This window comes from Marmota monax, unplaced genomic scaffold (assembly GCF_021218885.2).
Source record: "Marmota monax isolate L192 unplaced genomic scaffold, Marmota_monax_Labrador192_F-V1.1 WCK01_AAM20220418_F8-fsc00140, whole genome shotgun sequence".
Taxonomy (NCBI): Eukaryota; Metazoa; Chordata; class Mammalia; order Rodentia; family Sciuridae; genus Marmota; species Marmota monax.
Genome location: NW_026694256.1, coordinates 3,539,992 through 3,612,080, shown reverse-complemented (window position 1 = coordinate 3,612,080; position 72,089 = coordinate 3,539,992). Strand labels below are relative to the sequence as shown.

Below are 72,089 nucleotides of genomic sequence, written 5' to 3'. Positions count from 1 at the left end.
AAATCCGTCTGGTTTTGATCTTCCTTTGGTATTCCTTCCTTTGGATGCATGTCCAACCCTCTCCCATTTCACATGGTTTTGTTGGGATGCCGATCATAGGATCCCCCTTCACTCCCCATCCCTCGTCTCACCCCCAAGTGGTTAAGATATGATATAAACTTGGTCAATCATACTGTCTCTGAAGAAATTTACATCCTAAACAAAGAGAAAAGGAAAACGAAGGTGATTGAATTTAAGCATTCCATTTGCAGCACTCTACAGAGGTGATCTCTGAAATCTTCATATGAGGTTCTGATTCAGGTTCTTGTGTGTCCCGACGTTGATTCATCTGTTCCTAAGATTTTGTTATGTCCCCAGTATTCTATATCCTAAGAAATTCCATCTTTGCTTAATAGAACTATTTCAGTGGTTTCAGAGAATTCTTAATGATGCATGAGTTCTACCTTTTGTAATCCAGAAACCAGAAGAAGATCCTTGTTTATTTTTTTTCTCCATTCTCATTCCAAACTTTTTCCACCTTTCAAAGAAGGTGGAAATGATTTGATCTCTCAAATAGAACTGCATAGGTATACTGCATTGAATGTTGAAAAGAGGGAAATATACAGAGATGGAGGTAAGGACCTATAAAGAGACAACGTAGTCATCTATCTAAGGCTCCTGGCAACAGCCATAGTAACTGTATGGCCCCACATTCTTTCACCAGCTCCCAGTTTTGCTACATACACATTTTTTTCTCAGCAAAAGCTATTATACAAAAGCTGTATATACTGCACACTCTTATCTTTATTTCTGGCCACCATACACATTGCCTTTCTACCTATCAAATTCACTTCTGCTTTGGGTCCTCCCTCTCAATAACATTCCTCCTAACTCTGCAGGCCATATCAGTATCAGTATCTCATTTCTTTGTATCATCTTGTTAACACTTTATCAGATGTTAGAGGCAAGATAAGATTTAAAAGTCACCCTCAAGTACAAAGTTAAAAAGAAAGACAAACATGGAAAGCACGAGAAATAAAACTTTGGGATTTCTGAGACTTCATTGGACTGTTGTCTTGGCTACAGGCTCTGGGCTTTCAGTTTAGTTTGAGTGCCTTTTAATGCTTTCATGGTACCATTCATTTCTTAGATGGATGGAGAATATTATTACAACCTTATATTCCTCTTCCTGGTAAAAGAACAAAGAAAATGTGTCAAATCTCAGCAGCTAGAAGGTCACTTGCAGGGTAGATGCTGAAGAATGTCCTATCCTTATGTGGACCCTGACTATTCCCCAGCCTATATCGGGCCCTCAAGGGTGTATCAAAAAGTGCTTACTCTGTCCTCAAAGGAAGATGGGTTTTCTATTCTTTCCTTTATGGAAGATCCATGAGAGTGCATAGAATCCCAGTGCACCCTTTGCTGACTTGAAAGAAGAAGATCAATCTGGTTTGTAAGAAAAGATTCTGTGGATTTTAATTTCAATTCGATCCTGTGCAATGTTTCCCTTCATTTTCGACTACTTTCCTTATCTCTAGCTAAAGGAGAGTAATTCTAAAATTCCTTTGGCATAACTGCAAACTTTGAGCGGAGCCTGAGAAGTCATCCTTGATCCCAGAACCATCCTCCTGAGGACTGTGAGGACACATTGAGAATGCAATAAATTGTAAACTCAGATGCTGGAAAAGCTGCTCCAAGGGGGGGTTGGCTGAAGTTTGTTCTTTGTTATTGTGCAACAGTAAGTTTAGGGGACTAGGTGTTCAATTCTGCAATTCAGTGAATTAGCTCCGTCTGGATTCTGTGGATGCTGATTCCACTTCATTTTCTGTCCTTGCTTCTCTTGATGGATACCAGTTGAAGATTTGAACTTTGATCTTGTTTGCCTGTCTACTTTGTGATGCATAATGGCTTACATATGTTAAGTAGACTATTTATGATAAAAACACCTGGTTCTTCTAAAGAATTCTAGGAGGAATGACTCATTTTCTCCCTTGATTAGAGTGCATTGCATTACTTTTTAATTGTTGTTTCTGTCTAGCAGAAGTTCTATTTTGACAAATCCTGTATCAGGAAATGCTTCATAGGCTTCAATCTTGCATCTGCTTCTCTTGCTACCTGGGGAAATATGCATCAGGACAGATGTGATAGCCATCTCAAATAACCAATACTCACAACGTAAGGGAAAACTAATTACAGATGAAAATTCTCAAAAGAATAGAAATTCTCCAAGGAAAGGAAAATGAGAAGTAACATATTAATTCCTCAAGCAGATGCATTTAAAACCCTCTCAGAATAGTGAAAAACAGAGCAAACATCTGGGAGATTTCAGCTGTGAAGTAAAATTACAATTATTGGTTACAGAGACTTTTCTTGCCCCTTGCTTGTAAACAGTCAAATAAGTTCACGGAAAAGTATTTAAATAGGAGGAATCATCAAATCCCAAACTAAATATCCCTTCTTAGGATAAAAGAGTAACTTTTGGAAAGAAATTCAGGAAACTACTGGGAGTGAGGAACAACCCATGTTTTCAAAAGTTCAACTTTAGAATCTCATAAATCAGCCCCCAACTACTTCATTGACCTCATAGCCAGCCATCCTCCGGCATGGGCCCCTCCTGCTGTCTGAATACCCTGGGGCTTCTGACTGGCTGGACCTACAGCCTCCTGTGTTCCTTGTCCATATTAAACATGGCTTTCTCCCTCACGTTCTGCAGATGTCAGCTAAAATATCACTTCCTCATCTTTTTCCAGAAGAATTTTTTCATCATAACTCTTACTATATCCTGACTTGTATGAGTGTGCGCTCATTGCTGATCTTACCATTTCTGGAATACTAGCTCCTTGAGGGCAAGGGCTTTGTTGTGTTCAGTGTTAAATTCCAGGGACTTGAGACTGTGTGGTGGACATGAAGATGAACCACCAAGATCCTTCTATCTGGACAGAGAAGCTCTTGCCGCATTTCCTGCAGTCCTTGGCCCCAGGATTTCCTCAGCTGCAGAAAGCCCCCTGGCCAAGGTCACACCCTTTTGTGGGTGCTCCTTGGACAAGGACTGACTGAGGCATAGGTGTACAGTTGAAGCCATTTGGATTCAACATAGGAAAACTCTGATGAGCCATTTCAGCTCCAGAGTTTCCCAGAGTGGTGCAGGGAGGGTGGGGGGACAGAGGCTACTGGACCTCATTATAACCCAGTATCTCCCTTGATTGATCTTACATTTCCTCTCCCTTTCCACAGGTACTGATTCCAAGGACATATGAAACTACTTCCTGGCAAACCCAGAGGGTGAAAAACGGGAGAATTTTTTCCTCTTTATAATTTACTGCTCTATTTTATAAGACATTATCTTCCTCCAAATATAAATTCCTTTACTTGGCAGGTACTTGGGGAGAGTCTAGTATGTTCCTGAGACTGTTTAGGGTTCTGATGTGATGAAAATTAAAATATCAACTTTTTTGGTGGTGCTGGGGATTGAACCCAGAGCCTTGTGCAAGCAAGGCAAGCACTGTACCAACTGAGCTATATCCCCAGCCCCCAACTTTTTTCCTAAATCTTATATTCTAAAATAAATTAGCAAATAGGTAAACAAAAGAAAGATAATCCGTGGACAGGATGAGAGATGTGAGGAAAATAAACTACATAGTGGCCTGAGATGGGGATTGATTGGCTGCTCTAAACAGGATGGTCCCAAGGGGCTTTAAAGCAAGGACTTTTTAAGTTGAGATTAAATGGTGAGAGGATCCAGCCATGCCTAAGTCTTGGAAGGGGTAGTCCATGTATGTTTATCAAGTGTAGATTATTCACAGGCATTGGAGTACATAATAGGATTTTAAAGACTGGTTTTATGCAACTTTTGCCTCTAAGAAAAAAACATTTCTTACAGTAATAAATAATTGGAATGTTTACTGTAAGGGAATCTAGGTATTGTAATTATCCCCCTGACAGGACTGTTTACAAAATTTGATGCTTTTACTGAGCACTTACTATGTGCCAGATCTTCTTTTAAACAATTTTCATATACTAATAGACATCCTATAAGGGAAGGTATTATTATTATTATTATTATTATTATCATCATCATCATCATCATCATCATCATCATCATCATCTAATAGTTTCTAAAACCAAGGCACAGAGTAGGTAATCTTCCAGCATCACAGTTAGCAAGGATGAGAGGTAGAAATTAAACCCCAACAGTCTAATGTCATATCTCACACTCTTGACCTATTATATTGTATTGAAACTTCTCCTTACAATTCTTAGATTTCCCTTCCTACAAGGACTTCATAAGGTTTATGTGTGTGTGTGTGTGTGTGTGTGTATACATATGTGATAATCTCTTCATTTTGCAGCAATAAATATTTCTCTATGCCCATATTCAGTTAAACTATTTTGTAAAATGAAAAGCAATATAGTCTTCATTAAAGTAATTTATAACTTAAGCATTGTTTTTATTAGTCATCTTAGGAACTTGAAAGCACTATAATCAGTTATTTCTGAGGATACAATGGAGATTGTCCCAGATTTTCTTCCAAAACTAATACTTGGGAAAGGAGCAAAAATTAAACAGTACTTTCTGATATAAAACTGAAGCACAAAAGAACATAAAATTAATCACTTTAAAATTTAAAATGCACAACAAATAGTGAAAGAATGTACAAATGTTCACTCAATCCACAGAGAATTTAAAAGTTTTCATGGCCCTGGTTCATGGCTCTCCAATGTCAAAGTAACTGGTATAATTTTCCACTGAATGAGACACTGTAACCTTTGCAACTTAACAGTACTTTTTAGATTTTCAACCTCATTCATCACTGATAGCATCATAAGGCAATTTCATACTAAAGTTTACTCTCATAAGAGGATATTTGTGCTTTTTTCCTTATGTTTGCCTAAAATTTGTTGTTAATGAAGAGATAACCTCAAGCTTCAACTGTATCTAATTTTTAAAAAGTAGAAAGAAAAAAGGAAGTAATAAAACTAGAAAGTTGGGATATTTATAAAAGAATTTGTATACAATATTTATAAATTGTTGGATACTGAGAGCATTTCTATTTATCCTACAGCAACTTATACAGTGCATATAATTTTAGAAATGTGGAGAGTGATGCTTAGAGAGTTGTGAAGTACATTGTTTTGGGTCACATGGCTATTAAGTTACAGATGATTCAAGCCCAAGCTGCTCTGAATTCCAAATGAATACTCTTTACCATTTCTTTTTCCCCAGCTACTATTCATGCTTATTGGAGAGATCTTATCCAGTAGGGTCTTCCCAGTTGTCATAATCCATCTCTGTATCTCTGAAAAATTGTCTGTATAGCACTAAACAACTAAGAGATTTTAATGTCCAAGGACTTGAACCATTCTTTCTGTGTAGGTCTTTTAGAAATCAACTTTCACTGAGTTAGTTATGTTTCATGGAAGGATTTAACTAGTAATTTCTTACATTGCTTATGCATTTCTATGTTTTTGTTTTGGTGTAGCCCATCTCTTAATTGTGAATGTGTTTTTGACCTATTGTTCTACAAGAAAAAAAATATTCTACCAACCTTTCAGCTTTATTGAGATACAACTTAATTGGCATATAATTCACTCCTTTAAAGATTATATCTCACTAACTTTTAGTGTATTCACAGAACTGAGCATCCATCAGCCCATCAGCACAATAAATTTTAGAACAATTTCATTAACCCAAAAAATACCCTGTACTCCTTAGCTGACCTCTTCTAACTCCCTAACTTTCCCCAACCTTATGGTCAAACAGCCATGAGTTTGCTTTCTGTCCTCATAGATTTGGCCATTATAATTGGAATAATGTGTGTGTGTGTGTGTGTGGTGACTGGTTTCTTTAATTTAGCATAATGTTCTCAAAGTTCATCTAGGTGATAATGTATGCCAGTCTTTCTTTTTTTATGAATAACATGCCTCTGTATGTATATACCACATTTGATTTATCCTTTCATTAGTTGATGAATATTTGTTTGTTTGGGTTTTTTTGGCTTTTATAAATAATGCTGCTATGAATGTTTTGTATAAATTAAAGTGTCATTTTAATTAATTTCTCTTGTGGTTATATGCCTAGGAGTGAAGTTTAAAAACCATAAAGTAACTCTATATTTAGCTATTTGAAAAACTGCCAGATAATCTTCCAAAGTTGCTGCCTCATTTTCTATTTCCACCAGCAAGCAGCAGTGTAGGACAGGTCTGATTTCTCCACATCCTGGTCAACACTCATTATCTTTTTTATTTTGGCCATCTCAATGGGTGTGAAGTGGCATATCATGGTGGTTTTGATTTGCATTTATTTTCTTAACATAGCTTCTAAAAATAGTAAAAGTACTTATTAAAGAAGTTCAAAATATCTACAAAGAATATGCAGCAACTAAGGATTAGAAACTAAAGGAAAGAAAAAAAATCACAGTGGAAAATACACATATATTTCCAAACCTGCTTTTAAAAAATTAGAATGGGAAACTCTGTGAAGTTTAAAATTAATATTTAAAATACACTCATGACAAAATAAAAAAAAATATAATAAACTGTGTGATGATAATGCTGGTTCTCTGAATAAATGATATGATAACCATTCTTGAGTTTGCGTAAGACATTTTACCAGAGTGAACACAAGGAATACTGCCAGATTATGATAAGTATTTGCACATACACTTTAGGTAAATATATTTCTGAAGACCGATATTTTATACACCCATGTTTTTGACAAAACAGCTCTATTACTCAATTTCCCATTCATCTCTACTGGGTCTTCCTCCTGTTTGTGAGACAGTGTGTGTTAATGTACTTGTGGTCAATGTTAGATGCATTGATTGCAAAACTGAGAGGTGTATTAAGCAGATGACCCCTTTGTCAAGGAGCATTTAAAGTGAAAGACAAGAAAAAATCGTAAAGAAAAGGGGCTGGGATCTTGGGAAAGTGTTTATCAAGGATCATTTGACCCAACTATTGTCTTCTTTTCTTTCCTAAAATCCTAGAGGCTTATAACTGATGTGTCCATATATCCTGATTTTCTCCTGCAGTCCTGATTTATGCCTATTGTCTTGATGTCATTATTAAAACTTTTCCCATTTACTCTCAAAAAGTGTCTGGAAAGATATGAAATAATATTTCCATCCTATTTATAAAAGACCTTCTGTTGTGATGAGAAATATGTGAAACAGAGCCTTTGAAAAGGGGAAATGTCAGGACTCGGGAAAGTCTTCAAGCCCAACTCTTTTAGGTGGGAAAATTAAGGAATTAGGGAGATAAAAACTTAAGCTGATGTCCCATCCTGAAAGGCATCACATCCATATCCCCTGCATGGGTTTCCTTAGCACGCCTCTGCTTTCTCTTTATCCCAAATATACTTGGAAACACAGGTGTGTCCTCATGAAGAGTAACATGGGCATGGCATTTTGCAGCACAATTTTGATCAGGTCACTGGATTCTATGGATTGAAAATTGACTTACTTCCAAGCTCTACTTGGCAGGATTGAAGAAGCTGCTGATTAATATCTGCCTATCCTTGTGGAGATCTGTTCAGAGGCAGGTGGACCGTGGATTGGACTTTAAGCAACTGGAGTGGCTATGTAGCTATATCAGGGACTGTTCTTGTCCTGAGGGATAAGAACAGGTTAGAAAGATGATTAATTAGGAGAGCGTGCTGGTAGGTAGGATAGCCCCCCCCCCCCTCAAATCCATGTGAATTAAAATGAATCAAAGATTCACAGGCCTGGTTTATGATCATAGTTACGTGCAGGTTCTTACTGGTGATGTTAAATAACTTTTAAGATTTTCTTCAAAACATGAGAAAATATATGAAGCAAGTACAGAATATGGTTTTCAGAATTCTGATGTCTACTTAGCTAATTGGGTAGATCTGCTAATTAGGTAGGTCTCATTATATGGCCCACAAAAATAATTGATGCACATATTTGAACTTCACTTTGAATTATTTCATGAAGTGCATTTTCTAACTTGAGGAATAACCCTGGACAATAATAGAGAATTTGTTTAGTAAAGGAGTTATTTCATAAGGGAAAGGAAGTATATTTAGATTCCTGTCTTTCATTATCAGAGAATTTTCACACATATGAATTTAAACTAGACTTCTCAGTAGATTTGACCTTGAATTCACCTTTTAGGGACGATAGAATAAAATAGGGGAAATAAGATTTTTCTTTCTACCTTAATTTTAAACTGAAGCAATCGTGACCTACAGAAATGGACAGGTGGTATTATTATTCTCCATAGAATGACATAGGTACACTCTTCAATAAGAATTTCACTAAAGGATCAGGATTTTCTGTAACATTTTCTAAATTTTCATTCATAATTAAAAGAAAACAACTTTAGGTTTCAATAGTGGAAACACTTTTCTGTTCATATATCAGTTGAGTTTAAAAATGTACTTACATAGAAAACCATGTGTGTAAACAAAGCCGTGGTGCTTCTCTTTGTCTATAAAGCATTTTGCACTTCAAATTCCCTTCCTACCTATCTATGCTTAAAATGAAAACAGTAAATTATTAGGCTGAAGTTTGTAGACCTTCTCACAATGAATCAATGAATATTCCTCATTAGTTGTACAATTGTATCTATAAAGGTGTATAGGCTTCTGTCTCATTTCCTCTTTCTTCTTCTCTTCTATACTTACATATACACTCACACATGCTTTCCAAATCTTCTGATCAAAACAATGGAAAAAGAGGGAGTCATCAAATCAGATCCTGGAAACAGAAGATGCTGAGTGTGAATTATTTTGAAATCCTATTCAAACCCCAATATACATGCATAGAGAACAAGTATCTGTGTGTTCTGTTGAATGGCCCTGTGGGTTGGGGATTTGCTCCAGTTTTGCAGTCAACATTTCTAAGCTCTGTCATGATCCTGTGCCAAGAGGACATCTGTGTGACAACTTGCAGTGTGCCCTCAGCTTGAGTACCTGTCTTTAGTTTCAAAACCACTTTCAATGCCATGTACCTCCTGCAAGGCACTGTAACCCTTATGAAAGCACATTTCCCCAGTGCTTTTGTTATTATTACAATTGGCATCGTGGTTCTGGTGGATTTTGGTTTTCAGAAGACTCTAGTTTGACTCAGTGGAAGGTACTGGGGATATGGGAAGCAGAGAATGTGGCCTTCTGAAACCCTATATGCTTGCATGGTCTCAAATTATGGTTAAACCTGGGTTTTCAGTGTTTTAAATTTCTTCTAAATTTAAAAGATGGGAAATATGATAAAATTGAATATTATGCTTGGAAATATTTCTCTAACATGATTCATTTTGTTCTTGGTTAACCCCGAATTCCTCAATTTGGTGTATATTTTCTAATATGACAATATATGTTACATAAAGTTGCAAAGACCTAAAAACAACAACAGCAACAACAACAAAATAAAAATCCTGGGCCTATTAGAATAAATAGCTTAACAATTTATTATTTTAAATGAGAAGGTACAGTAGCCTTTTACCAATATTCCATTCCACAAATATTTGTTAATCTACTTACAGAAAAAAGGCCCAGTACTAAAATGCTATAATGATACAACTATGAACCTACTTGAATGTAATACTTAGATGTTATCTACTATTCAGACAAATAAGTCATGTCTTGGATACAAATAGAAACTAAACATGGCTTAATGTTTTTTTTTAAATTTTTGATAATTAAAATATAGGAACATATTGATGAGTAGACTACTTTGCTCAGCCTGATTGCATTAATTTGATGATTATATAATATGGTTATACTTGTTTAAGTTTTCATGCTGTAAGCTGGTATAGACATGATGCCTCATAAAGCAGAATAAATCCATTTTATAGCTGTTGCTTTTGTGGGGGACAAAGCTGGCTTCCATAGCAATCATAAATAGTTGCAATCCTCTGTTGCTAAATAGGAAAGAGCAAAATCGCATTAACTTATTATTTTCTCTTTCATTCTTTTTTCTTAAGCCTGATATGAGCATTTTCTTTCCCCCCAAACTTTCGATTAGCAGTTTTCCAACTTGCTGTGCTATATGAATTTCATACTTTTTTCATTAATCATCTCTGTCACTTTTTCCCCAATGGTTGGATAACTTTGAAGATTGATTTCAATCTCCTAAGTGTTAAATTCCTTCCATTCCCAGGGTTCAGTTCACAATGGTACTCACTGAAAAATACTATGTCAAAATTTGGGGCACATTGATCCATCTTTTCCGTTCTCAATTGCTTCATCTGTTAAAAAATCAAGAAAATCAAATCAGATGATATCTATATTCCCTATGGCTTTGAGTAAGCATGACACAGAACTGCCTGTCAACCTGTAAGAAATATCAACGTAGAATTTGCTATCACATCAATATTTACTTCTGAGATATAGCAGATAGTGTAAGTTAGTCAGTAGATGGCACTGTTTATTATGGTATTATTATGGTTAAAGAAGCATCACATAGAATGCCAGTTTCCTCACCTGATCAGGATGGGGGTAGGGGAAGAGGGCAGCTTATTTTTGCAGAGGAGAACACATGGATTTCTGGGGTTAAACTGACCTTGAGAAAAAATGCAGTTCATTTTCCTGACTCTTCAAAAGAAAAATTCTATTTTAGATGTTTTTCAGGGAACTATATTTTTAACACACTTCATTTGCCTCTTTCAAATTTGAAACACTTATGAAATCCTCTATCCAAATCACATCTTTTCTTCATGTTCTTGTATTTAGTCCTGAGTGAAATTCAGAAAAATTCTTTTCATTCTTTCCCTGAAAAATCCCTCTTGGTTTTTAGGGAGCATTATTATTTTACACAAGCATTTTTTCTTCCCTGGGACCTAAGAAAGACATTAGATAATGCCTTTCTGAATTCTAATGTGCCATTCATGTCACACTCTAATCTAGTAACTATAAATATGGTTAGTTATTAAGTAACAAAGATATGCAAATGCATACATACAGTACACAACAAATGCAACCATTTTCATTAGCCAAAAGCACATCGCCTCATTTGGGGGAAATGATAGGGCAAAATGAACAAAATGTAGTTAGTAACTATTATGTATAGGCCATTGCTTTCAACTACTATCTCTTCACCTTTCTCCTAATTTCTTTTTTCTATTCATGAACTTGAATTATCATCAAGAAAATATTTAGAATAGTTCAGAGAGTCAACCCTACTGAACCACAGAGATCACTTCTTTTCTTTAATATTTTCAAGGAAACATTAAGCTTCTTACAATTTTGTCTCTGTCTACTATATTTTAAGTCTCTTCAGCACATCAAATATATTTTCTGTGTCATGGATCCCAAGAGTCTTATACAGTGCTAGCTTAGTAAAGACACATGAGTACTTAGTGAATATTGGTTGGATAAATTAATTTCAGGTAAGTAAAATCAGTTGTTCAGGAGAATTATCAGGAGATTTCAAAACACAATTTGATTGCTTTCAGGTCAACATTTGATTCCCCTGAACTAAGTTTACTTACATTGTATTTTTCAGTCAGTAGTTTTCTTTGTGTTATGAACAAAAAGTGAAAAGGAGAATAAAGAGAAGCCACTAGAACAATTAATCATATATAAAGACATGTGCTTAGTTATCTTTTCTTACTTTCTGATGATGATTATTATCATTATTGGTAGTGCTGGGCATTGAACCCAGGGTCTTGTGCATGCTAGTCAAGCACTCTACCAGCTGAGCTATATCCCCAGCCACTTTCTGATTATTATAACCATATTCCTTACATGATATTATTCTATACAGATTTTCCCAGAAAAAAATATTATAAGGATTTCCATTGTATTCTATTACAATTATAATCTTACTTATTGCTTTAAATTATTTGAAAAATATGGTTTATTCTTTTGTTTCATTTTGTCTGAGAAGTTTATATTATTTGTACCTTTGGCTATTTGAAAGTGTTTCTTAAACTTTACTCATAATCATTAACTCTAGAATGGTATATGCATTGTAATTTTATTCTATGCACTTCCTATGAGTATCTTGCTAAAGGGCCCTCTGTAGGAAAACTAATATTTAATTTAAAAATGCTCTTACTACTTGAAGAAATCACTTGGTGTTCTGCTATACCACTTGTTACCTATGAATATAGTTAAAATAAGAAGACATATAGCCTTTTTGAAGACAATATAAAGATGACAATAAGTACCGGAAAAGATGTTGGAAACCACTAGCATTAGGGAGATGCAATCTGAGACCATCTTGAGGCATCATCACACTTAATAGATTAACCAAAGATAACCAAAGTGGTAATACCAGATACAGATGAGGATGCATGCCACAGTCTGGCTGGGCACAAATGCCGCAGTCTGGCTGGGCACACAATCACGAGCCACCACACAGCTTGTAGATTCAAACAGCAATTCTTTATTCCCGAACTCACACCAGCCGTCTACAATCACGTTCTGGGGAAATCCACGTTCTCTTCCCAAATCCACGTTCTCTGCCCAAATTCACCTCCACTGGGCTTCTATCTCCAAAATATATTGTCTGAATCCCGTGAGAACTCAAGGGGAACTCAGGCAGCAGGATACGCCCTATTCCCAGCAGGAATAATCTTAAACCTTAAACCTGGAACCTAAACTGGGAACGCCCTAAACAAGATTATCTTAAAACCGGGAACACCCTAATCTGCCTTGGTCCTTGAGCAAGGTCATGTACATTCAATGTCACTGCAACATGGGGTACGCTGGCAAGGAAATTGTCATACTTACTTGGCTAATGGCTCCCAGCATCTCCCCCCTTCTGATTAATTAAACAACAAGCAATGTGGCTTAAGGACCGTGCCTGGTAGGTTGTCCAATTCAACATATGGTTCTTACCCGTCATCGGAAAACTGACCTTTAGGCGTTAGCCTCCTGTCTTAGGTTGATACCACTGCAATTGAATCATACCCGTCACTGACTACCGGTCCAGCATACAGCCATACTTGTGGATAGGTCTATGCACCAGTGGGGGGGTGAGGTTCTTTGCCTCACCTCTGTTGGCCCCCAAATTTGGCCTTGGTGCCAGTGGGGGAGTGAGGTTAATGTGGCTTATGGACCGTGCCTGGTAGGTTGTCCAATTCAACATGTGGTTCTTACCCGTCATCGGAAAACTGACCTTTAGGCGTTAGCCTCCTGTCTTAGGTTGATACCACTGCAATTGGATCACACCCGTCACTGACTACCGGTCCAGCATAAGCCATTGGCCCCCAAATTTTAGACCATCACTAGCAGAAGGGAGGAGGATACAGAAATGCCACGACACCAAGCCAATTGACGGCTCCTTGGGAAAAATTGCATCACTGGTGACACCATCAGCAAAGATATGCCACCATTACCACAATTCGCTGCACCAAACGATAGTTACATAGTCCAGGCAAGTTCTGCAAGCAGTTCAAAGCAGAGGAATCTATCAATATGTCCATTTCCTCCCCAAAATCTGTCTCCTCCCAAAGTAAGTTGACTCTTTGATTGAGCATTACTTGTTGAGTTCTTCACTGGCACTGGGATGGAGATAGGAATTCTGGCAATGATGCTAAAGAGACATTATCCTGAAAAGAATTATTAAATATAATGAAAAGGAAAGGTGAAAGTAAACAAACAGATCTGTTAACCTACTTTAAAAACAATGCTTAACAGCCTTTTACCTAATTTAAATTAGTAAACAAACAGATCTGTTAACCACCTTTAAAAACAATCCTTAACAGCTGTTTACATAATTTAAATTAAACCATTTAAATCACGTGAATAAAAAAATAATAATAATTCGGATCCATTTTTTCATGAGCGCTCCTCATATAAGAAATATGGACATACGCACATACAGACATACAACACAAAACACAAGAGTGTACACAAACGTACAACACATAAGAAAATAGTAAAGGCCTTGTAGCTTTACCTAGGTGAAATCTCCATTGCAATGTTTAAAAACTCCACAGTCAAAAAATAAAACTGATCAGAAAAACATTAACCTAGGTTTGTATGAGCTCAAAAAATAAAAATAGAACCTTATGATGTGGAAAAATGCAATAATAAAATAGCTATTGAAAAAAGCATCCTGGTTAATCACTGTCGCAGATGTAAGAATGGCCAAGCTGGAGTTCTGGATATCAGCTGTTATGGATTTGAGTCAAATCATCTTCTTTTCGATCTGTAGAAACTGTTTTAGTTAATCTCTCTGGAATCCAAATGGGCTGCTGTTCTCCCTGTGGAAAAACACAAACAGACCCCCGACTCCAGACAATCACTGGGTCAGGACCTTTCCATTGTCCTGTTAGAATATCTTTCCAAAGTACTTTAGGCTTATGTACATTTTTTGGATACATATGCCTTTCCGCAGCACTAAGTCCTGAAGAATCCAAATTTAAAAAGTTTAGAGTAAAAAGCGTTATTTTAAGTTTATCTTTGGGGGATATATACCCCCTTCCAATTCCCTCTTTTTGCTTTAATAAGTATGTTTTAATAGTTTGATGAGCTCTTTCAACTATGCCTTGTCCCTGTGGATTGTATGGGATTCCTGTTACATGAGTAATACCAAATGATGAGCAAAATTGTTTAAAAGAGGTAGAGGTATAGCCAGGACCATTATCGGTTTTTAACTGTTTAGGAACGCCCACAGTGGCAAAATTTTGTAAGCAATGAGCTATAACATCTTTAGTTTTTTCTCCGGCATGAAGGGAGCCCATCAAAAATCCAGAAGAAGTATCGACTGTAACATGTAAATATTTTAATTTTCCAAATTCTGGCAAGTGTGTGACGTCCATCTGCCAAATATGGTTAGGTATCAGTCCTCTAGGATTGACTCCAAGATTAACTTGTGGTAAAAATGTCACACAATTTTGACATTGTTTTATTATATGTCTGGCTTGTTCCTTAGTTATTTTAAAACGCTTTTGTAAAGTATTAGCATTAACATGAAACCTTTTATGAAAATTTGTAGCTTCTTCAAATGTAGAGAAAATATGTATGTCATGTGTAGTTTTATCTGCTAAATCATTGCCTAAACTAAGGGCTCCAGGCAATCCTGTATGTGCCCTAATATGTCCTATAAAGAATGGATCTTTTCTGTCCCAGATTAGACTTTGTATAGTGGAAAACAAAGAGAAAACAGTAGAAGAAGGGGAAATCCTACCAGCATCTTCAAGAGATACTATAGCATTAACTACATACTGACTATCAGAAAATAAATTAAATACAGAATCTTTAAACATCACAAAAGCTTGTAAAACTGCATTAAGCTCTACCTTTTGAGCTGATTGTTTGGGTACTAAAAATGTAAAAGTTTGATCAGGGGTAACTACTGCTGCTGTACCATTATTTGACCCATCAGTGAATATATTTGGAGCATTCATGATAGGTGTTTTTCTTGTCATTTTAGGAAAAACTACAGGATGCTTAGACCAAAAAGACAACAAAGGATTAGATGGTAAATGATTATCAAATGAAACATTAGATTTACACATGATTATTGCCCAAGTATTTAACTCATTAGCTAACTCATCAATTTGATCCATAGTATATGGAGTAATAATTTTATTGGGAGAAATTCCAAACACTGCCTTCGCTGCTTTTATTCCTTTGAGTATTAATTGTCCTACAGCCTCAGGATACCTAGTAAGAATAGTGTTAGGAGAATAAGATAAATGTATCCACAATAATGGACCTTCTTGCCAAAATACTCCTGTAGGAATATTTTTTGTTGGTAGTACAATAAATAATAAAGGCAAACTTATATCAATTCTATCCAAATGTATGTTTTCCATATATGTTTCAATAATTTTTAATGCCTTTCTCGCTTTAGGAGTTAACATGCGGGGTGAATTTGGATCTGATGGACCTTTTAGAATATCAAATAAAGGTCCCAATTTTCCTGTTGGTATACCTAGATAAGGCCTTATCCAATTTATGTCTCCCAATAACTTTTGAAAGTCGTTAAGTGATTTGAGTTGATCTACTCGTATTTGAATTTTTGGTGGACGGACCATGGTTGAGGATAGTAGAACTCCTAAATAATTAATTGGAAAATTTAATTGTACTTTATCTATTGCTATCTCTAGATTATAATTTTTTAATAAGTTTGTAAGTGTGGCATAACATTCCAGCAATATGTTTTTATCTTTATGTGCCAATAATACATCATCCATATAGTGAAATATTTGTAGTTCAGGATTTTGATTTCTAAGTGGCTGGATTGCTTTGTTAACATATATTTGACACATAGTTGGACTGTTAGCCATCCCTTGAGGGAGTACTTTCCATTCATATCTCTGATCAGGACCTTCATGATTTAATGCAGGGATAGTAAATGCAAAACGTGGACTATCCTCGGGATGAATTGGAATTGAAAAAAAACAATCTTTAATATCTATAGCTAAAACATGCCAGGTTTTTGGCAAAGCAGACAATTGAGGAATCCCTGATTGAGCAGGTCCCATAACAACCATCTCATTATTAATGGCTCTTAAATCTTGCAATAATCTCCATTTACCAGATTTCTTTTTGATGACAAAAATGGGAGTATTATGGGGAGATATGGAAGGTTGTATATGTCCTTCCGTTAATTGTTGTTTGACCAGATCATGGGCTACTTGTATCTTTTCTTTAGTCAGGGGCCACTGAGGAACCCACATTGGTCTTTCTGATTTCCAAGTAATTTTGATTGTCTCAGTGGCCCTTTCTGAAAATCCAACCCATGTCTGTCTGTTCCTTGATCTATTTGTACTGGTGCTGTTATACCTTGCCCTTGTTTTCCTAATCTTTTTTCTTTCCTAAAGCCTTGTCTAGCTCTAGTAGTGGGCACATTAGGATTGATATTATTTGTTAACGTCAAACCTAATTGATCTAGGACATCTCGTCCCCACAAATTTATAGGAAGATGATCCAATACATATGGCTGTATAGTTCCTTCACATCCTTCAGGATCCTTCCAATCTAATACCATAGAACTTCTATGGGGATTAGTTGCCACTCCTAGGCCTCGAAGCGTTTGAGTGGCTTGTTGTAATGGCCAATGTTTTGGCCATTCTTGACGAGATATGATGCTAAGGTCAGCTCCTGTGTCCAGTAGCCCATTAAACTCATGACCTTGAATATTTAGTTTTAGCATTGGGCGAGAATCTAAATTTAAAGACAACATAGCCCAATCTACACCTGTGGAGCCTAATCCCCTGGAACCTCTTTCTACACTATGACTAGGAAATTTATTATGTAGGCTGGGTATTATTAACAACTGGGCTATTCTATCTCCAGGTGAAATTACTGATATACCTCTTGGAGAACTAGCTATAATTTTTATTTCACCTACATAATCAGGATCAATTACCCCAGGACTTATCATAAGTCCTTTTAATGTAGATGAATTACGTCCCAATAATAAGCCTACTGTTCCTTGGGGAAGAGGTCCTTTTACTCCTGTGGGAATGATTTGAACTCCCATCTCTGGAGTTAATACTGCTCTGGCAGAGGCATAGATGTCCAACCCTGCGCTCCCTCGGGTTTGTCTGATGAGGGATTTAATGGACAATGTGTCCTGGGCACTACCCTGATGGTGTTGCTGGGATCCTCCACTGCCCCGTATATTTGTGGTTGTGGGCCCTGGAGCATTGGGCCCCCCTGTCCGTTTTTTGGCAATGGAGCCTGATGCCTTTCTCCACGATATCTTGGATAAATACCTGGTCTTTGTCCGTTTTTTGATAAGGGAGTACCTTCTATGGTGGTTTGAGAACGGCATTCATTAGCCCAATGTCTCCCTCTACGGCATCGTGGGCAAATACCTGGTATTCTATTCCTTTGATACCTACTTTTGTTAAACCCTCCTCCTATGGGGCAATTCCTTTTAAAATGTCCTGTTTGTTCACAATCATAGCATGTTTTTGGCCTGGCATCTAAAGCCTGTTGTACTGCAGCTGCCAAGACTTGCCCTTGTTCATTAATATCTCTACATAATTTAATATATGTGTTTAAATCTTCATGTCTCCATGGTCTAATAACCTCTCTGCAGCAACGATTTGCTTGGTCATAAGCCAGTTGTTTTATTAATGGCATTGCTTGTTCTGTATCCCCAAAAATTTTGGCAGCCGTTTGAATTAGCCTATCTACAAAGTCAGCGTAAGGTTCATTAGCTCTCTGTATTACCTTAGATAGCTGACCTTGTAAATCTCCATGTCCTTGTAAAGTCTTCCATGCCCTAACTGCGTCTGCAGCAATTTGTGCATATATAGCAGGATCATATTCAATTTGTTGCCGTTGACCCTCATAAGGTCCTTTTCCTAACAACATATCTAGATTTCTTTGAGGATAACCGGCTGCTGCATTTCGCCTAGCTGTCTCCGTGCAAAATTCCTCATTGGCAACCTTCCATAACAAATATTGTCCTCCATTTAGTACAGATTTACACATGCTAGCCCAATCTGCTGGCGTCATGTCCAAGTTAGTAATGGACTCGACCATGCTTACCGTGAAGGGAGCTTGTGGCCCGTAGGTTGTTACAGCCTCCTTTAATTGCTTCACTGTTTTAAAATCTAAAGCACGGTGAATTCGCTGCCCTCCTGCCTGTTCAAGTACAGGGCATGCTAATCTTTGAGGTCCTGTCTCAGGATCCCATTTATCAACTACGGGGTTTGAGGGCCATTCAGCTGTCTCCATCGGTGGGGCTGTTGGTTGAATTACGCCCTCTTGTGATAAAATGGAGTTAGTAACAGCCTCCTGTTGTGGCCTTTTTCCTAACAACCCCTTTTCCTTTAAATTTTCTTCCTCTGTCTGACTAGCTCGAGAGACCTTCTCTTTTGTTTGATCTAAAATGTCTTTCTCCATGGTCTGAACCTCTAACAATTTACTTAACATCTTTTCGGTTTGTTTTTTACTAATTTCTAATCTACTATAAAGATAACGCAACCCAATAAGATAGCATAAAACAAAACCGAAACTGAATGAAACAAAAACGGAATAAAAAATCGTTGTATCAATTTTCTCTTCCTCAGGGCCGACAAACTTCAAACCTTTAGTCAACCATTTTTTCCAGTTTGCCTGAGAAATTTCTAGGGATAGGCAGCTTGAAACAAAAACAAGATAAATCAAAACAATAACACATTGTTTTTTGAGTTGGTCACCCATTCTTTCGCTCTTCCTCAGGGGCGAGCAATTTCACTTACCTCCAAGCTTCAGAAGTTCCCCGTACGGGCCACCAAATGCCACAGTCTGGCTGGGCACAAATGCCGCAGTCTGGCTGGGCACACAATCACGAGCCACCACACAGCTTGTAGATTCAAACAGCAATTCTTTATTCCCGAACTCACACCAGCCGTCTACAATCACGTTCTGGGGAAATCCACGTTCTCTTCCCAAATCCACGTTCTCTGCCCAAATTCACCTCCACTGGGCTTCTATCTCCAAAATATATTGTCTGAATCCCGTGAGAACTCAAGGGGAACTCAGGCAGCAGGATACGCCCTATTCCCAGCAGGAATAATCTTAAACCTTAAACCTGGAACCTAAACTGGGAACGCCCTAAACAAGATTATCTTAAAACCGGGAACACCCTAATCTGCCTTGGTCCTTGAGCAAGGTCATGTACATTCAATGTCACTGCAACATGGGGTACGCTGGCAAGGAAATTGTCATACTTACTTGGCTAATGGCTCCCAGCAGATGCAGAGAAACTGGATCTCTCACACATTGGTGGTGAATCCTGAGAATGGTACAGCCAATCTGAAAACAGTCAATAGCTTCTTAAACAAGTAAACCTACCCTTATCACAGGGCCCAGCTCTGACTCTGGTGGATGTTTGTTCCAATAAAAAGGAATGAAATGTCCACCCATGCAGCAACTTAGGTGAATCTCAGGGGCATCATGCTGCATGAAAAAAAGCCAATCTCCAAAAGTCATATAGTGCATGATTCCATTTATAAAACATTATTGATATGACAAAATTACAGAGAGGGAGAAAAAAATTAGTGTCTCCAGAGGAAATATATAGTGATGGGGGTGGTGTTGGCAGTGATGCTATAAAAGGGTAGCAAGAGGGAAGAGAACTGGAGGACATTATATTAAGCAAAACAAGTCAGGCACAGAAAGACAAATACTGCCTGTTCACACTTACGTGTGGAAACTAAAGGTGATTTCAAAGAAGTAGACGAAAGAATAGTGGTAACAGAGCCTGAGAGAGGTGTGTGGGTGGGTAGAGAGAGGATAATTAATAGGTGCAGGGAAGCAGATGGATGGAATAACTTCTAATTTTTTTATAACATGTAGGATAACTATGGCTGACAATAATTAATATTTCAAAATAGCTAATAATGAAATTTTGAATGTTCCCAAAACAAAGAAATGACATGTCTTCTGTGACAGATAGGCCAATGATATGATCAATAGACATTGTACTTATATATTGAAATGCTATTATATAAATATATCAAATGCTATGATTTCCATATGTAAACTATAAACACACATGCACACACACTCACACACACATATACACACAACTGAAAAGAAAAGTGGAAAGAGAAATTTTAGTGGTATTGGAATAGTTCTCTACCTTTTTGTATGGGTCATTACAGGAATCTACCCAGATGATACAATGTCATAGAACTACAGCACATTGTTCTAACATTGGTTGGTCTTCCTGGTTTTGATATTGCACTACAGTTGTATAAGAAGGAACCATTGGGGAAAACCAAGTGGAAGATACGTACTACTGTTCTATACTTCCTTTAACACTTTCTGTGATTCTATAATTTTTCAAAACAACAAAAAACCTTCATTGATTTCTTACCATCTTGAATTGAGTTCTAAAACAGGAAATACACTATTTTCCCTTTGTTTCCTCAAAGCAATTTTTCTTTATTTTATATTACCATTGTTCTGTTCTTGTGGGTTTCAAGACTCACTAGATCGCGCTTTCTCAGCCATGTTTTCTGCTTTTGTAACAGTAAATATAATGATATGAAGAAAAAATTTTGCAATCTCTGTACTCAACTATAAGGCCAATTAATACACAGAACATAGTATGTTCACTCAGGAAACAAATATGCTTACGTAGAAGGAATATTTATTTTTAATATAAACATTCAAAATATTGTATCAACTAGCTGAAGTAGTGAAAGCTAACTATTTTCAGAAATATAAATCTTTGCTTTTCACAAGTTGGTTATAATCAAGACACTACCAAATTGGAACTTCCTCTCATATTCTATATCACATATTTAAATATGAACAGAAAAATAAACAGTAACGGATACATTTTCAATTTATTCCCAATCAAATGAAACACTATACCATGAAATGCTTTGCGTTTTCATTTGTTGCACAGATGTGTCTGGAAGTCACTTGACTTGAAATCTGGGATATCTAGCCATAAATTATTCTCAGTGTGATACAGAGGATATACTTTTTAACTACTATTTTTACTGCTAAAGATCTTTGAAAGCACTATCCAGGAAAGATTGTGGAAATTTTTGAAATAAACAGTGAGATATTTTTCCATAGAGATACTTGGCTTAGGTCACAAGTTTAGAGAATAAACTAAAAAATGTATACCAAGAAATCTAATTACTTTATGATACTTCCTTATAAGGCTTAATGAATCACCTCATTGGTCAAAATTATCCTTTTAGTCATTCACAAAAGCTAAAAAAAATTCAACATCCTCAGAATTCTGATAGAACTCCCAATTTGTTAAACATTTTTGCATATGAACATTTCCTCTAAAAATATTTTTATACTTCTTTCTCTATATATATATATAAAATGCCTTAATGAGATAAGATATAAATGTTTCCCTGTAAGAATCTTTTTAAAACTTATTAAGGCCCCTTTATATATAATAAAACAATTTTTATGTTATTACTTTTATCTTCTTCATTCCTTGGCTATTCCTATGTCCAGAAGTATACATTTGAGCAAAACTTTTTCAACAAAAACTTTTCCTTGCAGCTTCAAGTCTATTGTATGCTTTACATGGAGCTTAAAGTGCTGTATTATTCTTGGAGCTGTTTCTCAGTCTTTCTTTTCATGATATTATATGCCCCTTAATAAACTCCATGAGAACAAAGCTCCATAGTCCATAATCCTGAGGATGAAGTGGCCTGTATGGTGGGTATTCAAGATGAAATTGGTATAAATCTGTACCCAAACCATCAAATTTCCTTTGGAAGCTTAAATCAAGAATATGAAAGGAGAAGAAATGTGTTGCCATGTAACAGTACTCTACTTATAGCCAAGGTGAGTTAAGGTCCTAGGTCAAAAGACTACTGTGGTTCAGCCTTCCTTAGTGTGGCTCAGCCTTGCTCACTGTAAGTGCCACCTACAGCTTCATATGCCCCTGTGCTCAGCACTGGCCCACTCTTTATAGTAAATAATAGCTGCATTTAGCCCTAAGCCTTACATAAAAGAGAAAATGTATTTCTTAACTTAGTGACCCAGATTTCCTTTCAATGGGAAGGAGAATAAAATCCCTTTCTTACTGGTTAATGGAAACTGCAAGGTAAATTATGTATAATCACTCGAAAATCCTAAAGTAACCTACTGAATGGACATTCCACATCTCTCCACCACCACTACTCTCAATCCTCATGCACACACACACACACATTACCACAAAAGACCATTAGTTCATGTCTTTATATAAGCAGCCCTAGCTAAGAGCTGAGATTGGCACTGTGAAATAGATAGAAATATTGGTTTGAAGTCCTATTGCTTTGGCATTTTCCAGAACATCTTAAAATGTCAGTGGTGAATATATGTTCAAAAATAAGATAGAATAAGTCTACATTTGACTAGTGACTGTGAAAGTGCTATAAAGCTTACTAGTTGGTTCTTGAGTCCCATTAGTTAAAGTCACCTGACTAGTTTTTCAGTTGTCAACTCATCATTGTCCTTGCCTGAAGCCCACAAGGTGTGTCAATACAGATGGACCCAAGAATTCAATGAAGCACTCCCTCAGCTTGTCAATGAGAGGAACTCTCTGTGGCTCCTACACACATCCTCTGGTGGATGGGCACTCCAGGATTCCATACCCTCATTTGCTTATTCATCTTGATCTGATTTTGTTCTGTATACTTATGAATGAGTTGGAAACTCTCAGCATGGATACCAGTGAAGTAAATCAAAGGGCTTCTTATGCCTGAATCCAACTTAGATCTTTTAAAGCAACAATTGAACCTCTTTCTCTTGCTCTACCAGGATAGGAAGGATACAGCACTATCTCCAACCAGTTCCCTAATTAAAATCCATTCAGAGTTGTTATTGTTTTTTTAAAGTAGTTAATAGGTTGAATAAATAAAATTACATAGTCTCAGCATCTCTAGGAAGCCATAACAGGTTGAAAATGGAGTTAGAATTTTTTTTTTTAGCCCATATACTACAGCAAGAGATTAGCACTTTTGAAATTAGATTGTAGAAAAACTGACTCATGAGGTTACTGAAATTCTTTATAGACCTGAAGATACATAAATTTCTGCACATCCACAGATGAAAGTCCACACATTCTGTTAGGACAGTCATTTTTGGCATGATTCATTGGTATTTAAAACTCAAGTTCAAATCCATTATGAATTTGTGCCACTGGTGACTTGAAGTAATGACTTCGTGGTCAATCTCAATTACTTAGGTTAAAAAAAAAAAAGATTGTTTACATGATTTGTTGGATGTTTGTTTAGGTATGGGAATTCAACCCAGGGATGCTTAACCACTGAGCCACATCCCCAGTTCTATTTTATTTTGCCACAAGTTCTCTCTAAATTGCTGAGGCTGGCCTCTTACCCTTGGAATTAAAGGCATGTGTCACCACACCCTGCTTGGTTTACAAGATTTTTTTTTTAAAGAAATACATGTCCTCATAAGACAAATCCTTGATGAACAGGTAAAAAGTCTGATAGGTAGGCATAAACTACTTTTAAAAAGGCTTTTCCTGAAGATCAGATTATTTTGAGGTTATGTTAATCATATTATTCTTTTTCTTTCTTTCCTTAAGATCATTTATGGTGCATCATAAATGTACATAATATTGGCCTTCATTGTTACACATTGGTACATTCACAAACTAATTTGGGTCAATTAGATTTCCCAGTACCTTCTCTTACCCAACCTCTCCTTGGTTCTGGAAATCACTTATTATGGTTCCTGAGAAGGACAAGAAAAAAGGAAATAAAATGTTGGATGGCAGTTCTTCAATGCCAAGGATCATTCAAGGTATCACCTACAGAGCATTGCTCCAAAATTAGGGGCAGAGAAGAAGAAGCTACTCTGGTTAACTGTTGCAGAGTTTGATCAGTTCAATGGATTTTGGTCTTTGTTATATTTTGCCTGTCCCAAATAAAAGTTTTTCAAATGGACAAGCTAACCAGCAAAGCTGCTCCAGCCCCTTCTGTCCAGTCTAGTATTTCTTACTCTAAGCAAATCATCCTAACGTTCCTCCCCAGCAACTGAGGAAACAAAGATTTATGATAGACATGAAAAAAAACTCCATTTATTATATCATTTGATACTCACTCCATGTCTGCCGCAGTCTGGCTGGGCACAAATGCCGCAGTCTGGCTGGGCACACAATCACGAGCCACCACACAGCTTGTAGATTCAAACAGCAACTCTTTATTCCCGAACTCACACCAGCCGTCTACAATCACGTTCTGGGGAAATCCACGTTCTCTGCCCAAATCCATCCCCACTGGGCTTCTGTCTCCCAAAAAATACTGTCTGAATCCCGTGAGAACTCAAGGGGAACTCAGGCAGCAGGATATGCCCTATTCCCAGCAGGAATAATCTTAAACCTTAAACCTGGAACCTAAACTGGGAATGCCCTAAACCCGATTATCTTAAACCGGGAACACCCTAATCCGCCCTGGTCCTTGAGCAAGGTCACCTACATTCAATGTCACTGCAACATGTCAGCAACATGGGGTACGCTGGCAAGGAAATTGTCATACCTACTTGGCTAATGGCTCCCAGCACATGTCCATAAATTGCTAAAGGTTTGCAATAAATTATCTCAAATAATATTTCATCTGTGCTCATAAAAAGTATACACATTTTAATTGTTGGGACCTTTTACCTCTCTTGGGACCCAGGCCATTATTGGGTGGTGGCTGAGGTGGCCTCATGGGTTCTTCCAGAGCATTTCCGTGTACAGACCTCGCTGGATTGGCGTTCGCAGGCTTTTAGCCCCTGCATGGGCTTTTGACTTTAGTGCTGCCTAATGGTTTAATCTGAAATCTTCCTAGGCCCCTTAGTGATAGTGACGTAACTGCCCCTTATTCGTTCTTCCTACTGTCTCTTCTTACTGCCTCCTATCACTACATAACCTTGTCCCTGACACAATAAAATTGAGATTGTTGCACCTTCTTGGTTGACTCATCTCCCGACTCAGTGTGATTGTGGGCCAGGTTGTGTGGTGGGCCAGGTTGAGATACTTACCCTCTCCCTCAGCCCAGGAGACACTAGCTGGTCTAGTGGGCTTCACTACCTCTGTCAGAGCGTGGTTCTGACAGCTGATGCCTCTGAGACGACAGGCTGATCCTGCCTGCCTCCCATGTACCCTTTGTCACAGGGAGCGACATTAATGTGAGACCAAATAAAATCCAGTGATAGACATTAATAGAATATCTCAAATAAGTATTTAATAAAAAGGCTAGCAAATTCAGGGTCTTTAATGAAACTTTAATAAAATTTATGAGACAAGGAAACTGAAAGCACAATATTTTCTTAGGAACTCTTCTGTTTGGCTTTATCTTGTTTACAATATAGAAGCTTTTTCTAAGAATGCAGGGAGTATGAAATCTTCTAAGGCTATCTTGCTGATGATTAATACTATAAATCATGTTTGTCTTATGTTTTTTGTTATAATTAAAGTAAGTAAATTAAATTTAACATAAAAGAAATTAACCTTTGTAAGTATAGTTTCTTAAATATATAAATCAAAAATTACAGCTGATGCCAAACTGATCTCTTATTTTTTCCAGTTGTTAAAAAAAAGACACTGACTCCTTTCTTTATTTAACTGCTTCTTTAAAACAGACTTTACAGAAAATTAATAAAGATTATCAACAATAATGATGGACCAACTTTCAATATCTAATGTGACATTGTCATTGATAGTTATTGGTAAAACACCTTATGTTTTCACAACAGGATTTGATAATTATAATAAAAAATATGTTAAAATAATTATATTGTCCTCATTTTTTCAGGCTATGATATTTTGCCTTTTATTGACATGTATGCTCAATTAATTACTGATAATCATACTAAAACTTTATCTTTACCCGACTTGGACATTCATACTTTACACCTTAGTTATGAAAAAACTTCGTATCTCTATACTTACAGATTTCCTCTACTATCAAGTTATATGAACAGATATTTTAACACCAATTGATTTTCACATGCCTCATGATGGACAATTCTCTGTTATATCAGGTTTCTTAATTATAGCCTCCTAATTTCTACCATTCCTCTTATAAATGGATTTAAAGTGTATACAGATAAAAATAAATAAAGAGGAGTAATATCTGTTCTTATTAATGATAAATGGACTACTATACCCTACATCTCTCCACAGTGAGAGGAATTAGCTGCCATTATCTTAGTGCCAAGACTATTTTCTACTATTTTAAATGTTATTACAGACTCTAAATTTATTTTATTTGTTTATTTTTATGTGGTGCTGTGGATCGAACCTAGTGCTTACACATGCTAGGCAAGCACTCTGCCACTGAGCTATAATCGCAGCTAGATTCTAAATTTATAACTAAACTTGTTCCTCTTATTTTTATAGCTGTGTTTTGCCTTTGTTTGGATTCCAACTTACTATCTCTTTTTTTAACCCTTTAAACTCTTTTGCAGCACCATATGTCTTCTATCTTCCTCTCTCCTATACACAGTCACACCAAAATTCCTGGACCTTTGAGAGAAGGTAATGCTCACACGAATAAAGCTATGAAATCCCTTTGTCCTTTATTTTCAGATACTGTAAAATCCCTTGGATTTTTTTCATGAAAATACTCAATCACTAATAAAAATGTTTTCCATCTCTTCTCAACAGGTTCATGCTATAGTCAACAACTGTTCTCAACTTTTGGGCCCCATGTGAAAATCTGTAAATCCACGAGACCTACATTCTAATGCACTTTGACAAATAGATGTTACCCATTTCCCTCCTTTTCATCCTTAATCCTTTCTTCATGTTTTATTGATACTCATTCTGCGTTCATTTGGGCTAGTGCCCAAACATCTAAAAAGATACCTGATTACATTTCTTATTTATTACTCTGCTTTGCCACCATGGACAAGGGGGATTTAAAAATGGATAAGGCCCCTACATATACTTCTTGCACTTTCACACAATTTTGTAATCAATAAAATATAATTTTAATTCATAAAATTTCTCCTAATCCTACTGGTCAGGTTTTGGTTAAACAAGCACATCGTATTCTTAAAACTTGACTTTTTAAAAAAAACTGTAATGATTCAGTAAACCTTCTCTCTAAGACAAAATTTAATGCTTTGACATTTTCCTTAGTGGATATCCCTAGACTAGCTGTCGGGACTTACAAAACCACTATGAAACTGGCCTGTGCTATCGTAAAAACATATAAATCGTACCTCTATGACAATTGATATGCTTAATGTAGAACAAAAACAACATCATCAAACTCTTCTTGATTATCGGGCCACAATTGATTATTGGTTGCTATTACATCATAAAGGATGTCAGGAGCTTAATAATATGTGTTGCTTCAATTTAAGTGATAATAGTAATTCTATCGCAAAGGAGTTAGACTACCTTAAAGATATCATTTAAAAGGTTCAAGAAGACAATGGAGGTTTAGATTCATTGGATTGGCTAACTTCTTGTTTATCCAACTTTACTTGGGTCAAACAATTATTCATAGGTACATGTTTATTAACATTGGGATTATTATGTTGTGCTTGCTGTTGCCAATGTTTACCCTATTTTTTTGCCCCTGCTGACATTAACAAAAAGACAAACAAATATTATTCATCTGAAAGGCCTTAAAAAACAAGAAAGGGGACATGAAAGGATTCTGACTGTGGAAATGTACAGGGGAGTGTTTCCTTGATGAGCAAACTCCCAGGAGATTATTGGCACCCTGTTTCTCACCCTTAGAAAGCCATGCAATCTCTCTTGGATCCAATAATATAGCTAATATATGTGCAATGTCTAGCTGGTATGTAATGCCCTGAGAAGCCTCTGTGTTAGAGTCTCATCAAGCCTGGATCTTGATTGCAGGCACATAGCTTCTGGGAATAAAGAAACTTGTTTGATAGATAATTATAATGTTTTATCAAGCCCTGGTGCTCCTGGATCTGCCTGCCTAACAGTAACTTCAGACAATGGACTTTCTTGAGAACTGCACAAAGCTCCTAACCTTGAATATTTGTAACTGTGAAATGTAACTGCAGTATAAGCAACCTTACTGCTACTCTAAACAATAATGTAGTTATGGTATTAATGACCTAATGTAACATATTGGTATAATAAATGTAGCCTCTTAGACAAAGAGCCACTCTGCTACCTACACTGCCTCTGCACCTTGTCTCTGTCTCCTCTTTATAATTATTACTTACAGCATGATAGTTTCCAGAACCATCCTTTAACCAGCAAAAGTCATAATCATTCTTTTTTATGGCTGAGTAATATTCCCTATGTACATATACACATTTTCATTATCAATTCATCTGTGGAAGTGCAGCTAGGTTGGTTGATAGCTCTGCTCATAGTAGGTCAATTCACAATAAACATTGATGTGGCCATGGCCCTATAGTATGCTGATTTTATGTCCTTTGTGTATAAACCAAAGAGTGGGATAACTGGGTCAAATGGTGGTTTTATTCCAAGTTTTCTGAAGAATCTCTGTACTGCTTTCCAGAGTGGTTGCACACCCATCAGCAATATATGAGTGAATCTTTTCCTCAACATGCTTATTTCCAACATTTATCATTACTTGTATACTTGATAATTGTCATTCTGACTGGAGTGAGATGAAATCTCAATGTAGTTTTCATTGTATTTCTGTCATTTAGTTTGATACCATACCAATTATTGATTCTTTATTTTACTCCTTGTGTTTTAGGAGTTTTGTTGAGGAATTTGGTTCCTAAGCTGATATGATGGAGATCTGGCCTACATCTAGTAGGCACAGGATCTCTGGTCTAATGCCTAGGTCCTTGATCCACAATGAGTTGAGTTTTTTGCAGGATGAGAGGGAGGGGGTTTGATTTCATTTTGCTACATATGTATTTCCAGTTTTCCTAGCATCATTTGTTAAAGAGGCCATTTTTTCCTCCAAGGTATGTTTATGGCACCTTTGTCCTGTGTGAGATCACTCTACTTATATGGGTTTGTCTCTGTTTCTTCTATTCTGTTCCATTGTGTCCATGTTTTTGTACCAATGCTATGTAGGATTTTTTGTTGTTGTTGTTTGTTTGTTTGTTCGTTTTAAGGCCTGGTGTTGTGATGCCTCCTGCTTCACTTTTCTTGCTAATGATTGCTTTGGCTATTCTGAGCCTCTTATTTTTCCAAATGAATTTCATGCCTGCTTTGCTATTTCTATGAATAATGTCACTGGAATTTTAATAGGAATTTCATTAAATCTGTATAACACTTTTTGTAGTATGGCCATTTTCACAATTTTAATTCTGCTTATCCAAGAACATGAGAGATCTTTTTTACTTTCTAAGATCTTCTTTAATTTCTTTCTTTAGTGTGCTGTAGTTTTTATTATAAAGGTCTTTCACCTCTTTTGTTAGACTGATTCCCAAGTATTTTTTCTTTTCTTTTTGAGGCTATTGTGAATGAAGTAGTTTTCCTAATTTCTCATTCAGGTGATTCATCATTGATGTACAGAAACACAGTTGATTTATGGCTATTTATTTTATATCCTGATAATTTTCTGAATTCATTTGTGAGTTCTAGAAGTTTTCTGGTAGAGTTTTTTGTTTCTTCTTAATATAGAATTATGTCCTCGGCACTAGGGAAAATTTGAGTTCTTCTTTTTCTATTTGTATCCCTGTAATTTCTTTCATCGTCTGATTGCTCTTGTGAGAGTTTCAAGGACTAAGTTGAACAGAAATGGAGAAAGAGGGCTTCCATGTCTTGCTCCAGTTTTGGGGGGAATGCTTTCAATTTTCTCCATTTAGAATGATATCGGCCTCGGTTTCCATATACAGAACATTTGTGAAGTATGTTCCTACTATCCCTAGTTTTTCTAGTGTTTTGAGCATGAATGAATGCTGAATTTTGTCAAATTCTTTTTCTGCTTCTATTGAGATAATCATGTTATTCTTTGATATGGTGAATTACATTTATTGATTTCCATATGAATAACAAAATTGCATCCCCGGAATGAAACTCACTTAATCATGGTACACTATCTTTTTAATATTTTTGTGTGATTTGCCCATATTTTATGAAGAATTTTGGCATCTATGTTCAGCAGGGATATTGGTATGAAGTTTTCTTTCCTTGATGTGTCTTTGTCTGGTTTTGGTGTTAGGGTGATAGTAGGTTCATAGAATGAGTTTGGCAATCTTTCCTTCTTCTCTAGTTCATGGAATAATTTGAGGATTGATGTTAGTTCTTCTTTAAAAGAAAAAAAATTCTAAGATTCAGAGAATTCATCTTATCCTAGGCTTTTTTTTTTTTTTGGTAGGTTTTTGATAGCATTTTCAATTTCTTTACTTGAAATTGATCTGATTAAATTTTCTATATCCTTCAGATTCAATTTTGGTAAATCATATGTCTTTAGAAATTTGTTGTCTTTAAATTTTTCTATTTTATTAGATTATAAGTTTTCAAAATAGTTTCTGATAATCCTCTGTATTTCAGTAGTGTCCATTGTGATATTTCCTTTTTCATCATGGAATTTGGGTCTTTTCCCCTTTCTCTTGGTTAGGTTGTCTAAGGGTTTTATTTATTTTTTTCAAAGAACCAACTTTTTGTTTTGTTGATTTTTAAAATTTTCTTCTTTCAATTTTATTGACTTCAACTGTGATTTTAAGTTTTCCTGATTCTACTGCTTTTGGTGTTAATTTGTTTTTCTTTTTCTAGGGCTTTGAGATGTAATGTTAGGTTATTTATTTGTTGAGTTTCTATTCCTTTAATGAATGAACTCAATGTAATGAACTTTCTTCTTATAACTGCCTTCTTAGTGTCCCAGAGATTTCATATGTGCGTCACTATTCTCGTTTGCCTCTAAGCATTTTTTAAATTTCATCCCTGATTTCTTCAGATGAACATTGGTCATTTAATAGCATATTATTTAGTTTCCAGGAGTGTGTGAGACTCTCCATTTTTTATTTTCTCGTTGATTTCTAATTTTATTCCATCATAATCCGACAGAATGCAAGGCATTATCTCTATTTTTTTGTATTTTCTAAGAGTTGCTTTTTGGCCTACGATCGGTCTGTTTTAAAGAAGGATCCATGTGTTACTGAGAAGAAAGTGTATTTAGTCACTGATGAATGAAATATTCTATGTATGTTTGTTAAGTTTAAACTAGTAATTGTATTTTTTAGTTCTATAGATTCTTAATTTAGTTTTTGTTTGGAGGATCTATCTGGGGTTGGGAGAGATGTGCTAAAGTCACCCAGTACTATTGTGTTATGGTCTATTTGATTCTTGAAATTGAGAAGTTTGTTTGATGTACATAGATGCTTCATTGTTTGGGCATAAATATTTACAAATGTTATGTCTTGTTGATGCATATTTCCCTTAAGCAGTTTGAAGTGACCTTCTTTGTCCCTCCTATTAACTTTTGTTTGAAGTCCATTCTAACAGTGTGGTTTTGAGGCAGCAGAGTTTCTATCCTGTGGGATAATAGTGTCCCTGAAGGATTGCAGTATGTCACTGCTTAGTGGGAGACAAATAATAACAACAACCAATGTAAACAATATACAGCATTAAACCAAATAATTCCTGCTATGACATCTATAATGTTAGTCATCACAATAAATAGAAATGACATTATCAATTATTATCCACAGTAAAAACAGTAAGATTGCAAATTGGCTTGCAATTTTGAGTGGTGAACAGGGAGTGAACTAGGAGTGATTGAGGATGTGTTGATTATAGGTAGGATACATATAGAAATAAAATATCATTGGGAGAGTGAATGATAGAACAATAAATATTGGCTGTTAGCAGATGAAAAGAGAGAAATAGAATCAAGGGAAACAGATAAGTGAGAGTGAAATATATAAAATAAAAATTTTAAAAATAAAGATAAAGAATACAAAACAAACCACAATATACTAATAAAACATCCTAGTCCTTAAAATATTGATCAATGAAAAATAACTACTTTCAAAAAATTCTAGAGATGAGAAAAAAGAAACAAACATGAATATGTATAAAGGTCCATAAACTGTTCAGGTCACAATTAAAGAGAAAGAAAGAAAAAAATAATAATAAATAAATAAAATTAAAAGAAAAGAAATAGAAAAAAAATGATGAAAATTTATAGAACTGATTCTGTTGGAGTTGATTCTGATCTTCCCTTCTCAGCACTGATTGGTGGGGTGGGATGGAGTGTGATGTCTGCTCTACCCTCAGGATGGTGTCATTGGAATATTCTGTGAGAGAAAATCCCATAGGCAGAGCTACTGGAGATGAGGTTTAGTCTTGAGTAGGCTCTGGTTTCTTCTTGATTGACAATTGGTCTGAAAATTTTAAATCTATACATCTCCAGGGCCAAGAAGTTGTCAATCCATGCTGGAACACTGCACCCCAGGATCTCTCCTGGGTTCCACTCATGCAGTGGGAGAGCCAATCCTTAGTTTACTCTGTCACCTGCAGACCCTTTGTTACCTGGTCAATCTTTGGTAAATCACTCCTGTCCCTGCCCTTTCAAATTCCTGGCTGGGTGCTTCTCTTTCAGCTGGTCCTGCAAGCCACCAGTCTTGAGGGGGAGAGTGCCGCAGTCTGGCTGGGCACAATTCAGGAGCCACTTGTCAAAAGAAACAAACTTTATTTTTAGAACCACACATGCCAAACAAAAGAGCTCCTCAGGAAAACCTTCAGAGCCCAACTGCCACCACTGGCTGCCCACAAGCCTCTCAACCTCCCCCACTCCTCCTGCTCTTGAGGCTGATTGGCTGGGTCGCGTGGGCAGAGCCAAAAAAATTCCCCCAATGAGCAGCTCCATGGTCTGAAAGGGCAGGGAAACAGCCCAATGAGCATCACCGCAGAGGAGCCAATCAGTTGGCAGCTAGAAGTTGCTGGGGCCACTGTGAGCCAATCATCAGCTGGCTGCTGGAAGTTTGCTGGGGCCCCTTCGGCTGTGGCTCTCAACATCTCCCCCTCTCTGTTTAAACAACAAGCATGTGGCTTAGGGACCGTGCCTGCCTCAGGTTGTCCAATAGTACCCGTTATCGGATGAGCTGACCTCAAGGCGTCAGCCTCCTGTCTTAGGTTGGTACCATTGCAATTGGATCTTACCCATCACTGACTACCGGTCCAGTATACAGCCACACCTGTGGATAGGTCTTTGTACCAGTGGGGGGGTGAGGTTCTTTGCCTCACCTCTGTTGGCCCCCAAATTTTAGTTGAATGATCATGACAAGCAGAAGGGAGGAAGATACACCAAGCCAATTGACGGCTCCTTTTGGAAAAATTGTACCACTGATGACACCATCAGCAAAAATACCCCAACACTACCACAAGTCGCTGCACCAACAGATAGTTCACAATGCATAAAAGTGATACATAGTCCAGGCAAGTTCTGCAAGCAGTTCAGTGATAGCTATTGCAGAAGTTGTAGTTTGGTTTTATCTTTGTGTTCAATGGCAATGGGATGAAGATAGGAATTCTGGCAATAATGGCTAAAGAAAAAATTATGTGACATTCCAGCAGGCACTAAAAGAAAACAATGTTCTGAATAATTTACATTATCCTGAACAGAATTATTAAATATAATGAAAAGGAAAGGTGAAAGTAAACAAACAGATCTGTTAACCTCCTTTTTTGTTCACATATTAAAACAATCCTCAACAGCTGTTTACCCAATTTAAATTAAACCATTTAAATCACATGAATAAGAAAAAAAAATATTTGGATCCATTTTTTCATGAGCACTCATCATATATGATATATGGACATACACACATACAAACATACAATACAAAACACAAGTGTGTACACATAATACATACAACACATAAGATAATAGTAAAGGCCTTGTAAATTTTTACAGGTGAAATCTCCATTGCAATGTTTAAAAACTCCATAGTCAAAAAATAGAACTGATCAGCAAAACATTAACCTAGGTCTGTATGAGCTCACAAAACAAAATATAACTTTATGATGTGGGAAAGGGCAATAATAAAAAGATATTGAAATAAAATCCTGGTTTCAATAGCCTCCAGGTGTGGGAGAACCACTGTCGCAGATGTAAGGATAGCCAAAATGGAGTTCTGGATATCAGCTGTTATGGATTTGAGCGAAATCCTCTTCTTTTTGGTCTGTAGAAATCGCTTTAGTTAATCTCTCTGGGATCCAAATCAGCTGCTGTTCTCCCTGTTGAAACACACAAACAGACCTCCAACTCCAGACAATTACTGGGTCAGGACCTTTCTATTACCTGTTAGAATATCCTTCCGAAGTACCTTGTTATTTACATTTTTTGGACACATACGCCTTTCCGCAGCACTAAGCCCTGATGAATCCAAATTTAAAAAGTTTAGAGTAAAAAGTAAACTTATTATAAGTTCATCTTTTGGGAATATATACCCCTTCCCAATTCCCTCTTTTTGCTTTAATAAGTACATTTTAATAGTTTGATGAGCTCTTTCAACTATCAGCAGCTTTCATATTACAATTTTATTGCTTTCAGGTCAACATTTGATTCCCCTGTACTAAGTTTACTTACAATGTATTTTTGAGTCAGTAGTTTTCTTTGTGTTATGAACAAAAAGTGAAAAGGAGAATAAAGAAAAGCCACTTGAAAAATTCATCTTATATAAAAACACGTGCTTAGTTATCTTTTCTTACTTGTTTTTCTTCTTCTTCTTCTTCTTCTTCTTCTTCTTCTTCTTCTTATTTTATTATTGGTGGTGCTGGGCATTGAACCCACTGCCTTGTGCATGCTAGGCAAGCATTCTACCAGCTGAGCTATATCCCCAGTCACATTCTGATTATTATAACCATATTCCTTACATGATATTATTCTATACAGATTTTCCCAGAAAAAAATATTATAAGCCTTTCCATTGTATCCTATTACAATTATAATTTTACCTATTGTTTTAAATTATTTGGAAAATGTTTTATAATTTTTTGTTTCATTTTTTTTGAGAAGTTTATATTATATGTGCCTTTGGCTATTTGAAAGTGTTTTTTAAACTTTACTCATAATCTTTAACTACAGAATGCTAAATTCATTAGAATTTTATTCTATACACTTCCTAGCGGTATGTTGTTAAGGATCCTCTGTAGGAAAAATAACATTTAATTTAAAAATGCTCTTAAAATGTTTTGTGTGGGTGTGTAGACAGAGGATGATTAATAGGTGCAGGGGTGCAGATGGATAGTGCCGCAGTCAAACAGATCTGTTAACCACCTTTAAAAACAATCCTTAACAGCTGTTTACCTAATTTAAATTAAACCATTTAAATCACGTGAATAAAAAAAATTGGATCAATTTTTTCATGAGTGCTCCTCATACATGAAATATGGACATACACACACACAGACATACAACACAAAACACAAGAGTGCACACAAACATACAACACATAAGACAATAGTAAAGGCCTTGTAGCTTTACCTAGGTGAAATCTCCATTGCAATGCTTAAAACCTCCACAGTCAAAAAATAAAACTGATCAGAAAAACATTAACCTAGGTTTGTATGAGCTCAAAATATAAAATAGAACTTTATGATGTGGGAAACGGCAATAATAAAATAGATATTGAAAAAAGCATCCTGGTTAATCACTGTCACAGATGTAAGAATAGCCAAGCTGGAGCTCTGGATATCAGCTGTTATGGATTTGAGTCAAATCATCTTCTTTTTGGTCTGTAGAAATTGTTTTGGTTAGTCTCTCTGGAATCCAAATCGGCTGCTGTTCTCCCTGTGGAAACACACAAACAGAACCCCGACTACAGACAATCACTGGGTCAGGACCTTTTCATTGTCCTGTTAGAATATCTTTCCAAAGTACCTTAGGCTTATGTACATTTTTTGGATACATATGCCTTTCCGCAGCACTAAGTCCTTATGAATCCAAATTTAAAAAGTTTAGAGTAAAAAGTGTTATTTTAAGTTTATCTTTGGGGGATATATACCCCTTTCCAATTCCCTCTTTTTGCTTTAATAAATACATTTTAATAGTTTGATGAGCTCTTATAACTATCCCTTATTCCTGTGGATTGTATGGGATTCCTGTAAAACATTAACTGATTTTTCTTCAGGGATGATGTTCCAAAATATCCTATATGCATCCTTTGGAAATTTAAAGATCCTTTTAAATTTAAGTCTTCCAAAAGCATTTTGCCTTAGTTTTTAGAATTACTTTAGTCCTTTTAATTTTTTCATGTGGTTTTAAACCAATTTCCGCCTAGTTTAACGTTTTCTAAATTGGCTCTTGTCTATAAATTTTAAAACCCTCATCTGAGACTTCTAATTTCTGCACCACCAGAAATTAAAGTTGATGGGCTTTTTGAAAAAATTACTAATAATCTCCTTGTTCTTCTATTTTATCCAATATTTGACTTTAAACTTCTCTCTTCTACCTTTTTCTATCTTGAATGTCTGTATCTAATAGTTGTCTTAGCTTTTTGTATTTTCTATCTGAAATACATTTACTTGACATTTTCAACCATTTTCTATCTTATTTCTATCTTCTAGTTTTTTTTCTAAGGTTTGTATATTTACCCTTAGTTGCTTTTTCTCCTCCTAGTTTTCTTTTGTTTCCTATTTTGTGGGTTTAAAATTCTTGTCTTCCTACATCTTTTTTATCTTCCTACATCTTTTCTTTTTTTTAACTTTCTATACTTCTCTCTTTAAAGTTTTTCACTTCAATTTTTTAATCTTCTTTATCTAAGTATCTTTTATGCTATTATCTTCCCATTTTCATGTTTTTTTAAAGTAATGCTGTTAAGATTAACTAGGCTTCAAATGATGCACTCTTTCCTCCACCATGAAGGCATCTTAACCACCTTTAATTTAACCTTTTAAAGCCTTCCAATTATCATCTATACTGTACTTTTAAATGTACTTTTTCACCACCTACAGCTTCACTCTTTTAAAAGAGGCTTAGATTTTGTTTAAATCGCTTCAATGTTAGTTTACATGGCTGCCCTTCAACCAAAGGCTTTTTTTTTAAACTCCATTAAGAAGCTTTGTCTCAATCTACCATGTACAAATATCTTTTTCTTCTTTCTTCCTTTCTCAAGCTTTTAAAGTAAGTCTAGTTTCCTCAAAATCTTTTTAAATGGCATTTTACAACTTTTTACTTTACCACACAGAGATTATCTCATCTAGAAACATTTCTCTCTTTTTTTAACCTTTATATTAAAATATATTTCCACATCTTGAATCTTTTTATATCTCTTTTGTAGCCGTTAACCCTTTTTATAAATTCACATTTTGAAACACCCTTATAAAATTTCTGATTTAGACAAATTACTCCACTTTAATAAGATGAAATACTTTCATGTTTTTTATGATACTATAATACTATAATTGAAACCCAACTGAAAATTTTTCTACTCTTTGTATATAAATTACACATGATACAATCTTAACTCTTAGTAACCTTGTTTCAGCAAAGACACAGACACAAAGCTATATTAAACATTTTTCCATTCACCAATTTATGAAAACACACATAATGTTTAAATATATTACCTTATGGAACTTAATAAGTAAAGAGCACTTGATTTTATATTTAGTGGTTGATATTTTAACACTTCAGCATTGTAAATTAATCAGATATCTGTAAAATCCAAGATCTTAGACAAGTGTAGTAAACAGAACTAGCCATCTCTTTCTTGTTGAAGAAAAATCCTTCTACAGGATACCATGATGGTCCCATTGATATATTTAACAACTCGTCTTTAAAAAGCCATGTGCTACATTTCTGTATTGTATCAACATATGCCCTAACTGTTCTTGGTCTTACTGGGGTGCCTCCTTTCTCTAACAATTTCTCTTCCTCAGAGGCGAACAACTTCAAACTTTGAGCCAACCATTTTCCCCAGTTTGCCTGAGAAAGTTCTAGGAACAGGCAACTTGAAATAAAAACAAAATAAATCAAAACAAGAACACATTGTTTTTTGAAATGGTCACCCATTCTTTCGCTCTCCTTCAGGGGCGAGTAATTTCACTTACCTCTAAGTTTCAGATGTTCCCCGTACGGGCCACCAAATGCCGCAGTCTGGCTGGGCACATAATCACAAGCCACCACACACCTTGTAGATTCAAACAGCAACTCTTTATTCCCGAACTCACACCGGCACTTTACAAACAAGTTCTGGGCAAAATCCACACTCTCCACCAGGCTCCGAATCCCCAAAACACTCTGAATCCCGCGAGAACTCAACGGGAACTCAAGGAGATGGCGCGCCTGAGGCAGCAGGATACGCCCTATTCCTAGCAGGGTACACCTTAAAACTGGATCCGCCCTGGTTCTTGAGCAAGGTCACCTTACATGCAATGTCACTGCAAATGACCTGGGTCATGCCACGCGTCATACCTACTTGGCAATGGCACTCAGCAGGATAGAATAACTCCTAATTCTGTATAACATGTAGGATAACTATGGTTGACAATAATTAATATTTCAATATAGCTAATCATGAGAATTTTCAATGTTCTCAACACAGAGAAATGACATGTCTTCTGTGAGAGATATGCTGATGATGTTGTAATTATACGTTGTATTTATATGTTGTATTTATATACTGAAATGCCATTGTATATATATATTAAATGCTATGATTACCGTATATAAACTATACACACACATATGCACACACACACACACACACATACACACACAACTGAAAGGAAAAGTGGAAAGAGAAATTTTAGTCGTAATGGAATATTTCTCTATCTGGTTTGTATTGGTCATTACAGGAATCTACACAGATGATACAATGTCATAGAACTACAACACATTGTTCTAATATTGGTTGGTCTTCCTGGTTTTGATATTGCACTACAGTTGTATAAGAAGAAACCATTGGGGAAAACCGAGTGGAAGGAAAGTACTACTGTTCTGTACTACCTTTACCACTTTCTGTGATTCTATAATTCTTCAAAACAAAAAAACACCTTCATTGATTTCTTCCCATCTTGAATTAAGTTCTAAAACAGACAATACACTATTTTCCCTTTCTTTCCTCAATGCAATTTTTCAATATTTTATGTTACCATCGTTCTGTTCTTGTGGGTTTCAAGACTCACTAGATTAAGTTTACTCAGCAATGTTTTCTGCTTTTGTAACAGTAAATACAATGATATGAAGAAAAAATTTTGCACTCTCTGTACTCAAGCATAAGGCTAATTAATACACAAAACATAGTATGTTCATTCAGGAAACAGATATGCTTATGTAGAAGGAATATTTATTTTTAAGATAAACATTCAAAATATTGTATCAACTAGCTGAAGTAGTGATAGCTATCTATTGTTAGAAATATATACATCTTTGCTTTTGACAAGTTGGTTATAATCAAGACACTACCAAATTGGAACTTCCTTTCATATCCTATATCACATATTTAAATGTGAACAGAAAAATAAACAGGAATAAATTTGCAATTTATTCCCCAGTCAAATAAAACACTATACAATGAAATGATTTGCATTTTCATTTGTTGCACAGATGTGTCTGGAAATAAATTGACTTGAAATCTAGGATGTCTAGCCATAAATTATTCTCAGTGTGATACAGAGGATATACATTTTAACTACTATTTTTACTGCTAAAAGATCCTTCAAAGCACTATTCAGGAATGATTGCAGAAATTTTTGAAGTAAACAGTGAGATATTTATCCACCAGAGATACATAACAATACTCTACTTGTAGCCAAGGTGAGCTAAGGTCCTAGGTCAAAAGACTACTGTGGTTTAGCCATCCTTAGTGTGGCTCATCCTTGCTCACTGTAAGTGCCACCTACAGCCTCATATGCTCCCTGTGCTCAGCACTGACCCACTCTTTATAGTAAATAATAGCTGCGTTTTGCACTAACCCTTATATAAAATAGAAAATATATTTCTTACCTTAGTGACCCAGATTTCCTGTCAATGGGAAGGAGAATATCATCCATTTCTTACTGGTTAATGGAAATTGCCAGGTAAAGTATGTATAATCACTCAAAAATCCTAAAGTAATTAAACTACTGAATGGACATTCCACATCTCTCCACCACCACCACTCTTAATCCTCATGCACACACACACAGTGCCACCAAAGACCATTATCTCACATCTTTATATAACCAGCCCTAGCTAAGAGCTGAAATTGGCACTGTGAAATAGATAGAAATATTGGTTTGAAGTCCTTTTGCTTTGGCATTTTCCAGTACATCTTAAAATGTCAATGGTGAATATATGTTCAAATATTGTTGTCTGGCAAGTTCCCCAGGGCTCCAAAAATGAGATAGAATAAGTCCACATTTGACTAGTGACTGTAAAAGTGCCATAAAGCTTACCAGTTGGTTCTTGAGTCCCACTAGTTAAAGTCACCTGACTAGTTTTTCAGTTGTCAACTCTATCATTGTCCTTGCCTGAAGACCACAAGGTGTGTTAACACAGATGGACCCAAGAATTCAATGAAACACTCCCTCAGCTTGTCAAGGAGAGGAAATCACTGTGGCTCCCACACACATCCTCAGGTGGATGGACACTCCAGGATTCCATACCCTCATTTGCTTATTCATCTTGATCTGATTTTGTTCTGTATACACATAAATGACTTGGAAACTCTCAGCATGGCTGCTAGAGAAGTAAATCAAAGCTTCCTAAGCCTGAATCCAACTTAGGTCTTTAGAAGCAACAATTGAACCTCTTTCTCTTGCTCTTCCAGGATAGGAAGGATACAGCTCTATTTCCAACCAGTTCCCTAATTTAACTCCCTTCAGAGAAGTCATTGTGGTTTTTAAAGTAGTTACTAAGCTGACTATATAAGATTACATAGACTCAGCATCTCTAGGAAACCATAACAGGTAGAAAATGGAGTTAGAAATGTTATTTTTAGCCCATATGTTACAGCAAGAGATTAGCACTTTTGAAATTAGATTGTAGAAAAACTGCATCTTGAGGTTACTGAAATTCTTTATATACCTGAAGATACATAAATCTCTGCACATACACAGATGAATGTTCACACAATCTTTGTTAGGACAGTCATTTTGGGCATGATTCATTGGTATTTAAAACTCAAATTCAAATTCATTATGAATTTTTGCCACAAGTGACTTGAAGTAATGACTTCGTGATCGATCTCAATTGCTTAGCTTAAATAAAAAGATTGTTTACATGATTTTTTGTTTGTTTGTTTACGTATGGGATTAAACCTAGGGATGCTTAACCACTGAGCCACCTCCCCAGTTCTATTTATTTTATTTTGTGACAGGGTCTCTCTTAATTGCTGAGAGTGGCTTCGAACTCCTGGAATTAAAGGCATCTGTCACCGCACCATGCTTGGTGTAAAAGATTTTTATTTTTTTAAAGAAATACATGTCCTCATAAGACAAAGCCTTGATAAACAGGTAAAAATCTGATAGATAGGCACAAACTATTTGTAAAGTGGTTTTCTTGAAGATCAGATTATTTCGAAGTTATATAAATCGTATTATTCTTTTTCCTTTAATAAGATCATTTTTTGGTGCATTACAATTGTACATAATAATGGACTTCCTTGTTACACATTGGTACATTCACATAACCTAATTTGCGTCAATTAGATTTCCCAGTACCTTCTCTTACTCCTCCCTCTCCTCATCTCTGGAAATCACTTATCATCCCTGAGAAGGACAAGAAAAAAGGAAATAAATTGCTGGATGACAGTTCTTCAATTCCAAGGATCATTCAAGGTATCACCTACAGAGCATTGCTCCAAAATTGGGGACAGAGAAGGGAAGCTACTCTGGTTAACTGTTGCAGAGTTTGATCAGTTCAATGGATTTTGGTCTTGGTATATTTTGCCTGTCCCAAATAGTTTTTTAAATGGTCAAGCTAACCAGCAAATCTGCTCCAGCCCCTTTTGTCCAGTCTAGTATTTCTTACTCTAAGCAAATCATCCTAAAGTTCCTCCCCAGCAACTGAGTAAACAAAGACTTATGATAGACATGAAAGAAAACTCCATTTTTTATCATTTGATACTCACTTCATGTCCATAAATTGCTAAAGGTTTGCAATAAATTTTCTCAAATAATATTTCATCTGTGCTCATACAAAGTATACACATTTTAATTGTTGGGATCTTTTACCTCTCTTGGGACCCAGGCCATTATTGGGTGGTGGCTGAGGTGGCCTCATGGGTTCTTCCAGAGCATTTCCATATACATGACCTGGCTGGATTGGCGTTCGCAGGCTTTTAGCCCCTGCATGGGCTTTGGACCTTAGTGCTGCCTAAGGGTTTAATCTGAAAACCTTCTAGGCCCCTTAGTGATAGTGACGTAACTACCCCTTATTGGATCATCCTCCTGTCTCTTCTTACTCCCTCCTTCTATCACTATATAACCTTGTCCCTGACACAATAAAGTTGAGATTGTTGCACATTTTTTTGTTGACTCACCCCCACACTCAGTGTGATTGTGGGCCAGGTTGGGTAGCAGGCCAGGTCGAGAAACTTACCGTCTTGCTCAGCCCAGGAGACACTAGCTGGTCTAGTGGGCTTCACTACCTCTGTCAGAGCGCGGTTCTGACAGCTGATGCCTCTGAGATGACAGGCTGATCCTGCCTGCCTCCCATGTACCTTTTGTCACAGGGAGCGACATTAATGTGAGACCAAATAAAATCCAGTGATAGACATTAATAGAATATCTCAAATAAGTATTTAATAAAAAGGCTAGCAAATACAGGGTCTTTAATGAAACTTTAATAAAATTTATGAGACAAGGAAACTGAAAGCACAATATTTTCTTAGGAACTTTTCTGTTTGGTTTTATCTTTACAATATAGAAGCTTTTTATAAGAATGTGGGGAGTATGAAATCTTCTAAGGCTCTCTTGGTGTTTTCTCCATTAAACGCCTTGTCTTAAAAATCTTGAATCTATATTAATTTTTGTAATTTTCTGAGTACCTGTATAACATATTTTTCTTAAGAATGTAGTGAGGTCGCTGTTTCCAAGAGCTCTTCAATTCTGAAATATAAGAAGTGTTTTTCCAGGCATTGAAACCCAAAGGCTCACCTAGAGACAATGGAGTGAGTAGAATATATAAAAATCTCTTAAGACAAACTGAACTCTGCTTTTCCCAACCATGTGAAGTCTATTGGAAGAAGATTCCAAGTAATTTGGCAAGTCGAAGCAAAATATATACTTTGATATTCTTCTCAGGGGTAAGCCATGTGATGTTGCAGGAAGGCAGATTTTAGTGCTGAATTTCTGATTGTATCCCCCCAAAAGTTGTTCCATGAATATCATGCAAGAATGTAACCTCCAAAAAATAAATAAATAAAAAAGAGAGAAAATTGGACTTAAGAAGGCTGGATAATATTTGCATGTTCATGTATTTTTACCACACATCATACCTTCTTATTTCTTCCTTGCTCTTATTTGAAACATGTGCTTTCATTTTTCATTTTGGCTTAATATGCTATCACTTAATAATAATTCAGTAAATTTACTTAGAACAAGAAAGTCACCTAATGACTCATGTCTTAGAGATGCTTTCAAAAAAAAGTAATTGTTCATTTTGTACCATAGAGTATTCCCAGTGTTTCCTAGAATTGTTGCAACTGATGCTGGAAGCTTTGAAATAGAGCAGAAGGCATAAGGGCTGTGGCTTGTGACCCTTCCCAAAGTATGTAAGATTGATAGACATTGAATGCAAATAAGCAACTATGCATCATTGAATTTTTTCCTGTCACTAAAATGCTAGTAGAGCTCAAGGAATTGTGAGTCTCTTTGTCTACAGTACAGGAAAAATAAGAAATTTAAAGACTTGAGTTACATACAATTTCTGATAACGTACCTTAGTACTTAGAAGGTTCTCAGCTTAAAAACACAAAAAGAGAAATGTCATCATTTTCCATAGCATTTGGAAACTTTCCATAGGTTGGAAACTTTATTATCAGAGCTCATCAGTTCTCAGACATTTATATGTTTTGAATACTTAGCCAATCTGACTTTTGGATGTGTCTTCCAGTTGTTGTTTCAGTGATTTTGTGTATGCCTAACAACTGATGGCATCTTAATTTTGGTAAAAAAATGTAAATGTTAAGGTGAAATTTAGAAATAAGAAAGGAAAAGCTGATATGTGTAGCTACTGGGTGTTTTGTCTTCCTTTTTTTATTTTGGTAAAGTAAAACAAAAGATAACCCAAAAGTTTCTAGCTAAAGTTAGGTAAAATCAAAGAGGAGAAAAAAGAAGATAATATAGCTAATACTTCACTGCCACCTGTAATTTCTAAAACAACTAAGAGCATTTTTATTAAAATTAACTCTTTTGACATTTATATTAAATTATATAGTCAACATTAATTAATTCAATCTATATTATGTTGTTTAAATTTACTTTGTTAAATTGTATTAATTTAAATAAAATTTAATGAATTTTTAAATATAAATCATACTATAATTTAATATAAGTTAATAAACAATGTCAGTTAATAAAATAAATTTAAATCAAACAATAGTATTAATAAAAGAAATTTAAACAATACTAATAAAATAAATTTAAATTAGATTAATTTATATTAAATGATAATATAATTTATATTTAAAAATATATTAAATTTTGTTTAAATTAATTTTAATAAAAATGTTCTTAATAGTTTTAGAGACTACAGGTGTCAGAGAAGTATGTGCTATGCAATCTGCTTTTTCTCTTCACTGATTTCACCTACTTAAGATAGAAACGTTTGGTTGATCTTTTACCTTAATTTATCAAAAGGTTGTAACTACTCCTATTTTAAAGCTTTTCATCTTTCAAAAACTGTTGTTAGCTTATTTCTCTCCCCAACTTCTTTGGATCTAATGTTTTATAAAATGTGTTTATAAGAATTTTTGTAGAGCCCCCAATAGTATGTAGATAAACAGTCCAGATATTTAATGATACATTCTTACTAATTAACTTTTCCATTGGAAATGGATCATGTGATCCCACTTTGGGGTTGACTCATAAAATACTCTTCCTTCTGGATATATTTAACATCTGGAAAACTGAATTAATGTGAAGTGACTTTTATATAGAAATGGAAATAAGCAAAATGGATAGGGGTCATAGAATTTGGATTAAAAGCATCTTAAGTATTTATCCACTAAGCTTCATGTTTACGTCCTCTCCATTGGAATTTTCGCTTGGTACTTGTACAGTGTTATCTTGGATAAACTAAATATTCTCAACTTTTTGCAACATTATATTTGGTTTTCATGTACTCTAAATCTGAGACCGCCTTCTTATGGGTTGGATTTTTCTTGTTTCCTGTTATTTACATGTATCATTTTTTATCTTAATGCCATTAAATTTAACAAATATTATTATTTAAAAAAAAAGAGGTTGGAACTAATGGTTCAAGAATGCTGCTCTGTACAATTGCTCACAAAAGTACATCAGGATTGATGACTGGTGATGATTAACGGCTACATTGGAACAAAATTTTATAAACAAAAAAGTGCTATAACAAACAAAACAAATTTTTAAAAAAGAACTATAGCAAAAAAACATAACAACAACCCCCCAAATAAAATAAAATACCTAGTAGCTATAAACCTACATATACCAGCTTTTTTGCTTTCTCTTTTTGTCTACAAATACATGAGTACTTTTTCAAAAGGCCATGCTGTAAAACATCAAAAAGTGTTGTGGCTTCTTTAAAATGCTAAATATTTAGAAGATCCTGGAGTACAACTCTGGTACTATTGTCCGGGGACACTGGCAAAGGTGTAAAGGTATGCCAGAAATCTGCAATGGGTTTAAAAAGAGGATGCCCAGGTCCACCAAGTCCAACGCCAGCTAGGTTACTAAGAGGCACAGCTGGTGAACGGGGAACCAAGAATGGATTCCCCTTGGTGCTTCTGCCAGCTCTTAATTCGGGTGCATCTTTAACATTTCCTGGTACATTTACAACTTGCTGTCTCCTTCCTGGTGAGTCTAGACAGTCCATGGCATGGGCAGAAACTTTTGGTGGTGAAACAGAGGGATGAGACTCCTTTTCCAGAAATTTGACAAAGAGTTCTGCAAAAGAACTATTAAGCGCAGGTTGTTGATTTGGTCTCAAAGGAATGTTGGAGACACTTTTCGATGCCCCTCCAAGCCAACTACTCATCCACTTACTGACACCACCATAATCTTCATTCAATAATTGCTCCAATTCCTCCTTTGGAATGTCCAGGATGCTCCCCATCAACAGCAACACCTCACGATGTTTGTCTTTTGGTGTCTTGAAAAGACCAATAAAACGGTTTCTCATGAGGACTTTGTCCACTCTTCCTTCTGTGCTGCTGACCAAAGTCGACAATTTCTGCTGTACATGGTCAGACATTTCTTTTCAGAGCTCTTTTTGTTTTTTCAGTTCTTCCATCTGTTCTTCCTTGAGATCTAAGTCTTCTCTCAGTCTGGAAGCAGAATCCAACATAGCATTTGCTTCATCCAAACGTTGCTGCAATGATGATACTTCTCCTTCTAGCTTTTCAGCCTTGTTCTTCCATTCAGCTATCGACTGTTTTTCTTTGGCTAATTCAGCAGAATGCATAGCTTTCTCTTCTTCTTGGAAGTGCTCGAAAACCCTTTGCAGCTTACTTGATGACAGGGCATACTGCCTTACTCGTTCCTGGGAGAGCGAAAGCTGCAGTGCATTCTCATCCCTCTGTTGAGAGACCAGACTCAACTGTTCCTGCAGAGACTCTATCTGCACACTGGCTTGGTGACTTGCTTTAGAAGATGCAACTAGCTTTTCCTCCAAGAGTGTGACTTTCTGTCTCAGTTTAATCTCCTTGTCTTCTGCAGCCAAAATTTCCTGAGTGTAAGACTCTTCTGATTCCAAGAGATGGCTGCGTAGCCTTTCTAGCTCCCGGTTTAGGCGTAATTCTTGGACCCGTAAGTGTTGAACCTCTTTTTTTCTTAGGATTTTTACTTTGGTCTCTTGAAAAATATCAGAATTCAGTGTTTGAGCATCTCCTCTTTCTCCAGGCAACTGGGCTTTTAGTTCTTCAATAGTTTTCTGCAAGTTCTTAATTTCCTCCTCTTTTTCTAAAATTAACTGGCTATGCGCAGCATTCATCTGCTCATATTTGTACTTCAATTCATCCATTTCCTCCTTCTGCTCCTGTAAAGACTGAAGGAGTTGCATTTTACGCTTGTTTTGATTTTCAATTATATTCAGACGGTCTTTAATTTCATCTTCCAGATGATTTTTGACTATATTCAGTTGAGATACCTCCAATTCTAGTTCTGTGATAGCATCAAGAGCTTTAGGCTTAGCCACTAGTACAGCTTGACTGTGCTGTTCCCTAAGTATTTCCACCTCTAATTGCAGATACTTGTTTTCTGCTTTCATGTAGGCAAGAATTCTGTCCTTTCCTTCAATGGATTGCCTTAAAGTTTCATTTTCTGTTAAGGCCTGAGAACACTTATCTAAATCCTTTTGTAGTTCTGAACTTTTTTCTTCGAGTTTTCCAATAAAAACTTCTTTCTCATTTATGACTTGTATCAATTGCTTCTGTTCTTCTACATAAGATGCCAAAATTTCCTCAGTTTCTTTTTGACCAGCAGTCATTTGCTCAATATTCTTTTTGAGTCCTGCTATTTCAAAGTCCTTCTCTTGAGTGAGTTGAACTACACATTCGTGTTTCAGCTTTAAGGCAGAGGTATTCAAATTATGTGCTTTGGAGAGTTCCTGAATAGTCTGCCTGTGATTATTTGCTTCTTCCAACAGTCGTTTTTCTGCCTGGTGCAGTTTGGCTTCAATCTCTTCTTTGTCTCTTTTGAGAGTCTCCGTGATAGTGTCTTTTTCTTGAGAGATTTGATTGTTAGCAGCAATAGATTCTTCCAACTCATGTCTTACATCTTCACATGCTATAATCAACATTTCATTTTCCGTTTTGAGATCAACAGCAACTTTCTTTAAATTTTCATTGAGCTGTTCTACTTCAGAAAGATTTTGCCTTACATTGCTAACTTCAGCTTCCCGTTCTTTAAGCATGTCATCCTTACAATGACTGTTAGAGTCTTCATTCAGAGAACTTCGGTACTTACTCTTAAATCCAGACAGCTCATCTTCAATTTGTCTAATGTGATCCTTAAGCCCAAGGTTTTCCTGATGGATGTTGAAACTATTTTTTTGTGACTGATTTAGCTGATCTACTAAATCTTCTACTTTACCTTCAAGCTTCTGCTTGGTTAAATGCAAATCACTGAGGCTCTGTGCATTCCTAGTTAACTTCTCCTTCTGCACATGCAACTCTTGGGATATGTTCATTTTATCATCCTCAAGTTGATGAACTCTCTGTTTTTCATCACCTAGTTCTTGTTCCAACTTCTTGATGACAAGGTCTCCTTCATTTTGTTGTTTTGATAGCTCATCTTTTATCAAAATTATGTGCTTTGTAGCTTCCTGATTCTGATGATCCAGTTCTTCTAACTCAGCTATCAGCATTTTCTTTTCATTGATAGTCTGATTCAGTTCTTCCTCCTTTGCCTTCAAGTGAAGTTTTAAGTCTAGTAATTGTACATTCAAATTCATGTCTGTTGAAGTTCTCTTTTTCATGACTTGATAGTCATAGCTCAATTTTGACAGTGACATCTGAAGTTCCTCTTTTTCTTGACTCAATGATGACTTCTCTTTTTCTAAAGCTTCAACATGCATTTTCAGTTTCAGATTGTCTTCTGCAAGATGGTTAACCTGGTTTAAGCCATTTAGTCTCATGATTTTCTTCTCAGCATCAGCCAGGGCTTGTTGTAGCCTGAACACTTCTTCCACTGCTGAACTCTGTGGAAGGATTTTTCCCTTTTCTGCCACAGTAGGACTGTGCTCCAAAACTGACATTTCATGCTGATGATCATCTATGTATGGACTTTGGTTTGGTTGAAGAGTCTTGATAGTATTTTGTACTTTGCAGATTTCACTTGTGTCAGAATGATGTGTTCCCTGAGCCTCAGCAATCTGCCTCGAGTGGCCAACTTCAGATTCATGTCTTGCAACTTCAATTGACAATCTGTTTGTTTCTTGTTGTGATAAAATTATGTCACTAAAGTCCATGTCATCATCACGAAAGGCTGAAAAATGACTACTGATGCGGGAATCCAATGGAGCCAGTGCAGTTGTTGGTACACCACCAGCTCCTGAAGGTACTGATTGAGCAGCTGCCTGTAGTTGGAACACTTGATCTTGCAGTACAATCTGTCTTGCTTTAAGATGGCTGATCTCTCCCTCTTTCTGTTGCAGTTGATTTTGGTAACTTATAGACTGATGCTTTATTTGCAGCTCTGATGCTTCATGCTTTTTTTCCAGATCAGTACAATACTTTTTCAGTGTTTCATTCTCACATCTTAGTGTGGAAACAGTAGTTTCCATTTCCTTTCTCCAACAATGATGTAAAGCTACTTCTAGGTCTCCTAAGTCATCCAGAAGTATTTCCCTGGTGAAGCTGGAGATATGGCCAGTGAAGGAAGCCAAGCTGCTCCCCACCTGACCCAAGAAGTGGCCTAAGCCTGAGCCCAGGCCTCCAAACCAGGACAACATCGCCGTCACTTCAGAGATCCATCGGACCAGCTCCGAAAACCGCGTCCATCACCATCCACTTCTCTGCCCCGAACGTCCTCCAGCGTTGCTAGGGTCAATTATGACGCAAGCGCTCAGAATTCCTCACAGCGCGAGGTTCCTGGGGCTCTGCCAACCCCAACCATCCCTTCCTGCCTGTAAACTCAGAAGCCTGTCCTGGGCTTTGTCCAGGGACTGGCATCCAGTAGCTCACTCACCCCCTGCGGGGCCCCTGCTTCTTCCCTGCACTTGCCTGTCAGCTATTGGCTCACAGGATTGGGCAGGGTTGGCTGGGAGGAGCCAGAGCTACAGGAAAGTGTTCTAGTTTGAGTCCAAAGGCAGTGTGCTGTGGAGCCAGAAAGAATCAATGTTGTAGATGAAATCCAAAGATAGTTCACTGGACAGTTCCCTCTTGTCTGGGAGAGGTGGACTTTTTGTCGCATTCAGGTGCATTTAGTTGACAAGGTGAGGTGTCGCTCCATTACAGAATGCAATCTACTAATTAAAAGTCCCCGATTCAAAAGTAAATCTCACCCCATAACACCAGCACAGACACACCCAGAGTAATATTTGGCCAAATATCTGAGCATCATAGCTCAGACATGTTAACATATAAAATAAACCATCACAAATTCTTAATCTTTCTCAGAATTCAAATTATAGTATGGATTATATGTCACTAAAGAACCATCTTTACCCTTTCCAAAAATAAATTTTTGCTCTAATCTATAAATTTTTGAGTTCATTTTAATATTATATGGTCCTTGTAAGTTCTGATTGAAGTTTATTTAAGTGCTCAAAAATCCCACTTCAATTTCACTTAAGAAACTTTGTTTTTGAGCCAATAGGTTGATGTTCACTTAACCTGTTGTTGTTTATCAATGCCAAATATAATCCCGGTTTAAACAGTACAGAGTGAAATAAAATGTTGAGAAATTTTCTACTATGGAGTAACAATCCTAAATTTAAATCCCATACCTAGAATTAAGGATCAGAAGGCGTTAAGATAAGGCCCTGCTTTCCAAGGTGTTTAAATTCCAACAAGTTAATGAAGAGGCAGTTTTGTAGAGTTGGGGACAAAGCAAAGAGATGAAGCACGTGGGCTGTAAAAGACATACCATTTGGGACCAAAGCAATTTTGGAGCTAAACCAACCGACAGAATGCATTTATAAAACCTCTCTCACAGGCAAGAGTTGAAGAGTAAATGAGAACATAGTGTGTAGTTCTCACCTAATGGCTGGTGCAGAGAAAGTGGCCAACAAATAGAGCCTGCTGCCACTTTGTTCATATTTGCTTTTTGTTTTGTTTAGGATCATTTTCCTTATTACCCTTTAGGAGGGGTTTGGATTTGCTCCCATAACTCTCTTCCCAGAAGCACATACTCAGGAGACTCTTTTCCTTGAGCTGTTCTTTCTATATGTCTATTCAGGGAACAAATACTCAAGGTGGCAGAAATAAAATTTTAAAAAAGGAAGAATTTTAGGAAAATTAATGGTTAAATAGATTCTAAGGATTATATTAATCACCTCATAATGTCTCTTGCCTTCAAGATAGAGCAAGTAGACATAATTCCTCAGATTGCTATCAGAAACTAGTGACTGCATTTGTGTCCTATGCTAGAAAAGGGAATCTTCTTTGTCCTTCTTATTCATCTCCAAATCTGAGAGAGAAATCAGGCCTGTATTAGTCAATCTCTCTTCAAAAAAGACTAATATAAAAATTTAAGCCCCTTTTAGCATCTGCTGAAGTTGAAAATCCACGCTGTACCCCGGCTGTGTCTACTGTTCAAGTAGCCATCAACAATACCAAGTATCCTTTTCTCCCTTTTGACCATTCCTCCTGTTTGTGTGTGTGTGGGGGGGATGTTTGTGTGTGGGTGTGTGTGTGTGTGTACGTTTTAGAAGGCACTACATAAAAAAATTAAAATAAAGATGTTGTGTCCAATAAAGGCTAAATAATAAATATTTTTTAAAAAATAATTTAAAATAGTCCATAAATGTTATACAAACTGTGAAAGCAGATGCTTTCGCATCTAGTGACTTTTATAAGTAGGACAAAGAATTAAATGTAGTTCTGCTGTGTATAAAATGATCAAAATAAATCACCAATATCATAAAGAAAGTTAAGTCTTGCCTATGTGGAAGCGATTGTTAAAGTCATGAGCATTGATGATATCACTGAGGAAAGAAGGCACAGGGAGGAAAAGGAAGCTTCAGTTTTTCAATTGCTTATTATGTTTCAGCATTGGTTTGTTGTTTCCTAGACAGTATTTTATTTATTTAGTATAAATATTTGGGGGGAATATCTAGTAGAGGAACTGGAAGAAAAAAAAAGGAGAAGGAGTTGAAGAAGAAAGAGTGAGTGGAGAAATGGATAAAGAAAAATCATAATATCTTTTGTGATTAAGGCAAAAGGAAAGGGGGGGGGCAAAGGTTGGTGTACGTGGTCAGATGCTGCATGAGGGGCACATTGAGGATGAAACCTGAGGAAGTTGGTTATTGATGATCTTTGTGGTTCATGGGGAGTGAACGTGGGATTTCAAGGTAGTCAGGATGAGCTGCTCAAAGGTTCAAGTCAGCATTTGACAAAGATAGTGCCTTTTCCTTCATATCCCCTTCACGCTACAGAACAAGACCTCCTTCCCCTCATACTTTATCTCTTGTAACTTTCTCCTTGTGGTCTTCTGTCTCATTTCCTTCCATGTTTCTCTCTCTGAAAAAGAGGACCCTTGGATCCTGGATCCTCTTTAAGCACATATTTATAAAATTCATTCATATACTGAATGCTTAAAAGAGAACAATGAAGTATTTTCCTTTCTAATAGTTCTGAATATTTTCTTTATGTCAGAGACTCTTCCCTTTTATACATGTATAAATTGGTAAATTTTTTAAAAAAATTATGTCATTTATATTCAATCTGTGAAAAATCACTAGTTCAAGACAACTCTTAATTCTTACCTTGAGAGTTTTTGTTGATGTACATTAAGCTAGTCAGTAATTGATATATGGTTGGGTTATCTCCTGTTTTGCATTGATTTCATGGGTTTATCATTGAACTTTTTCTTAGAAAGATATACTTTATACTGATGCATTACATTTGCTTTGATTTTTCTTTCCTAATATTTATAATCTAGTGGGTGCTAGGTTTTTATATCATTTCTTTATTGCTTCTATTGCCAAACTGCTTATTAAAAGCTGTGTCTACTGTTGAAGAAGCCATCAACAATACCAAGTATCCTTTTCTCCCTTTGACCATTCCTCCTGTGTGTGTGTGTGTGTGTGTGTGTGTGTTAGAAGGCTTTTTCATCACTTTGACAACATACCTGAGAAAATTAAATGAGTACATATTTATTTTGGTTCAATTTCAGGCTCCATTGCTATGGCCTGAAGTGAGGCAGAATACCATGGCAGAGAGCCTGGCTTCAAAACAGAGCTGCTCATCTCATGGAGATCAGGGAAATGGTGGGGGGAAGAAAGGACTGAGGAATATGATGTACCCTTCCAGGGAATCAACTCCAATGACCTCCCCTCCAACTAGGCCCTACTGCCCACAGTTTTTACCAACTCCCAACAGTCCTGTCCAATCATGAACCCATCAGTGGATTGATCCACAGATGAGGTTAGAGCTCAGGATTCAATTTGCCTTTCTGTAGAGTCCATTCTGAATGCTGTTACATTGGGGTCCAAGCTTTCAACACATGACCTTTGGGCAACATTCCAGATCCAAATTATAGCAGGGTGCCTTCTTCTCTTTAGGTGTTCTGTGTTTATTTATTGTTTTAAATCACAAATAATGATCCTTTTTCAGTGTAAGACCTATCACATTTGGCTTGAATCTGGTTCCAGTGGTTGTTGCTCCTACTGCTGAAAGGCATTTCTGATCACTCAGATTCAGTCTTTTAGCATGGTTCACTCTGACCACAGCTGTTTGTCATTTTATATTTCTGTCTGTGAGAGATACCTACCTAATATATTCAAAACTGACCGTCCAAATAAAAGCATTTCTCTAATTCTAAATATGTTTGGAATATTCCTGGAAACTATGGGGATACGAAGGGAAAACTCTGGTTCATTCTCCAGCACATGTGACAAAAAGCACCCAAGAATCATAAGTGTATCCCTATACATATATTCAGTGCCTAAAAGGTACAAGGCCTTGTGGTAGATATTGTGAACAACATAAAGCTGTGAGATATATATATGAATTTCCTGCTATGAAGCCTGAAATTGAATACAGTCAATCAATGGAGAAGATGTTCCATAGAGTGATCTTTGAATTATAATGCAAGGTCAGCCATTGATGACTGTGGTGGTGAGGATCTCATATGGGAGAAAAGACTAAGTAAGAAAGAATAAGCCAGAAGTAGAGAGCCCTTAATAATGTGGCTTTGTTAAAACACAGTTGAAGATTAAAATCATGAAAGCTTTTTGAGTCTATAAACATAGGGTGATAAATTCTATGCAAGATATTAAGTTTGTACTTTTTTTAATACCTCATGATTTATTCAAACATTTTCTTATAGATTTCAGTAGAATTTTTAAATCTCTTTAATATGGGCCTTGTCTCTTCTTGTTTCTTTTTTTTAACTTCTATTGGTTTCTCAAAACATTACAATGATCTTGACATATCATATTTCATATATTTGATTCAAGTGGGGTATGAATTCTTATTTTTACCATGTGTACAGATTGCAGGATCACATTGGTTATACATACAAGTTTATACATACTGCCATACTAGTGTCTGTTGTATTCTGCTGCCTTTCCTATTCCCTTCCTATTCCCCCTTCTCTCCCCTCCCCTCCCATCTTCTCTCTCTACCCCATCTAATGTAATTCATTTCTCTCTTTTTTTCCCCTTTCCCCTCACATCCTCTTATATGTAATTTTGTATAACAATGAGGGTATCCTTCCATTTCCATGAAATTCCACTTCTCTCTCCCATTCCCTCCCACCTCTCATCCCTTCTAAATGGTAATCTTCTTTTCATGCTCTTCCACCCTGCTCTGTTTTGAGTCCCCCTCCTTATATCAAAGAAGACATTCAGCATTTGTTTTCTAGGGATTGGCTAACTTCACTTAGCATAATCTGCTCTAATGCCATCCATTTCCCTGCAAATGCCATGATTTTGTTATTTTTTAGTGCTGAGTAATATTCCATTGTGTACAAATGCCACATTTTTTTATCCATTCATCTATTGAAGGGCATCTAGGTTGGTTCCACATTTTAGCTACTGTGAATTGTGCTGCTATGAACATTGATGTAGCTGTATTCCTATAGTATGCTCTTTTTAGGTCTTTGGGAATAGTCCCAGAAGGGGAATAGCTGGGTTGAATGGTGGTTCCATTCCCAGATTTCTACGGAATCTCCATACTGCTTTCCAAATTGGCTGCACCAATTTGCAGTCCCACCAGCAATGTACAAGTGTACCTTTTTCCCCACATCCTCGCCAGTACTTGTTGTTGTTGTTTGACTTCCTAATGGCTGCCATTCTTACTGGACTGATATGGTATCTTAGAGTGGTTTTAATTTGCATTTCTCTGATTGCTAGAGATGGTGAATATTTTTTCTGTATATTTGTTGATTAATTGTATATCCTTCTCTGAGAAGTGTCTATTCAGGTCCTTGGCCCATTTGTTGATTGGGTTATTTGTTTTCTTATTGTTTAATTTTTTGAGTTCTTTGTATACTCTGGATATTAGGGCTCAGCACATTTGTATTTTTAAGAATTGGCATAATCAATGAAATGTTCCGCACACAATTGTAGGAAGATTAACATAACACTCCAGTGACAATACAATAGTAGAAGGATTGATTTGGACTGAGAAGTTGTTCAGTGAATGATATATTACCCATAAATTTGAATTCTCATTATCATGAAGAAGCAAGGTGAAAATAAGAATTTAAGAGAGTGTTGGGGATATGGCTCAAGTAGTAGCTCCTTCACCTAGCATGTGTGAGGCACGGGGTTTGATCCTCAGCACTACATAAAAAAATAAAATAAAATAAAGATGTTGTGTCCACTAAAGGCTAAATAATAAATATTTTTTTTAAAGAATTTAAAATTGTCCATAAAGGTTATATAAACTGTGAAAGTAGATGCTTTCACATCTAGTGACTTTTATAAGTAGGACAAAGAACTAAATGTAGTTCTGCTGTGTATAAAATGATCAAAATAAATCATCAATATCATTTTTAATGGGAAAATGTTTTTTTTTTTTTATTGGTTGTTTAAAACATTGCAAAGCTCTGGACATATCATCTTTCATACATTTGATTCAAGTGGGTTACGAACTCCCATTTTTACCCCAAATACAGATTGCAGAATCACATCGGGTACACATCCATGTTTTTACATAATGTCATATTAGTGACTGTTGAATTCTGCTACCTTTCCTATCCTCTACTATCCCCCCTCTTCTCCCTCCCATCATCTCTCTCTACCCCATCTGCTGTAATTCAATTCTCTCCCTTGTTTTTTTTCCCCTTTCCCCTCACAACCTCTTATATGTAATTTTGTGTAACAATGAGGGTCTCCTTACATTTCCATGCAATTTCCCTTCTCTCTCCCTTTCCCTCCCACCACTCATCTCTATTCAATGTTAATCTTTTCCTCATGCTCTTCCTCCCTGCTCTATTCTTAGTTGCTCTCCTTATATCAAAGAAGACATTTGGCATTTGTTTTTTAGGGATTGGCTAGCTTCACTTAGCATAATCTGCTCTAATGCCATCCATTTCCCTGCAAATTCCATGATTTTGTCATTTTTCAGTGCTGTGTAATACTCCATTGTGTATAAATGCCACATTTTTTTATCCATTCATCTATTTAAGGGCATCTAGGTTGGTTCCACAGTCTAACTATTGTTAATTAATTGTGCTGCTATGAACATTGATGTGGCAGTATCCCTATAGTACGCTCTTTTAAGGTCTTCAGGGAATAGTCCGAGAAGGGCAATAGCTGGGTCAAATGGTAGTTCCATTCCCAGCTTTCCCAGGAATCTCCATACTGCTTTCCAAATTGGCCACACCAATTTGCAGTCCCACCAGCAATGTACAAGTGTACCCTTTTCCCCACATCCTCGCCAGCACTTATTGTTGTTTGACTTCATAATGGCTGCCAATCTTACTGGAGTGAGATGGTATCTTAGGGTGGTTTTGATTTGCATTTCTCTGACTGCTAGAGATGGTGAGCATTTTTTCATGTACTTGTTGATTGATTGTATGTCCTCCTCTGAGAAGTGTTTGTTCAGGTCCTTGGCCCAATTGTTGATTGGGTTATTTGTTATCTTATTGTTTCATTTTTTGAGTTCTTTGTATACTCTGGATATTAGGACTCTATCTGAAGTGTGAGGAGTAAAAATTTGTTCCCAGGATGTAGGCTTCCTTTTTACCTCTCTTATTGTTTCTCTTGCTGAGAAAAAACTTTTTAGTTTGAGTAAGTCCCATTTGTTTATTCTTGTTATTAACTCTTGTGCTATGGGTGTCCTATTAAGGAATTTGGAGCCCGACTCCACAATATGTAGATCGGAGCTAAATTTTTCTTCTATCAGATGCAGAGTCTCTGATTTAATATCAAGCTCTTTGATCCATTTTGAGTTAACTTTTGTGCACGGCGAGAGAAAGGGATTCCAGTTATCCCATATGGATTTCCAGTTATCCCAGCACCATTTGTTGAAGATGCTATCCTTCCTCCATTGCATGCTTTTAGCCCCTTTATCAAATACAAGAAAGTTGTAGTTTTGTGGATTGGTCTCTGTGTCCTCTATTCTGTACCATTGGTCCACCCGCCTGTTTTGGTACCAGTACCCTGCTGTTTTTGTTACTATTGCTCTGTAGTACACTTGAAATCTGGTATCGCTATACCGCCAGATTCACACTTCCTGCTTAGAATTGCTTTTGCTATTCTGGGTCTTTTGTATTTCCATATGAATTTCATGATTGCTTTATATATTTCTATTTCTATTTCTATTTCTATATCTATTTCAAGAAATGTCATTGGGATTTTGATTGGCATTGCATTAAACCTATAGAGAACTTTGGGTAATATCGCCATTTTTTTATTGGTATCTATACACAATGGAGTATTACGCAGCACTAAAAAATGAGAAGATCATAGAATTTGCAGGGAAATGGATGGCATTAGTTCAGATTATGCTAAGCGAAGCTAGCCAATCCTTAAAATACAAATGCCAAATGTCTTCATTGATATAAAGAGAGCAACTAAGAACAGAACAGGGAGGAAGAGCATGAGGAAAAGATTAACATTAAACAGAGATGAGTGGGGGGAGAGAAAGGGAGAGAGAAGGGAAAGCACATGGAAATGGGAGGAGACCCTCAATGTAACACAAATTACATATAAGAGGTTGTAAGGGGAAAGGGGGGGAAACAAGGGAGAGAATTGAACAACAGCAGATGAGGTAGAGAGGGAAGATGGGAGGGGAGGGGAGGGGGATAGTAGGGGATAGGAAGGCAGCAGAATACAACAGTCACTAATATGGCATTATGTAAAAATTGTGAATGTTTAACTGATGTGATTCTGCAATTTGTATTTCGGGTAAAAATGGGAATTCATAACTCACCTGAATCAAATGTATGAAAGATGATATGTCATGAGCTTTGTAATGTTTTGAACAACCAATAAAAAAATTTTAAAAAAGAACATTTTTATTAAAATTAATTTAAACAAAATTTAATATATTTTTAAATATAAATTATATTATCATTTAATATAAATTAATCTAATTTAAATTTATTTTATTAGTATTGTTTAAATTTCTTTTATTAATACTATTGTTTGATTTAAATTTATTTTATTAACTGATATTGTTTATTAACTTATATTAAATTATAGTATGATTTATATTGAAAAATTCATTAAATTTCATTCAATATATATATATATATATATATATATATATATATATATATATATATCACAGCTTTATGTTGTTCGCAATATCTACCACAAGGCCTTGTACCTTTTAGGCACTGAATATATGTATAGGGATACACTTATGATTCTTGGGTAACCTCCAAAAAATGAATAAATAAAAAGAGAGAAAATTGGACTTAAGAAGGGTGGATAATATTTGCATATTCATGCATTTTTACCACACATCATACCTTCTTACATCTTCCTTGCTCTGATGTGAAGCATGCGCTTTCATTTTGGCTTAATATGTTATCACTTAATAGTAATTCAGTAAATTTACTTAGAACAAGAAATTCACCTAATGACTCATGTTTTAGGGATGCTTTCAAAACAAGTAAGTGTGCATTTTGTACCACAGAGTATTCCCAGAGTTCTTTAGAATTGTTGCAACTGATGCTGGAAGCTTCGAAATAAAGCAGAAGGCAGATGCTTTCTGTGGTTTGTGACCCTTCCCAAAGTATGTAAGATTGATAGACATTGAATGCAAATAAACAACTATGCATCATTGAATTTTTTCCTGTCACTAAAATGCTAGTAGAGCTCAAGGAATTGTGAGTCCCTTTTTCTACAGTACAGGAAAAATAAGAAATTTAAAGACTTGAGTTACATACAATTTCTGATAACGTACCTTAGTACTTAGAAGGTTCTCAGCTAAAAAACACAAAAAGAGAAATGGCATCATTTTCCATAGCATTTGGAAACTTTCCATAGGTTTAAAACTTTACTATCAGAGCTCATCAGTTTTCAGACATTTATGTGTTTTGAATACTTAGCCAATCTGAGATTGGGATTCGTCTTCCAGTTGTTGTTTCAGTGACTTTTTTCATGCCTAACAACTGATGGCATCTTAATTTTGGTAAAATAATGTAAATATTAAGGTGAAATTTAGAAATAAGAAAGGAAAAGCTGATATGTGTGTAGCTACTGGGTGTTTTGTCTTCCTTTTTTTATTTTTGTAAAGTAAAACAAAAGATAACCCAAAAGTTTCTAGCTTAAGTTAGTTAAAATCAAAGAGGAGAAAAAAGAAGATAACATAGCTAAAACTTCACTGCCACCTATAATTTCTAAAACAACTAAGAACATTTTTATTAAAATTAACTTTATAGACATTTATATTAAATTATATAGTCAATATTAAATAATTCAATCTATATTATGTTAAATTTACTTTGTTAAATTGTATTAATTTAAATAAAATTTAAAGAATTTTTAAATATAAATCATACTATAATTTAATATATGTTAATAAACAATATCAATTAATAAAATAAATTTAAATCAAACCATAGTATTAATAAAAGAAATTTAAATAATAATAATAATAAATTAAATTTAAATTAGATTAATTTATAATAAATGATAATATAATTTATATTTAAAAATATATTAAATTTTGTTTAAATTAATTTTAATAAAAATATTCTGAGTGGTTTTAGAAACTACAGGTGTCAGAGAAGTATGTGCTATGCAATCTGCTTTTTCTCTTCTCTGATTTCACCTACTTAAGATAGAAACTTTTGATTGTTCTTTTACCTTAATTTATCAAAAGGTTGTAACTAGTCCTATTTTAAAGCTTTTCATCTTTCAAAAACTGTTGTTAGCTTATTTCTCTCCCCAATTTGTTTTGATCAAATGTTTTATAAAATGTGTTTATAAGAATTTTTGTAGAGCCCCCAATAGTATGTAGATAAACAGTCCAGATATTTAATGATACATTCTTACTAATTAACTTTTCCATTGGCAATGGATCATGTGATCCCACTTCGGGGTTGACTCATAAAAATACTCTTCCTTCTGGACATATTTAACATCTGGAAAACTGAATTAATGTGAAGTGACTTTTGTTTAGGAATGGAAATAAGCAAAATGGATAGGGGTCATAGAATTTGGATTAAAAGCATCTTAGAATTTATCCACTAAGCTTCATGTTTAGGTCCTCCCCATTGGAATTTTCGCTTGGTAGTTGTACAATATTATCTTGGATAAACTAAATATTCTCAACTTTTTGCAACATTATATTTGGTTTTCATGTACTCTAAATCTGAGACCTCCTTCTTATGGGTTGGATTTTTCTTGTTTCCTGTTATTTACATGTATCATTTTTTATCTTAGTGCCATTAAATTTAACAAATATTATTATTTTAAAAAAAGAGGTTGGAACTAATGGTTCAAGAATGCTGCTCTGTACAATTGCTCACAAAAGTACATCAGGATTGATGACTGGTGATGATTAACTGCTACATTGGAACAAAATTTTATAAACAAAAAAGTGCTATAACAAACAAAACAAATTTTTAAAAAAGAACTATAGCAAAAAAACATAACAACCCAAAAAATAAAATAAAATACCTAGTATCTATAAACCTACATATACCAGCTTTATTGCTTTCTCTTTTTGTCTACAAATACATGAGTACTTTTTCAAAAGGCCATGCTGTAAAACATCAAAAAGTGTTATGGCTTTAAAATGCTAAATATTTAGAAGATCCTGGAGTACAACTGTGGCACTATTGTCTGGGGACACTGGCAATGGTGTAAAGGTGGGCATGAAATCTGCAATGGGTTTAAAAAGAGGATGCCCAGGTCCACCAAGCCCAACACCAGCTAGGTTACTAAGATGCAGAGCTGCCGAACGGTGAACCAAGAGTGGATTTCCGTTGGTGCTTCTGTCAGCTCTTAATTCGGCTCCATCTTTAACATTTCCTGGTACATTTACACCTTGCTCTCTCTTTCCTGGTGAGTCTAGACAATCCATGGCTTGGGCAGAAAGTTTTGGTGGTGGGACAGAGAGATGAGACTCCGTTTCCAGAAATTTGACAAAGAGTTCTGAAAAAGAACTATTAAGCACACGTTGTTGATTTGGTCTCAAAGGAATGTTGGGGACACTTTTCGATGCCCCTCCAAGCCAACTACTCATCCACTTACTGACACCACCATAATCTTTATTCAACAGCTGCTCCATTTCGTCCTTTGGAATGTCCAGGATGCTCCCCATCAACTGCAATACTTCACGACGTTTGCCTTTTGGTGTCTGGAAATGACCAATAAAAAGGTTTCTCATGAAGACTTTGTCCACTTTTCCTTCTGTACTGTTGACCAAAGTGGACAATTTCTCTTGTGCATGATCCAACATTTCTTTTCGGAGCTTGTTTTGTTTTTTTCAGATATTGGATCTATTCTTCCTTGAGATCTAAGTCTTCTCTCAGTCTGGAAGCAGAATCCAACATAGCATTTGCTTCATCCAAACGTTGCTGCAATGATGATACTTCTCCTTCTAGCTTTTCAGCCTTGTTCTTCCATTCAGCTTTCGACTGTTTTTCTTTGGCTAATTCAGCAGAATGCATAGCTTTCTCTTCTTCTTGGAAGTGCTCTAGAACCCTTTGCAGCTTACTTGATGACAGGGCATACTGCCTTACTTGTTCCTGGGAGAGCAAAAGCTGCAGTGTATTCTCATCTCTCTGTTGAGAGACCAGACTCAACTGTTCCTGCAGAGACTCTATCTGCACACTGGCTTGATGACTTGCCTTAGAAGACGCAACTAGCTTTTCCTCCAAGAGTGTGACTTTCTGTCTCAGTTGAATCTCTTTTTCTTCTGCAGCCAAAATTTCCTGGGTGTAAGACTCTTCTGATTCCAAGAGATGGCTGCGTAGCCTTTCTAGCTCCCGGTTTAGGTGTAATTCTTGGTCCCGTAAGTGTTGAACCTTTTTTTTTCTTAGGATTTTTACTTTGGTCTCTTGAAAAATATCAGAATTCAGTGTTTGAGCATCTCCTCTTTCTCCAGGCAACTGGGCTTTTAGTTCTTCAATAATTTTCTGCAAGTTCTTAATTTCCTCCTCTTTTTCTAAAATTAAGTGGCTATGCGCAGCATTCATCTGCTCATATTTGTACTTCAATTCATCCATTTCCTCCTTCTGCTCCTGTAAAGACTGAAGGAGTTGCATTTTACGCTTGTTTTGATTTTCAATTATATTCAGATGGTCTTTAATTTCATCTTCCAGATGATTTTTGACTATATTCAGTTGAGATACCTCCAATTCTAGTTCTGTGATAGCATCAAGAGCTTTAGGCTTAGCCACTGGTACAGCTTGATTGTGCTGTTCCCTAAGTATTTCCATCTCTAATTGCAGATACTTGTTTTCTGCTTTCATGTAGGCAAGAATTCTGTCCTTTCCTTCAATGGATTGCCTTAAAGTTTCATTTTCTCTTAAGGCCTGAGAACACTTATCTAAATCCTTTTGTAGTTCTGAACTTTTTTCTTCGAGTTTTCCAATAAAAACTTCTTTCTCATTTATGACTTGTATCAATTACTTCTGTTCTTCTATATAAGATGCCAAAATTTCCTCAGTTTCTTTTTGACCAGCAGTCATTTGCTCAATATTCTTTTTGAGTCCTGCTATTTCAAAGTCCTTCTCTTGAGTGAGTTGAACTACACATTCGTGTTTCAGCTTTAAGGCAGAGGTATTCAAATTATGTGCTTTGGAGAGTTCCTGAATAGTCTGCCTGTGATTATTTGCTTCTTCCAACAGTCTTTTTTCTGCCTGGTGCAGTTTGGCTTCAATCTCTTCTTTGTCTCTTTTGAGAGTCTCCGTGATAGTGTCTTTTTCTTGAGAGATTTGATTGTAAGCAGCAATAGATTCTTCCAACTTACGCCTTACATCGTCACATGCTAAAATCAAAATTTCATTTTCCGTTTTGAGTTCAACAGCAACTTTCTTTAAATTTTCATTGAGCTGTTCTACTTCAGAAAGATTTTGCCTTAAGTTGCTAACTTCAGCTTCCCGTTCTTTAAGCATGTCATCCTTACAATGACTGTTAGAGTCTTCATTCAGAGAACTTCGGTACTTACTCTTAAATCCAGACAGCTCATCTTCAATTTGTCTAATGTGATCCTTAAGCCCAAGGTTTTCCTGCTGGATGTTTAAACTATTTTTTTGTGACTGATTTAGCTGATCTACTAAATCTTCTACTTTATCTTCAAGCTTCTGCTTGGTTAAATGCAAATCACTGAGGCTCTGTGCATTCCTAGTTAACTTCTCCTTCTGCACATGCAACTCTTGGGATATGTTCATTTTATCATCCTCAAGTTGATGAACTCTCTGTTTTTCATCATCTAGTTCTTGTTCCAACTTCTTGATGACAAGGTCTCCTTCATTTTGTTGTTTTGATAGTCTCATCTTGTATCAAAATCATGTGCTTTTTAGCTTCTTGATTCTGATGATCCAGTTCTTCTAACAGTTATCAGCAGTTTCTTTTCATTGATAGTCTGATTCAGTTCTTACTCCTTTGCCTTCAAGTGAAGTTTTAAGTCTAGTAATTGTACATTCAAATTCATGTCTGTTGAAGCTCTGTTTTTCATGACTTGATAGTCATAGCTCAATTTTGACAGTGACATCTGAAGTTCCTCTTTTTCTTGACTCAATGATGACTTCTCTTTTTCTAAAGCTTCAACATGCATTTTAAGTTTCAGATTGTCTTCAGCAAGACGGTTATCCTGGTTTAAACCATTTAGTCTCATGATTTCCTTCTCAGCATCATCCAGGGCTTGTTGTAGCCTGAACACTTCTTCCACTGCTGAACTCTGAGGAAGAATTTTTCCCTTTTCTGCCACAGTAGAACTCTGCTCCAAAACTGAAATTTCATGCTGATGATCATCGATGTATGGACTTTGGTTTGGTTGAAGAGTCTTGATAGTATTTTGTACTTTGCAGATTTCACTTGAGTCAGAATGATGTGTTCCCTGAGCCTCAGCAATCTGCCTCCAGTGACCAACTTCAGATTCATGTTTTGCAATGTCAATTGACAATCTGTTTGTTTCTTGTTGTGATGAAATTATGTTACTAAAGTCCATGTCATCATCCGGAAAGGCTGAAAAATGACTACTGATCCAGGAACCGAATGGAGCAGGTGCAGTGGTGGTTGGTACACCACCAGCTCCTGAAGGTACTGATTGAACAGCTGCCTGTAGTTGGAACACTTGATCTTGCAGTACAATCTGTCTTGCTTTAAGATGGCTGATCTCTCCCTCTTTCTGTTGCAGTTGATTTTGGTAACTTACAGACTGATGCTTTATTTGCAGCTCTGATGCTTCATGCTTTTCTTCCAGATCAGTACAATACTTTTTAATTCTTTCATTCTCACATCTTATTGTGGAACCAGTAGTTTCCATTTCCTTTCTCCAACAATGATGTAAAGCTGCTTCTATGTCTCCTAAGTCATCCAGAAGTATTTCCCTGGTGAAGCTGGAGATATGGCCAGTGAGGGAAGCCAAGCTGCTCCCCACTTGACCCAAGAAGTGGCCCAAGCCTGAGCCCAGGCCTCCAAACCAGGACGACATCGCCGTCACTTCAGTGATCCATCGGACCAGCTCCGAAAACCGCGTCCATCACCATCCACTTCTCTGCCCCGAACGTCCTCCAGCGTTGCTGGGGTCAATTATGACCCAAGCGCTCAGAATTCCTCACAGCGGGAAGATGGCCGCTGCGCACGGGGGTTGCTGAAGTGCTAAGCGTGGTGCTCAGAGCAGCGGCTTTAATCAAGATTTCGCACAGCGTGTCAGAGCTCCTTTCACCGTTAATCTGTAGCGGACCACTTTGCCAAGCAGCAGGAAGAACAAAGTGATAGACAAAGAAATGCTTGGCTCCCAGACATTTTGCCGCTCAGAGCCGCGGGTGCTTTGCTCCCATCTGCTTCCTCTTTCGCTTCGCTCCAGGCGGAGAAGCTGAATGTGTAATCAGCAGTGGATTGTAAGTACCCGAGGCAAAGAAAGCTCACTGCACCCCGCCTTTTTTTTTTTTGAATATTTTTTATACCGGGAGAGTTTGTGGATTGGGATTCTTGGCTGGGCTGTGGTTTCTGTGCTGAAAATCCACTCCGCGGTAGCCGCCATTTGCTTTCTGCCGGCTGTCTTGATGGCTATGTCTACATTGTCCAGCAGCCGCACCTAGAGTTTGGAGCTGGGCTGCGTGCCGAGCCCTGTCCTCCGAAGGCTGGACCGCGGCCTTGAGCGCCTGGGTCGCCTGTTTTCCGCTGCACCTTTGGGCAGAGGTGCTCTGGGGTCGTTCTGCATCCCCCTGCGAGGGGACCCATGCTCCAGAGGAGGGGGCCTGAGTGCCACGGCGGCAGCCGCTTGGGCCCCGGGGGCCGGGCACCGGGCGGGACGCAGCTACAGTCGCGGATGAGCGTGGCGCCCCCTGAGAGTGGCCCCGGGGAAGAGGCGACGGAGGCAGGGTTTAATTTCTAGAAATCTGGACTGGAAACAGAAGCAGCAGTTTGTATAACCCCAAGAACTTGCTTATACCAGGAAGCTGTAAGCGCAACATGAATATCATTGAGGAGATCTAACATGGCAGTGGGCGGGGAGAGATCAAGTCTCTGACCTCTTCAACTGCGCGGGCATAGGGAGCTGTAAATTGTCTAAATGCTGTTTGCTCAGGATCACTAGGCAGTGCTGAGCTGATGTGGATCTGGGGTGTACAGTCTGGGCCCCTCAGAACACACACACCGAGCCCGGATCGGCTGCATCCAAGCTCCGGTTCGCCTGCTTCTCGTGACTCAGCACTAACAATCCCGCTGAAATAACTGGTTGGCCCATATGAACTTTCAGAGGTAAAAACCAACCGAGCCTTCATAGGCAGTGGCCACAGGATTGAAACGGGGATTGGGAGAGACAGTCAGGACCCACCCGTTGCATTGGTCACCCGGCAAAGGGAACGAACGGTCACCATTTGCATGGGATACCTCCTTGGCAGAGAACTGACATCATGGGCAGAGGAGATAACTGCATTGAAACCAGCGCGACAGGGCTCCCAGGAGCAGCAGACCTGGCGTGTAGCCAGTATTGTGGTGAGCATCACAGGTGAGCATGGCCTGGTTTGAGGAAACACAAGAGAAGGCCCTAGGCACTCAGGATTGGAGACCCGCCCAGTCTGTGAGGAAGAGCTGCTGCACAGTGATTGGTTCCCACCTATTGAGAGGAGAAGCTTGACCCAGTGGGCACAGCTCCACCTAGTGGAAGAGAAATTAATCGAACTCTATGACTGCATTTATTATTATTATTATTATCATTTTTTTCTTTTTCTTTTTTTTTCTTTCATTTTCAATTTTTGTTGTTGTTGTTCTTTAACTTTTTTTAATGTTTTTATTTTTTTTAATTATTTTATTTTATTATTATTATTTTTAATTTTAATTTTCATTATTTTTATTATCATTATTATTTTTGTAAAATTTTTTTTTCTTTTCTTTCTTTCTTTATTTTCTAACTTTTTTGTGTGTGTTTTGTTTTTATTTCTTCTGTCTTTTCATTTCTTTTCAATTTTCTTATTCCCCCTTCCTTGAATTCTACCTGCCTACTCTCATTCTCTTTAGTGACTTCTTCCCTTCCCTTCTAATATCTTTCCTCCCAAGCATCAAATAAATTTATAAGAGTAAACAGTAACTCAGCAGTCAAACAGAACAAGAAGTAACATGAGCAGCATAAAAAAGCAAGGAAGAAAAGGAGTACAAACAATGAAGGACAGCCTAAATATTCAGGAGGACCTAGAGTCAGCAGAAAAATGGTCATATAAAGAACTCAAGGAATACCTTAGACAGATGGAATGGAACCTTAAAGAAGATACGAGACAGCAAATCCAAACAGTGAAAGAACACTTTGAAAATGAATTACATAAACAGATAAAAGAAGAAGTTAAGCATTTTTATCAGGAGATAGAGATTATAAAAAAAAATCAAACAATAATTCTAGAAATGAAGGAAACGATAAACCAAATTAAAAACTCAATTGAGAGTATCACTAACAGAGTGGAGCAACTAGAAGCCAGAACATCATATAATGAAGACAAAATATATCATCTTGAAAAGAGCCTAGCCAACTCAGAAAGGCTGGTTAAAAATCACGAGAGAAACATCCAAGAGATATGGGATAACATAAAAAAACCAAACCTACGAGTCATCGGGATCGAAGAAGGTACAGAGATTCAAACCAAGGGAATGAGTAGCCTGCTGAATGAAATAATTACAGAAAACTTTCCAGAAATAAAAAAGGAAACGGATATACAAATTGTAGATGCATACAGGACACCGAGCACACAAAATCACAGTAGACCAACGCCAAGACACATTGTTATGAAGATATCCAATATACAGAACAAAGAGAAAATATTAAAAGCTACAAGAGAAAGGAGGCAGATTACATTCAGGGGTAAACCAATAAGGTTAACAACGGATTTTTCATCACAGACGCTGAAAGCGAGAAGATCCTGGAACAACGTATTTCAAACACTGAAAGACAATGGATGCCAACCAAGAATTCTGTATCCAGCAAAATTAAGCTTCAGGTACGACAATGAAATAAAAATCTTTCATGATAAACAAAAGCTAAAAGAATTTTCAGCCAGAAAACCAGTCTTGCAAAGCATCTTGAGCAAAACACTACACGAGGAAGAAATGAAAAACAATAACCAAAACCATCAGTGGGAAGTGCCTCTATAAAAACAGAGGGCGGGGGGAAAGCTAATCATGGAGAAACAAAATAAATTAAATAAAAAAAAAGAAGATAAATAATCAAAAATGGCTGGAAGTACAAACCATATATCAATAGTAACTCTAAACGTTAATGGCTTAAACTCTCCAATAAAGCGACATAGGCTGGTAACATGGATTAAAAAAAACAAATCCAACAATATGCTGCCTCCAGGAGACACATCTGATTGCAAAAGACATACACAGGCTGAAGGTGAAAGGTTGGGAAAAAATATACCACGCACACGGTCCTCGTAAGCAAGCAGGGGTGGCCATCCTCATATCGAATAAAATCGACTTCAAGACTAAGTTAATCAAAAGGGATAAGGAAGGACATTATATACTGTTAAAAGGAACCATTCACCAACAAGACATAACAATTATCAATATTTATGCACCAAATAATGGTGCTGCGACGTTCATCAAACAAATTCTCCTCAAGTTCAAGAATCAAATAGACCAAAACACAATAATTATGGGTGACTTCAACACACCTCTCTCACCATTTGACAGATCCTCCAAACAAAAGTTGAATAAAGAAACTATAGAACTCAATATCACAATCAACAACCTAGACTTAACGGACTTATATAGAATATATCAACCATCATCAAGTGGATATACTTTTTCCTCAGCAGCACATGGATCCTTCTCAAAAATAGACCATATATTATGCCATAGGGCAACCCTCAGTAAATATACAGGGGTGGAGATAATCCCATGTATTTTATCTGATCATAATGGAATGAAACTGTAAATCAATGATAAAAGAAGGAAGGAAAAATCCTACATCACATGGAAAATGAACAATATGTTACTGAATGATCAATGGGTTACAGAAGACATAAAGGAGGAAATCAAAAAATTCTTAGAGATAAATGAAAATACAGACACAACATTTCAGAATCTATGGGACACAATGAAAGCAGTTTTAAGAGGGAAATTCATCGCCTGGAGGTCATTCCTCAAAAAAAGGAAAAACCAACAAATAAATGAGCTCACACTTCATCTCAAAGCCCTAGAAAAGGAAGAGCAAAACAACAGCAAATGTAGCAGAAGGCAAGAAATAATTAAAATCAGAGCGGAAATCAACGAAATTGAAACAAAAGAAACTATTGAAAAAATTAACAAAACTAAAAGTTGGTTCTTTGAAAAAATAAATAAGATCGACAGACCCTTAGCCATGCTAACGAAGAGAAGAAGAGAGAGAACTCAAATTACTAACATACGGGATGAAAAAGTCAATATCACAACAGATGCTACAGAAATACAGAAGACAATTAGAAATTATTTTGAAAACCTATATTCCAATAAAATAGAAGATAGTGAAGACACCGATAAATTCCTTAAGTCATATGATTTGCCCAGACTGAGTCAGGAGAAGACTCACAACTTAAACAGACCAATATCAGTAGATGAAATAGAAGAAGCAATCAAAAGACTTCCAACCAAGAAAAGCCCAGGACTGGATGGGTATACAGTGGAGTTTTACAAAACCTTTAAGGAAGAATTAATACCAATACTTTTCAAGCTATTTCAGGAAATAGAAAAAGAGGGAGCTCTGCCAAATTCATTCTATGAGGCCAACATCACCCTGATTCCGAAACCAGACAAAGACACTGCCGCAGTCTGGCTGGGCACAATCAGGAGCCACTTGTCAAAAGAAACTAACTTTATTTTTAGAACCACACACGACAAACAAAATAGTCTCTCAGGAAAAACCCTCAGAGCCTCAACTGCCACCACCGGCTTTCCCCAAGCCTCTCTCTCCCACACAAGCTTCTCTCCACCTCCCACAATCCTCCTGCTCTTGAGGCCGATTGGCTGGGTCACGTGGGCGGAGCCAAAAAAGTCCCCCAATGAGCAGCTCCGTGGTCTGAAAGGGCAGGGAAACAGTCCAATGAGCATCACCGCAGAGGAGCCAATCAGCTAGATGTTGCTGGGGCCGAGGAGCCAATCAGCTAGATGTTGCTGGGGCCGCTGTGAGCCAATCATCAGCCAGCAGCTGGAAGTTTGCTGGCAGCTGGAAGTTTGCTGGGGCCCCTTTGGCTGTGGCTCTCAACATCTCCCCCTCTCTGTTTAAACAACAAGCATGTGGCTTAGGGACCGTGCCTGTTAGGCAGTCCAATTCAACATATGGTCCTTACCCGTCATCGGATGAACTGACCTCTAGGCGTCAGCCTCCTGTCTTAGGTTGGTACCACTGCAATTGGATCATACCCGTCACTGACTACCGGTCCAGCATACAGCCATACTTGTGGATAGGCCTTTGCACCAGTGGGGGGGTGAGGTTCTTTGCCTCACCTCTGTTGGCCCCCAAATTTTAGACCATCACTAGTAGAGGAGGATGCAAAATGCCATGACATTAAGCCAATTGAGGGCTCCTAAATTGTACCACCGGTGACACCATCAGCAAAAATACTCCAGCACTACCACAATTCGCTGTACCAACAGATAGTTCACAATGCATACAGGTGAGCTCACAATGTGTCCAGGCAAGTTCTGCAAGCAGTTCAGTGATGGCTATTGTAGAAGCTGTAGATTGGTTTTATCTTTGACTTCACCAGCACTGGGATGAAGATAGGAATTCTGGCAATAATGGCTAAAGAAAAAATTATGTAACACTACAGAATGCACTAAAAGAAAACAATTTTCTTAACAATTTACATTATCTTTAAGAGAATTATTAAATATAATGAAAAGGAAAGGTAAAAGTAAACAAACAGATCTGTTAACCTTCTTTTTTGTTTACATATTAAAACAATCCTCAACAGTTGTTTACCCAATTTAAATTAAACCATATAAATCACGTGAAAAAAAAAATATTTGGATCCATTTTATCATGAGCGCTCATCATATATGATATATGGACATACGTACATTCAAACATATAACACAAAACACAAGTGTGCACACATAATATAATACATACAACACATAACATTATAGTAAAGGCCTTATAACTTTTTACAGGTGAAATCTCCATTGCAATGCTTAAAAACTCTATAGTCAAAAAATAGAACTGATCAGCAAAACATTAACCTAGGTCTGTATGAGCTCAAAAAACAAAATAGAACTTCATGATATGGCAAAGGGCAATAATAAAATAGATGTTGAAAAAAGCATCCTGGTTCTGTTGCAGATGTAAGAATAGCCAAACTGGAGTTTTGGATATCAGTTGTTATGGATTTGAGCCAAATCATCTTCTTTTTGGTCTGTAGAAATCGCTTTAGTTAATCTTTCTGGAATCCAAATCGGCTGCTGTTCTCCCTGTGGAAACACATAAACAGACCCCCGACTCCAGACAATCACTGAGTCAGGACCTTGGTTAATCTCTCTGGAATCCAAATCGGCTGCTGTTCTCCCTGTGGAAACACACAAACAGACCCCCGACTCCAGACAATTACTGGGTCAGGACCTTTCCATTGTCCTGTTAGAATATCCTTCCAAAGTACCTTTTGCTTATGTACATTTTTTGGACACATATGCCTTTCTGCAGCACTAAGTCCTGATGAATCCAAATTTAAAAAGTTTAGAGTAAAAAGGGTTATTTTAAGTTTATCTTTGGGGAATATATACCCCTTCCCAATTCCTTCTTTTTGCTTTAATAAGTACATTTTAATAGTTTGATGAGCTCTTTCAACTATGCCTTGTCCCTGTGGATTGTATGGGATTCCTGTTATATGAGTAATGCCAAATGTTGAGCAAAATTGTTTAAAAGAGGTAGAAGTATAACCAGGGGCATTATCTGTTTTTAACTGTTTTGGAACACCCACAGTGGCAAAATTTTGTAAGCAATGAGCTAT

General features: G+C 36.6%; 2 protein-coding genes and 1 long non-coding RNA gene across 3 annotated transcripts; all 3 read right to left on the bottom strand.

Annotated features, from left to right (window-relative positions):
- Positions 1-776: 776 nt before the first annotated feature.
- On the bottom strand, positions 777-8,824 carry LOC131425034 (uncharacterized). Its single transcript, XR_009228838.1, has 3 exons — positions 8,627-8,824; positions 7,441-7,586; positions 777-2,094 (listed from the first exon to the last, which is right to left on the bottom strand). It is a non-coding gene; the product is annotated as an uncharacterized LOC131425034 (long non-coding RNA).
- Positions 8,825-46,574: 37,750 nt separating this feature from the next.
- Positions 46,575-49,818, bottom strand: LOC131425037 (thyroid receptor-interacting protein 11-like). The gene has a single exon (XM_058586274.1). It carries the CDS (start codon positions 49,816-49,818, stop codon positions 46,627-46,629), a length of 3,192 nt encoding a protein of 1,063 aa, XP_058442257.1. The 3' UTR covers positions 46,575-46,626.
- Positions 49,819-61,237: 11,419 nt separating this feature from the next.
- LOC124108562 (thyroid receptor-interacting protein 11-like) lies at positions 61,238-65,101 on the bottom strand. The gene is given in 4 exon segments (XM_046467028.1): positions 61,238-61,927; positions 61,929-63,935; positions 63,937-64,000; positions 64,002-65,101. Coding segments are annotated over 4 exon segments (3,861 nt in total).
- Positions 65,102-72,089: the final 6,988 nt, after the last annotated feature.

Excerpts from the sequence above, each read along its gene's own strand:
- LOC131425037 (XM_058586274.1), bottom strand. The coding sequence starts at position 49,818 with ATGTTGTCCTGGTTTGGAGGCCTGGGCTCAGGCTTAGGCCACTTCTTG.